Raw genomic sequence first — 72089 nt, forward strand, 5'->3', positions numbered from 1 at the left:
AACTTGATTGAGATCTTGACATTTCCTTTCTCTCCTCCTTGCTAATCTATAAATATCTTTCTCCCCTTCTTTAGTTCCAAGTTTCTCATATAACTTTTCAAAGGCCTGTGCTCTTGCTTGACTAACTGCCTTTTTTGCCTCTTTCTTTGCTATCTTGTATTGTTCATATGCCTCATTATTATCACATTTAGGTAATTTCTTATACCATTCCCTTTTTCTCTTCACTGCCTTTTGTACTTCCTCATTCGACCACCATCTCTCTTTTGAGGGTGGTCCATGTCCTTTAGACTCTACAAGTACTTTTCTAGCTACTTCTCTAATCTTTGATGCCATCTGTATCCACATATCATTGGCCTCCATATCTAGCTTCTATACTTCGGACTCGAGAAGCTCATTTTTGAACTTCACTTGCTTTACTCCTTTCAACTCTCACCACTTTGTTCGAGCTACACTATTTCTTTTGACCTTACTTGAATTGTTCCTAAACTTGATATCCAAGACCACCAACCTATGTTGACTTGTTAAAGCCTCTCCTGGAATGACCTTGCAATCCTTGCATAGAGCTCTATTTGTCTTCCTGGTTAAGAGGAAGTCGATTTGGCTTCTATGTTGCCCACTTTTGAAAGTCACTAAATGTGACTCTCTTTTTATAAAGTAGGTATTTGCTAGTATTAGGTCGTATGCCATAGCAAAATCTAGGATGCTTTTTCCCTCCTCATTTCGACTGCTAAAACCAAAATCTCCATGAACATTCTCATAACCTTGTCTATCACTTCCTACATGTCCATTCAAATCTCCACCAATGAAAACATTCTCTTCATTCGGTATGCTTTGCATTAAATCATCCATATCTTCCCAAAACCTTTGTTTACTCTCACTGTCTAGTCCTATTTGTGGGGCATAAGCACTAACTATATTTATTGTTTCTCCTTCTAGTACTAGCTTTACTAGTATAATTCTATCTCCTACTCTTTTCACAGCTACTACTGCGTCTTTCAATGTTCTGTCTATGATTATACCCACTCCGTTCTTGTTTCTCTCTTTTCAGATAAACCACAATTTGTACCCTGAATTACCCACTTCCTTACTTTTCTCTCCTACCCATTTAGTCTCCTGAATGCAAGCAATATTCACCCTTCTCCTTTCCAAGGTATCCACAAGCTCCATTAATTTTCCTGTAAGTGATCCAACATTCCAAGTACCAACCCTGATCCTCCTCCTATCCTGCTCCTTCCTAATTGGTCTCCTTCTATGATATCTTCTATTGTTTTCTATGTCTATCTTGTGTTCTGTTCCACTATTTGTTCTACTATCTGTCTTATGGACTAACTTCTTTACCCACACCCGTCCATGATGTGGGAACCCTTGCTCACTTGACACCACACTCGGGCGCCGGCATGGCGCGTCGCTTTCGGTGAACGCCCTACACCCTTGCATATTTATCACTACACCCGGGCTCCGATGTAGCGCGTCGTTAGTAGAGGACGCCCCAACGTTTATATCTTTTGAATCCATATCATAGGGTGTGACGAAATTTTTACGCTGGTTGTCACCTACCGCAACCCTCCTCCTTTATCCGGGCTTGGGACCGGCTAAGCGCAAACTACTTAGGCGGAGTTTAATTTTATATTCTTATATAATAAATAAAATTAAAAAAATAAAAATATAAAAAAGTAATTTTAAGTTGATTTTCATTTAGGTACAAAATAAGTTTGATTTCGATTTTGTAACTTATATATGCAAATTAAATACTTTAAAAAAGAATCTGACTCTGATTTCACAGTGAACCAAATATAAATGAAAATTTACTATTTTATTTTCGATTCAGCTCGATTTCGATTTTAATACTTATTTCGATTCCAGTGTGTAAACCAAATAGACCTTAAGTTATCTTATATAAGAATTACTGTGTTTTAATACTTTTCATATGTCATTCAATATAAGAATAACAAACGTGATAGTTATTGGATATAATATGAATTGTATAGAGATATTTAATTTTCATCACCTTAGGTAATTAAAAATAATATTTCAAAATTTTTTGGTAGCGTGAATTGTTAAAATTCTGGCTCATGGTAAAATAAGATTGAGAATCTTCTTTAATTAATCAATCACGCAGAAAAAATCAAAATGATTTATATATAGCAGACACATTCCATGCATCAATAGACAAATTGAAATATTATGATTAAAGGATACTAATTACACTGATAGATTAATCACTAAAAGGTTAGTCAAATTACTTTGACAAGCTTTTATATTTGAGTAGTCATTACATATTACTAGATGTCAATAATAATCTATAAATATAATTAATCAATTATAAATTGATAAAAAAAATTAAAGTATTAATTTTATTTAATTCTTGAAAAAGATTATAATTATATTTGTTGCAAACATATTAGGAATCCAATGGATCATATACATATAGATTATAAGTGAGAAATTAAAATAAGTTATCAAGTTGAACTGGATTGAAAATAAAATAAAATAACTCTAGATACTTATGGACTAAAGTATAAATTTTATGAAAATTGCTTTATGTTCTAATAATTAAGTGTGAATTTAATTTAAGAGTTGTAAAAATTAATTACGTGAGTTTTAATCCCTAAGAGTTAATTTATAATTAATCAATTTAAAAGGTAATTATAAATTATAGCTCCTATAAAAGGGAGCTTGCCATCCCTTTTATATTAAGAGTCATCATTTTCATGCTTTGAGATAGCACTCAAAACTCTGAATTTCTCTAAGTCACTCTTGGAAAATTTCCTTACAACCAATCTCTGTGAATACTGTCCGAAGCTGAACAATTGAATGGATAGTAATTTACAATAATCTGGCTAGTAGTTAGCAAATTCCCAAAGTTAATTTAGATAATTTGCTTAACAATTAATTTTAATTACCACCATTCTAAAATTAATTACATTTGATCTTTTGGTTTAATTTTTCTGCAGCAACTTTTGTATAAATCCGTGCAAATCAAATAGACTAACATAGGCACCTTATATCACTGCACACCATTTACAATTTTCCATCAATTAGTCTAAAGAACGAACATATCAGTTTCGAGAATACAACAAAAAGCCTAGCCACATCAATACCCATTTTCTAAACCAGATCTACTAGTACTTGCAGGACACTGAAATTGATCTTCCGCTGCCCTAGATCTTGAAGAACATTAAAAGCGTACGAAAAGCTAGAACATAAAAGCTTAAAGATACAACAAATCAAACGAGTATATTATAAAGTCCCAGCATTCTATAAACAGAGATACATTCACAAAGCCCATATTTAGAAAAGTGATCATCTATTCTTTACCGCCAAGCTTGACAGAGTAGGCGCTACCTTTTGAGAGGCTTATAAAGGACAACAGTGACAAATTTGGATTGGAACCTATGGGTAAGTCCCAAAGCAACTAGAGACTGAGATGCCCGTCCTTTATCTAAAAAAAGGTGGTTAAGCACAACGTGTTGAGGTTTTAAAGAAGCTTCATTTGAATTCTCCATACCAAGGACAGTAAGACGCAGCTGTTGTGGAACAACTAATGGCTCTCTTGCAAAATCTTCCTCACTTGGAAATGACTGACCATAAGTGGAGCCTGGAGATGGTGGAGCCTCAAATTCAGCCACACTGTCCAGGTTTTCTGGCACATAATTCTGCATAACAAAAGCATTCATCTATCTTTTTGCCATGGCATTAAAAAATTGAGTTTCATTGGATGAAGCAAGTTTAATCAGTCTTTTATTTATTTACTGAAATTATATGATCTTTTGTAACTGCTCATAGTCACATATATTAAAAGGATTTCTATGATCAAGAACATTTATATAGCTAAATGATTACGCAATAATATAAGTGATGCAGGATTTATCGCCAATTCTCAAGACATCAAAATTTATAAAAATGGCTTAGAACAAAGATATATGCAAGTTCAGAGATGCTACCAATTACGGAGTAGTTTCACTAGTAAAATTTAGTATCAATTAAACAACAGTATGCATGTTAGACGGCCAGTTTTTAAGGAAAAATAATATCTAAACATATCCATGGGTAGCCAGCCACGTTAATCCAGCTCAACTCAAGTTCTCTGATTTCCATTTGCTAATATGATATGTAAAACTATACGACTAAATATGTAGCCATATCCTTATTATTCATTATATTTTAATTGGATGACAAAACGGCCATTTTGATGAGGCCAGAAGGCACAATCCTTCTGCTATGCTTTTGTCTTTACACCTTGTTTTTGGAAGCGTTTACTGTTTGAAGAAAAGGATTGGGGAGTTGGGGGAATCAGGTTTACAGGAAGCAAATTGTGCATCAATACGGCCAAAGAATCAGGATACAAAGGAGCATCAGGGTATTTCCAAAGATGTTAACACATAAGATCTGTTCAGAGATGCAATGATCTTCCATGTTGAGGATTCTTAATAATGTTAGCATTTAGCAAACACCTAAAAGCTAGTTTCATAAACTTCACCTCTACAAAGCCCCTTAATTTACAAGCTTTTTTAATTGAAAGATAATAACTTAATTCACAAGTTTTTTTGGTTGAAAGATAAAGACTTCTTTTCACCACACCACCACCACTTTCTATCCACTACCACCATCATCAGCACCACTTCTATCAACATTGCATCTCCACCGACACTAGTGCGCTACCAAGTACTAACCCACTGCCATTAGGCACCCCCATCCCCCAGTCTATGCCTATCACCACCAACACTAACACTAGTAATGGTACCATTATAGTTAAAACTGAATTGCCAAGCCAAACCAATGAATTTTAGTTAATTCAGTTCACTTTTTACCTATATTCAGCTCAGTTCAGTTTTCGCTTTTAAAAATTGAAAAAACCAAATTGCATTCTGTAATTATATTTTTAAAATATTTTATACGTCTTTAGACATATGTTCAACCAAAATTAAAGCTCAATTCAAAGTATCCATTTAATTTTTGGACTGAATAATAAAAGCCCAAACCAAATAAGCTAACCAAACCAAAATTTATTGTTTCAATTTGATTCTAATGATAATTCAGTTTGGTTTTTAAAGTTAAAGGAAAAGTTATTTTTTTCTTCTTAATTCACATGACAGTACATAGGTATTTATATACAAAGAATAATACATTAGTTAGAAGATATATACTAGTTAGAAATCCTTACAGACTAGAAAACCTTTTCTATACGAAACTCCTTGCAAAGTAGACTCCTATAATTCTCTCCCTCAAGTTGGAGTATAGATATTAATCATGCCCAACTTGTTGCAAATGTAATCAACCTGAGCCCTACTCAGAGTTTTGTAAACATATCTCCTAATCGCTCTCCTATTTTGACACGTCCTGTTGAGATGATCTTTTGTTGATTTTTTTCACAAACAAAGTGACACTCAACCTCAATATGTTTAGTCTGATCATAAAACACAAGATTAGAGGCAATATGGAGAGCAGCTTCATTATCATACCATAATTGTACGGTCAAAGAAACCTTAAGGCCCACTTCTTCTAATAATTGAAGTATCTACATTATTTCACACACTGACAGTGCCATAGCTCTGTATTCTGATTCAGCACTAGATCGAGAGACTACACTTTGCTTCTTACTTCTCCACGATACCACATTATCTCCCACAAATGCACAATACCCAGTAGTTGAACTTCTATCAGCCTTAGATCCTGCCCAGTCTGCATCTGAAAAAATTCGACATTCAAATGCCCATGATTACTCTATAACAAGCCTCGTCCTGCAATTCTCTTAAAATAGCACAAGATTTGTTCCAAAGCTTCCCAATGAACAGTAGTTGGGGAAGTCATAAACTGACTCACCACACTAAGTATGCAATATCAGAACGAGTTACTGTAAGATAGTTCAATTTACCTATTAGTCTCCTGTACTTTTTTGGATCATCAAACAATTCACCATCATTTGCTACAAGTTGCAAATTTGGAGTCATTGGTGCACTACAACGCTTAGCACCCAATTTCTCTGTTTCTGCCAATAAATCTAGGACATATTTTTTTTTGAGACAAGAAAATACATTCTTCACTTCTTATAACCTCAAAACCCAAGAAATACTTTAATAAACCCAAATGTTTTGCCTGAAATTGGGTTTGAAGGAAGAATTTGAGGGATGAAATACCTATAGAATCACTTCTTGTGATAACAATATCATCCACATAAACTACAAACAAAATTAAACCAGCTTTAGATTGTTTATAGAAAACTGAGTGATCACACTTATTCTTCTTTAGATCATATCTTTGTACCACTTTACTGAATCTCCCAAACAAAGCCCGAGGGTTTTGTTTTAGGCCATAAAGAGATTTTCAAAGCTTACAGACCTTATCCAACTCCCCCTAAGCAACAAACCCAGTAGGTTGCTCTATATATACCTCCTCCTGAATATCACCATAAAGAAAAACATTCTTGATATCTAGTTGATACAGAGGCCAATCATATGCAGTTGCTAGAGAAATAAATATCCGAACAGTGGCAAGTTTAGCTACAGGAGAATCAGTATCAGAGTAATCAACTCCATATGTCTGAGTATATCCTTTCGCTAAAAGACGGGCTTTTAATTTTGCTATCGAACCATTAGGATTCAACTTTACTATAAATACCCATTTGCAATCACTTGCTTTCTCACCAGTAAGCAAAGTCACAAGTTCCCATATACCATTAGTATCTAAAGCTTCCATTTCCTCTTTCATAGTAGCACGCCAGCCAGTATGGGCTAATACCTCAAAAATGATTTTAGGAATAGGGACAGAGTATAAAGCGCTAACCAAACATTGAGAAGAAAAAGACAGATGATCATAAGAAACAAAAGAGGAGATAGGGTAAATGTATGTACGTTTACCTTTACGAATAACAATAGGAAGATCTAAGTCAGATATATGATCAGTGGTGGGAACAGGATCTTCCGATGAAGAAGCTAGTGGAGGATTTGAGTCAGGTACCTCTAGTCTCTTGAAATAAACATGAACAATAGGAGGTAGAACTATTGGTGGAGCAGGTGCAGGAGCAGCAGACTGGGAAGAGCTAGATATTGGTTGAATAGTATATATAAAAAGATCATCCTCCTTCCCTTGATTTTCATACACAGAAGATTGCGAAAAAAATGGAGTAGACTCAAAAAACGTAACATCTGCAGACACAATAAAACAATTAAAGATTGGAGAGAAACATCTATATCCTTTTTGGAGCCGAGAATACCCAAGAAAGACACACTTAAGAGACTTTGGATCTAGTTTGGAAAACAAGTACATCCAAAAATATGAGGTTCAATAGGAAACAAAGATTTAGAGGGAATCAAGACAGTATAAGGAATATCCCCATCGAGAACAGAAGATGGCATACGATTGATAAAAAGACGTGCTGTAGTAACTGCATCAGCCCAAAATTATTTAGGAACATTCATTTGGAAAAAAAGAGCTCTAGCTACCTCAAGGAGATGCTGATTTTTTCTTTCGGTAACACAATTTTGGGATGGTGTATCAACATAGGAGGATTGATGAAGAATGCAATTTTGTGTCATATAAGATTGAAAACTATCTGAAAAATATTCTTTGACATTATCACTTCTCAACATGCATACAGAAACATTAAATTGAATTTTAATTTTAGCACAGAAAGCACAGAATATAGAAAATAATTAAAATCATTCTTCATTAAATATAACCAGGTAACACGAGAATAATCGTCAATAAAAGTACCAAAATATCTAAATCCAATTTTAGAAGTAATAGAACAAGGCCCCAAACATCAGAATAAACTAACTCAATTAGGGACGAAGCCCGTTTATTGACTTTAAATATAGAAAGTAAACGACGATGCTTAGCAAACTGACATGACTCACATTCTAGGACTTACAAAGACTGAAATTGAAGACATAACTTCTTCAACGTAGCCAAGGATGGATGGCCCAATCGACAGTGGACTTCAAGAGAAGTTAAGGTACTCGAGCAAACAAGTGTTCGCTGTACATGATTATTCAGGATGTAGAGGCCACTAGACTCATGTCTCTTACCAATAATCTATTTTGTCGAAAGATCTTGAAACAGACAATAACCAGGAAAAAAAGAAACAGAATAATGTAAGGTGCGAGAAAGTTTACTAACAGAAAGCAAATTAAAAGAGAATTTAGGTAAACATAAAATAGGTGATAAAGAAATAGAAGAAGTTGTGTTTGCAGTGAATAAATCTAGGATAGAAGAGTTAGAATCATTAGCTAAAGTAACAGTAGAGGGGGAGGGATGTGACCGAAAAGCAGATAAAAGACTGGAATTACCTGTCATATGATCTGTAGCACCAGAATCTATGACCCATTTGGATAAGGAGGATACTAGGTATGTTGTGGATTTACCTGACTCAGCAATGGCAATGACAGGGGTATTGGAAAAATGCCTGATACTGGGAAAGCTGTGCATACTCCTCTACAGATATTGAGATAGTTTTTTCAGAGGAATAAAAATTATCATCTACTCCTATATTCACCATTTGAGATCACTAATTTTTTCTTTGAAGCTTCAAACAATTCTATTTTGTATGACCAAGCTCACGGCAGTAATAACAAATGATTCCCTTAGAGTCTTGATTAGAATTCACCTCCCTATTATGCTAATTAATTTTATTGCCTACACCTCCTCCTTTGGTTCCTCTTCTATTATCCTGTTGTCCATTTGTATTGCGTTTAACAAAAGCACCATTGGCAGGTTGTTGTGAAAACTGATTAATTTTTGTATGAAGGACACATGTGAACGTATCATGCAGAGAGGAAATCTCACAACTGAATAGAATATGAGATTTAGCAGCTTCATACCCTGAAAGAAGGCCCGCAAGAAAACTCATAATAGCCATTTGCTCTCGTTGTGCCTACTGAACTTTCACATTAGTGCTAAAAGATAATAAAACATTAAGCTCTTCATATACCCGTTTAAAATCCATAAAATAGGCCGTGAGAGACCTATCCTGTTTGTCAGTAAGATAGAATGCGTTACATCATAACTCAACTCAACTCAACTAAGCCTTTATCCCAAAAATTTGGGGTCGGCTATATGGATTCGCTTTTTCCACTCTGAACGATTTTGGGTTAAATCCTCAGAAATGTGTAATGCTTCTAAGTCATGTTGTACTACTCTCCTCTAAGTCAATTTAGGTATACCCCTTTTTTTCTTTCCATCCTCTAACCTAATGTGCTCTACTTGTCTAACTGGAGCCTCCGTATGTCTACGCTTCACATGACCAAACCACCTTAATCTCCATTCTCTCAACTTATCTTCAATTGGCACCACTCCTACCTTTTCTCTAATACTTTCATTACGGACTTTATCTAGTCTAGTATGGCCACTCATCCACCATAACATTCTCATCTCTGCAACTCTTATCTTTGATGCATACGACTCTTTCAGTGCCCAACACTCACTACCATATAACATAGCCGGTCGTATGGCTGTACGGTAAAATTTTCCTTTTAATTTATTGGGAATCTTACGATCACATAAAACTCCCGTGGCACGTCTCCACTTCAACCATCCGGCTTTAATCCTATGACTAACATCCTCCTCACATCCCCCATCTACTTGAAGGACTGAGCCTAGATATTTAAAGTGATTACTTTGGAACAGTACCACTCCATTCAAACTAACTCCTTCCCTATCACCGCTTTGGCCTTCACCGAACTTGCAATGCATGTATTCTGTTTTCGTCCTACTTAACTTAAAGTCCTTTGATTCTAAAGTACTTTTCCAAAGCTCTAGCTTTCTATTGACTCCTTCTCGCGTATCATCTATCAGAACAATATCATCCGTAAACATCATACACCAAAGAATACTTTCTTGTATATATTTCGTCAATTCATCTAAAACTAATGTAAAAAGATAAGGGCTTATAGCTGATCCTTGGTGTAATCCAATTGAGATTGAAAAATCTCTTGTGTCCCCTCCCACTGTGCACACAATAGTAGTTACTCCTTCATATATATTTTTTAATACTTGTATGTACCTAATAGATACCTTCTTTTGTTCTAACACTTTCCATAAGATATCTCTTGGAACAATATCATAAGCCTTCTCCAAATCAATAAAACTATGTGTAAATATTTTTTCACATCTCTATATTTCTCCATCAAACTTCTAATGAGAAAGATCGCTTCTATAGTTGAACGACCGAGCATGAAGCCAAATTGATTGAGAGAGATAGAAGTATCATGACGTAGTCGATGTTCCACAACTCTCTCCCACAACTTCATAGTATGGCTCATGAGTTTAATTCTCCTATAGTTTGAGCAACTCTTTATGTCTCTCTTATTTTAAAAATATGTACTAAAATAATCTTAATCCATTAATAATTAATTTTATTTGATTTTATAATATTATTAAATAATTTAGTTAACCATGCCACTCCCATATCTCCCAAATACTTCCACACTTCAATTGGTATTTCATCGGGTCCACAGGCTTTACCCATTTTCATTCTCTTAAGTGCTTCCTTTACTTCTAAAGATCTAATCCTTCTAGTATAATTTACATTCTTTTCTATTGTTCTATAATCTATATTCACGCTATTTCCATTTTGACTATTATTAAAGAGATCATTAAAATAATTTCTCCATCTTTCTTTAATATCCTCATCTTTCACCAACACTTTTCCTTCTTTATCCTTAATGCACCTAACTTGATTGAGATCTTGACATTTCCTTTCTCTACTCCTTGCTAATCTATAAATATCTTTCTCCCCTTCTTTAGTTCCAAGTTTCTCATATAACTTTTCAAAGGCCTGTGCTCTTGCTTGACTAACTGCCTTTTTTGCCTCTTTCTTTGCTATTTTATACTGTTCATAAGCCTCATTATTATCACATTTAGGTAATTTCTTATACCATTCCCCTTTTCTCTTCACTGCCTTTTGTACTTCCTCATTCCATCACCATCTCTCTTTTGAGGGTGGTCCATGTCCTTTAGACTCTCCAAGTACTTTTCTAGCTACTTTTCTAATCTTTGATGCCATCTGTATCCACATATCATTGGCCTCCATATCTAGCTTCCATACTTCGGACTCGAGAAGCTCATTTTTGAACTTCACTTGCTTTACTCCTTTCAACTCCCACCACTTTGTTCGAGCTACACTATTTCTTCTAACCTTACTTGAATTGTTCCTAAACTTGACATCCAGGACCACCAACCTATGTTGACTTGTTAAAGCCTCTCCTGGAATGACCTTGCAATCCTTGCATAGGGCTCTATTTAAATATGGGAAATATTTCCTTTACCAGAATACAAAAAATCCAAATAATCAGTTAATTCTTTAACAAATTCGCAGTGATTAATTAGACTGATTACCTCACTGTGAATTGAATTTCGAAGCTGCAAAAGCAATTGAGCATCCTCCTTGAGCTAAGCTTGTCTTGTATCATTAGTGGGTGGATCCGTACTAAGGTGATCATCCTTATCAATGCTTCACAAATAAACCATGACAATCTTACTCCATTCTAAATAATTTAAACCATTAAGTTTGTGTTCCGTGATCTTAGTCATCACTGAAATCACATCAGACATAATAGCCTTATTGTCTACCATTAGATAAAATAATAAAATTCTATCCCAATTTTCAACAAAGCAGACTTAATAAGTATCAACAAAACAAGTACCAACACTACCTAATCAACAAATAAACACAATAAAACTTGATAATAAAGGCATTCCTTGAAATAGAACCTGAAGTTGTTCAAAAAGTAGAACTGCCCGAAAGATCTCAAATCTTGGAGATCCAAAAAATACCCCAAACTAAACAACCACCCACGGGAATGGAATCACCAAGTCGAGGCAATGCTGGGAAACGAAGCGTGGTTGCTAGACGCTGTTGGAGGACAGCACACGCGTGATGATGCGCCAGCGTGTGGAATAGGGGTCAGAAGGCAAAATTGGCGCATGAAGGCCACTTGCTCCAAGTTCGGTCACCGGACTTTCAAGAATGGCCGATCGGCACCTGGGTCTCCTTCTGAGGCTAGCGTTGAGACACTATAGTAACTCTAGTGGGTTCTCTTAGGGTACAGTATACTACATCAGTTAGGAGATATATATTAGTTAGGAATCCTTACAGACTAGGAAACCTTTTCTAGATAAAACTCTTTACAAAGTAGACTTCTATAACAAAAGTTAATTCAGTTTGAGAAAGTTATGAACCTAATAAACCAAAACGGTTGAATGATCACTCAAGTACATTCATTGTGCCACTGTAGTCAACTTCAACTTCCTTAAAAGAATAACTACTAGCACTCACACCAATAAAGTTTCTTTGACAACATTTGACCAACATTTTATAAACCAAAAAAACTAGGATCACATGAATGGATAGAAATCTACATTTGTTTGCTACTAAACAAGCTGTAGGCCTCCCTGCTAGGAAAATCCAAGGAGGAAGGAAAGTGAAAACACTATGAAAACCAAAGGGCTATTCGATTTGCTAAATATTTGTGAAAGAAATTCCTTCAACAAATTAAAAACAGAACACCAAAAAGAGAAGAAAGCACATATAGTTCATCATAATCTACCAAGTGGATTAACAGGGTGGTTCAATTTCTAATTTTGGTGCAGGCGTGTGCTTGAGTGACATGAGGCACAAAAAGGAAAAAATTCTACGAAAATTCAATATTATTTAATTTCATAACATATTTAAGAAATTAATAATCAACCTTTAAAAAAAAAAAGAAATTATATCTATCCAAACAAATTGAAAGAAATTAACAATTTCCATAGAATAATTCTTAAGCAAACAAACTAATCACCAACTGAACATACAACAAATTAAACACCTTCAAAAAATAGAACATACACTCACAATTCAAAAAAAATTAAAATTTGACAAGAATAGAGAATAGGGAGAGTTATTAACTAAACTTTGTCATGATTCAGCCATATTGCTCACCAAACAAAGCCTAGAAGAATGGCCCAAGAGAAGTAGCAATGGCTGAAAGGTATATTCCATAAAAGCTAAGAAAAATGTAAAAAGCGAGAAGATGATGCAAAATATACTCCTAAAGATTTTACGAGTACCTATTTTAGGAAAAAATATAGAAAATAAAATTTTAGAGATTTTATGATTGTGTATCCTAAATAGATTAGGTTCTTAATTAAATTAGGATTCTTCAATTCCTAAATATGATTGAATTAGGGTTCTAAAATCCTAATGTGATTGGGAATCCTAATTCTATAAATAAGACATAGATTTTTCACTATTAGCAGTTTTGTGATGACAAATTTTATAAATCAATAAAATTTGAGAATTAGTTCTCTTTTTTTCAAGGATTGGTCCTTGATTTCTCTTATGTCCTTGATATCTCTTATCTCTTTAATTTTTTTTTTTTTTCTATTTGTTCTACATCAGTTTTGGTATTAGAGCTAAACTTCTATCAACTCCATTGGCTCTTGAATCCTATTGTCGTCTGATCCTAGCAAAACTTAAAACTTTCAATCGGTCCCAAGCCTTTAAGAAAGAGAGCAAACGCCCTTTTTTTTATGGTCCATATTGAAAAAAAAAAATTCAAAACCCGAAAAATTGAACTTGCGAAACGCAGAAGCAGCGCCGCCTTCCTTTCAAACACCCACCACTGTCAAGTCACCAATCGACCCTACCACCAACACCAGAAGACTAGCCGGCCAGTGAAGAGTCCAAAGCTCTCCCTCCGATCGCCAAACATTCACCGAAACTCTAGATCCAATCGGGTAAAATAATGACTCGAAACACGACCTGTGAGTTTTCCAGCATCAGTGCTTTCCCGGACACTCGACAACCGCCGATCTACCTGTTGCCGTTGTCGGAAGCTCCATCCGATTTCTTAGTTGCAAAATCTGACCGGGTTGGGTCAATAGATCCATTGGGGTAAGAGAGGTAAGCTCACCACAGCTTCAATGAGCTGCGTTACACTTGTTCTGCTTCAACTTCTGCCACATCAGCTCGACACGTCATTGCCATATTAGCCATCAAGTGTCACATCATCAAAAAGTGCCACATCATTACTGCAACATCATCTTACTGCCTCATCAACACATCATCGCCACATCAACCATCAGTGCCACATCATAACTGCGACATCATAAAAAAAAAAATTGAAAGTGCCCTTCCTAACTAAATTTGATGTTTTGAGTTCGATTTTGGCATCCGTTTTTGCAGAAAATGACTCCAAGAGGCTAAATTCTGTGTTTTCGTTAAGCTATGCTTCTCTACTTGAAACTTGATTATTATTCATAAATTGGGGAGTTTTGTAATGTGTTTTATATCCAAAAATTTGCTCCATAATTCACCTAATCCATTTAACATTAGCCTTACTCAGCTTCATTCCTTTAATTTTTTTATCCTACTTATGTACCCTGCATATTTCTAATCCAATCACCCATAACCTGGACATAAATCATTAAAATTGGATTTAATTTTCTTATTGGTGAGTGTTTGCATTAAGTTTGTTATTTGCATTAATTTTAGTAATTTTAGTCTGCTTAGCATCCATTATAATTAAAGATAAGCACCATGCCTCTACCTCACACCCACCCCCTAATTCCACATTACATGATCAACCTGAATTTGTTGAATTAAAGAGACAAGTGGAACAAATTGTTGAACATCTGAAAGCTATGGCCAAACAAACTGTAATGGAAGAAGAGTCTGTTAAGCTACACCTAGGATCACCTCATTCTGTTGAGTCTGCACCTACTGCAATTTATACACCAGGCACACAAAATACATCGCATAGGGGCAATAATGTAGCAACAAAACAAGTGAGGTTTAATCCTGTTGGTAATATGCCTCTGCACTTTGAAGAAAGGACACATGTTGGTTATGATGAGCATGTTCTTGATGCACTAGCAATCATTCATTTCAGACAAGATCCTCATTTTGAGCATTATGATCCCCATGGTAAGGCCTTTGATAGAAACTATAGGCAACCTGATCCTCATGGTAGACTTTTTGATGGAGATCATAGGCAACCTCTTAGATATGCTAATAATGAACATGTTGATATTACTAGGAAGGTCAAACTAAATACTCCTGAATATGATGGAAAATTGGACCTTAATGCTTTCATTGATTGGTTAGATGGGAAAGAGAAGTATTGTGATTTTTATCACATGATTGATTTGGAGCGTGTTCGTTTCGCCAAAATAAAATTGACTAGAGCTGCTAAAAAATATTAGCAAAGTGTTCAACGCAATATGAAGCACTTAAATGAGCCTCCTTTTACTCAATGGGCTGTCATGAAAAGTAAGTTATGTACCTAGCTATTATAAGGACAATATAGTACATAAGATGATGAATCTTAAGCAATCAACCTCTAGTGTTACTGAATACATGAAAAAATTTGAGGAAACTTTGCTTAGATGTGATTTATATTGTGCTTCAGTTGCGAACCCTTTCCTTTTACTTCATCGGTTTATTAATGGCTTGAGATTTGACATTCAAAAGAACTAAAATTGCATTCTCCTGAAACAATTGAGGAAGCCTATCACAAGGCTTTAGAGATTGAGAGTTATTACCAATTCCCCACCTCCCGTAGGTTTGCTTCACAGTCAGTTAGATCATATCAATCTATATCTTCTCCACAATCTATAAGTCCAAGTCAGTTTAAAACTGTGTCAAATCATCTTTCAATCCTAAAGATAGCATAAGAAAAAGCATAGATAAGGCAACTGTTTCTGCTAATTCTCATTCTTTTGTTGCATCTAGTGGGTCTCGAGCTAATAGCTCTTTCATAAAATGCTTTCCTTGTCATGATAAAGGTCATATTGCATCTCAGTGTCCACACCGTGCACTAGCTTTAGAACAAGCATGTAAAGAGGAACATGAAAGTGAGTATAACTCATCTGATTATGAGGAAGAAGTTGTAGGACCTATTGATTATTCTTGTGATGAAGATGAGCTAGATATAGATGATGAACATGTTAATGTTGTTTGCTTTGTTTTGTCAACTGCTGTTGATGATGATTAGAAACGCATTAACATCTTTCATACTTTTGCTAAAAGTGGGGATAGGTCGTGCAAGTTGGTAATTGATGGGGGGAGTACCATGATTGTGGTAGCTAAGAAAGTCATTGATAGACTTAACCTTAAGGTAGAGCCACATCCTAAACCTTTTAGGGTTGCTTGGGTAAATAATACAACTTTGCCTGTAACTGAAAGATGTCTCGTTCCCATCCAAATGGGTCATTATAAAGATAAAATTTATTGTGATATTTTACCTATGGATGTTGCTCATATTCTTTTAGGTCGCCCTTGGCTTTATGATTATGATGTGCTTAACCATGGTAATGACAACACCTATGTGTTTAAGTTTAATGGAAAGAAAATCATTTTGAATCATGTGACTTTTGAAAAGGTAAACAGGGAAAGTAAGTATTGCTTAGCTGTCATAGCTAAAGAGGTCCCTTGTGATTCTAGACTAGACACCTCCTCTGAGGTAAAACACTTGTTAGAAGAGTTCTCTCACAATATGCCTAATGAGTTGCCCAGTGAGTTACCACCAATGAGAGACATTCAGTATGCTATTGACTTAGTTCCTAGATCACAGTTACCTAATCTTCCTCATTATAAGATGAACCTTATGGAGCGAGCTGAGTTAAATAGGCAAGTGGAAGAACTTTTGACAAAAGGATTTGTTAGGTATAATCTTAGCCCATGTGCTGTTTCTACACTCTTGACACCTAAGAAAGATGATTCCTGGAGAATGTATATGAATAGTAGACCCATAAACAAGATCAATATTAAATATAGGTTCCGATTCCTTGACTTGAGAATATGTTGGACTTGTTTGTAAGATCTTGTGTGTTCTCTAAAATTGATTTGCATAGTGGGTATCATCAAATCAGGATTAGACTAGGTGATGAATGGAAAACTACTTCTAAAACCCAAGAAGGATTGTATGAATGGTTAGTGATTGTTATGGAAAGTCAATCACTATATTATTTCTCTGTATATTCTGTATTTCTATTTAGGATTTCTTATTTAGGATTTCTTTCTAATTAGTAGAACACAATTATAGGAATCAATTGTATATATATACCCATGTACAGATTAATTGAAATTAAGGAGAATCATCTTTTTCTACATGGTATTAGAGCAGGTCATCTATCTAGGGTGATTCTCACCACCCAGCTCAGGAGAGACCTTGGCCGCCGACTGGGCGTTTTGACTCCGATCAACATCGCCGGCGTCGCCTCAACCCCCTCATTCCACCACTGTGTGTTGTTGCCTAATCCAGTACACCATTAAAGGACTTCCGAGGTTTGGCTCTCAGATCCTATTTCGGTATTTGCTTGATTTGGGATTTTGGGCTATTTTGCTAAGCACTTTGCATTAGCGTTTTGATTAGTTTTTTTTGTCTCAACAAATGGCAGACAATAAGAATGTTATTTTTGATGTGATTCCGGTGATGACTAAGATCACGAAACACAAACTTAATGGTTCGAATTACCTGGAGTGGAGTAAGACTGTTAGGGTCTATTTGCGTAGCATTGATAAGGATGATCACCTTACTAAAGATCCACCTACTGATGATACACGACAAACTTGACTAAGGGAGGATGCTCGGTTGTTTTTACAGTTTCGGAACTCGATTCACAGTGAGGTAATTAGTTTAATTAATCACTGTGAATTTGTTAAGGAATTAATGGATTACTTCGATTTTCTGTATTCTGGTAAAGGGAATATCTCCCGTATTTATGATGTTTGTAAGGCATTCTACCGTGCTGAGAAAGGGGATAAGTTTCTCACAACTTATTTTATAGATTTTAAACGGGTATATGAGGAACTTAATGTATTGTTGCCTTTTAGTCCTGATGTGAAAGTTCAGCAGGCCCAACGGGAGCCACTGGCTGTTATGAGTTTTCTTGCAGGCCTTCCTTCAGAGTATGAGACTGTTAAATCTCAGTTTCTCTCCAGTTCTAAGATTTCTTCTTTGCATGAAACGTTCACACGAGTCTTTCGCATAGAGAGTACCCAATCTTCACAGCCTGCCAGTAGTGCTCTTATTAGCCGTAATCCAAATGGACAACAGGGTAATAGAAGAGGAAGTAGAGGAGGAATTACAGGCAACAGAACTAATCATCGTAATGGAGAGGCTATTTCTAATCAGGACTCAAGAGGAGTCATTTGCTATTATTGCCATGAGCCTGCGCATACAAAATATAATTGTCCGCAACTTCAGAGGAAAAATCAGCGATCACAGATGGCAAATATGGCAACAAAGGATTGTACAGTATCTTTCTCTAAGAAAACTATTTTGGCATCTGCAGAGGATTTTGCACAGTTTTTCCAGTATCAGGCATCTCTAAAGCCTACCAGTTCCCCTATCACTGCGATCGCTGAGTCAGGCAAATCCACTACATGCCTTGTATCTTCCTCATCCAAATAGATTATTGATTCTGGTGCGACAGATCACATGATAGGTAATTATAGTCTTCTATCTGCTTTTTAGTCTAATCTCACTTCCTCTGCTGTTACTTTAGCTGATGATTCTACTTCTTGTGTCATGGGTTCTGGAACTGCAAACCTGACTTCGTCAATTTCTTTGTCATCTATTTTGTGTCTACCAAAATTCTCTTTTAATTTATTTTTTGTTAGTAAACTTACTCGTACCTTAAATTGTTCTGTTTCTTTTTTTCCTGACAAGTGTTTGTTTCAGGATCTTACGACAAAGCATATTATTGGTAAAGGACGTGAGTCAGGTGGTCTCTACATTCTGGAAAATCATGCACCGTGGTTGCTTTTTTGCTCCAGTACCTTAACACCTCTTGAAGCTCATTGTAGATTGAGCCATCCTTCTTTGTCTACCATGAAGAAGTTGTCCTTAGTTTCATTCTTTATCAGTACAAGAATGTGTGTCGTGTCAGTTTGCAAAACATAATTGTTTACCTTCTGTGTCTAGAGTCAACAAATGGGTTTCATCCCCTTTTGAGTTAGTTCATTCTGATGTTTGGAGTCCTTGTTCTGTTACTTCTAAAACTGAATTTCGTTATTTTGTTACTTTTGTTGATGATTACTCTCGTGTTACCTGGTTATATTTAATGAAGAATTGTTCTGAATTGTTCTGAATTGTTTTCTATCTTTTGTGCCTTTTGTAATGAAATCAAAACTCAATTTAATATTTCTGTACACATATTAAGAAGTGATAATGCCAAAGAATACTTTTCAGCACAATTTCAGTCTTATATGACACAAAATGGCATTCTTCATTAGTCTTCCTGTGTGGATACCCCATCCCAAAATGGCGTGGCCGAAAGAAAAAATCGGCATCTTCTTGAGGTAACTCGTGCTCTTCTTTTTCAGATGAAAGTTCCTAAACACTTTTGGACGGATGCAGTTTCTACGGTATGTTTTTTGATCAATCGTATGCCGTTTTCTATCCTTAATGGGGATATTCCTTATACTGCTTTGTTTCCTACAAAATCTTTGTTCCTCGTTGAACCCCATATTTTTTGTTGTACCTATTTTGTGCGTGATGTTGTCCACAGGTTACTAAATTGGATCCAAAGTCTCTCAAATGTGTCTTCCTTGGGTACTCCTGGCTCCAAAAAGGGTACCGCAATTTCTCTCATACTCTTAATCGTCATCTTGTTTCTGCAGATGTCATATTTTTTGAGTTCACTCCATTTTTTCCTCAATCATCTGTGTATGAGAGTCAGGGGGAGGAGGATGATCTCTTAATATATACTATCCAACCAATGTCTAGTCCTCTCCCACAGCCTGTTCCTTCTGTCTCTAGACCTACTCGACCTCCTGTTGTTCATGTATATTCCAAAAGATTGGAGATTCCTGACTCAGATCCTCCACCAGCTATTTCGTTGGGAGATCCTGTACCTCATACTGATCATGATTCTGATCTAGACTTACTCATTGCTCTTCGTAAAGGTAAACGTTTATGTACTTACCCTATCTCTTCTTTTGTTTCTTAAAATCAATTGTCTTCTTGTTCTCGGTGTTTTGTTACTTCGTTAGACTCTGTTCCTATCCCTAATACTGTTGGTGAGACATTGTTTCATCTTGGCTGGTGTGCTGCTATGAAAGAGGAAATGGAGGCTTTAGATGCTAATGGTACATGGGAACTGTTGCCTTTGCCTACTGGTAAGAAAGCTATTGGTTACAAATGAGTATTTACAGTAAAGGTAAATCCTGATGGTTCTGTGGCTAGGTTAAAAGCACGTCTTATAGCAAAAGAATATGCTCAGACATATGGGGTTGATTACTCTGATACTTTTTCTCCTGTAGCTAAACTTACTTCTGTTCGCTTGTTTATCTCTTTAGCAGCTACATATGATTGGCCCCTGCACCAATTGGATATCAAGAATGCTTTCCTTCATGGTGATCTTCGGGAGGAGGTGTATATGGAGCAACCACCTGGGTTTGTTGCTTAGAAGGAGTTGGGTAAAGTTTGTAGGCTTCGAAAGTCTCTTTATGGCTTGAAACAAAGTCCTAGGGCTTGATTTGGGAGATTCAGTGAAGCAGTACATGAATTTGATATGCAAAAGAGTAAGTGTGATCACTCAGCATTTTATAGGTAATCTGAGGCTGGTCTAATTCTCCTGGTAGTCTATGTGGATGACATTGTCATCACTGAGAGTGACTCTGCAGGTATTTCATCTCTTAAAATCTTCCTCCAAATCCAGTTTCAGACCAAAGACTTGGGATTGTTAAAGTATTTATTGGGTATTGAAGTTATGAGAAGTAAGAAGGGTATTTTCTTGTCTCAAAGAAAATGTCCTCGATCTATTGACAGAGGCAGGAAAATTAGGTGCTAAGCCTTGTAGTGCACCAATGACTCCAAATTTATAACTGTTAGCAGGGGATAGTGAGTTGTTTGAAGATCCAGAGAGATACAGGAGATTGGTAGGAAAATTGAACTGCCTTACAGTCACTCGTCCTGACATTGCTTATGCCGTTAGTGTGGTAAGTCCGTTTATGTCTTCCCTAACTGTTGCTCATTGGGAAGCCTATGGACAGATCTTGTGTTATCTGAAGGGCGCTCCAGGAAGAGGTTTGTTATATGGTAATCATGGGCATTTGAATGTTGAATGTTTTTCAGATGCCGACTGGGCTGGATCTAAGGTTGACAGGAGGTCAAATACTGGATATTGCATTTTTGTTGGAAGAAATTTGGAGTCTTGGATAAGTAAGAAGCAGAGTATAGTTTCTCGATCTAGTACTGAATCCGAATACAGAGCCATGGCACAATTAGTATGTGAGGTAATGTGAATACTTCAATTACTAGATGAGACAGGTTTTAAGACCTCCTTGCCTACAAAATTGTGGTGTGATAATCAAGCTGCTCTCCATATTGCTTCTAATCCGGTGTTTCATGAGTGGACCAAACATATTGAGATTGATTGTCACTTTGTTCGGGAAAAGATTCAACAACAGATCATTTCAACAGAACACATCAAAACTGGAGAGCAGTTAGGAGATATTTTCACAAAAGCTCTGAATGGAGATAGGATTGACTACATTTATAACAAGTTGGACATGATTAACATCTATGCTCCAACTTGAGGGGGAGTGTTATGGAAAGTCAATCACTATATTATTTCTCTGTATATTCTGTATTCTGTATTCTGTATTCCTATTTAGGATTTCTTATTTAGAATTTTTTTCTAATTAGTAGAACACAATTATAGGAATCAATTGTATATATATACCCATGTACAGATTAATTGAAATTAAGGAGAATCATCTCTTTCTACAGTGATGCCTTTTGGATTGTCTAATACACTTAGTACTTTTGTGCGTATCATGAATCATGTTTTACAATCTTTCATTGGTAAGTTTTTGGTAGTTTATTTTGATGATACTTTGATCTATAGTAAATCTAAAGAAGAGCATTTGGATGATCTTTGACAGGTTTTTGAGACTTTTAAGGAAGCAAAATTGTATGTTAAGCTTAAGAAGTATTCTTTTATGCAATCTAAAGTGCTTTTCTTAGGTTTTATTGTGTCTGCGTAAGGTATAGCAGTTGATCTTCAAAAGGTAAAAGTCATTAAAGAGTGATCTGCTGTTAGAATCTCTTAATTAGTATAAATCCCTTAATTAGTTTAAATTAGCTGTAAATTAGAATAAAATTAAGAATTATTGTATTTATTAGTTTCCTATTTAGTCCTAGCCTTTGTACATAAATTAGAATTCTTGTAAATCATTTTAGTATGAAGAAATATAAAAGAATTTCTCTAAATTCTCTATCTTCTACATGGTATCAGAGCTGTGCCAAAATTTTTTGGCGTGAATAATATAGTTTTGGGTAGTTTTTTTTATTGTGGATCAAGCTTCTACGTTGTTCTAGGAAAGGAGGTGACTGTCACCACCCACTTGAGGAGGAAGGACACCAGCTGATCGACCTACGCCCGGAGTCTTGCCGCCATCCGGTGAAGCGCGTGAGCTCACGCGCCTCCAGCAGCCTAACATCATTTTTCATGCGCCAACGCGTGCACCCTTTTTCCGGTTATTTCTCCGGCTGTGCCTCTTGCCGATGACCTTTCTTGCCTGGCACGCCTCTGAGCAACGTGTTTCCACACTTGGTTTGCACATTTATTTTTTTTGTACCTTTCGTTGTCCAGTTTTTTGCTTTCTGCCTCAATACCTATTCATTTAATTGAAAAATGACCGATGGAAAGAAAGAAGCCTCTAAAACAAAAGCTGGATTTATCGGTGATAATCCCTCTTTATAAATTATTCCTGTAAAGTTGGATGAAACTAATTATTTGGCATTGGCTAGATCCTGTCTACTGTTCATTCAGGCTAGAGGACTGCAGGGGTATATCACTGGAGATAAGAGAGAGCCAAAAAGTGCTAGTTCTACCTACAATCGGTGGGAGTCGGAGAACTCCCTTGTTATGTCATGATTCATCAATTCTATGCAACCTCATATAGCTCGTGGCTATTTACTGTTGGACAATGCAGCTACCATTTGGAGTGCTGTTTCTCTAACTTATTCTCAAGTTGGGAATAATGCACAAGTTTATGAGCTTAGGAACAAGGTTCATGAAATGAAACAAGGTGAGTTGACTGTTGCTCAGTATTATGCGGAATTGAGTGGGCTACGGCAAGAGTTGGATTTTTATCAGGACTTTCAGGCTTCATGTCCGATTGATGTAGTTAAGCTCTAGAAATTGATTGAGAAGGAATGCATATATGATTTTCTTGCTAGGCTAAATGTGGAGTATGATCAGATTCGGGTCCAAGTATTTAATAAGGATCCTTTGCCCACCTTAAGGCAGACATATTCTTATGTTCAACATGAGAAGAGCAGAAGGAGTGTCATGATCAATTCTACAGCTGTTGATAAGGCTGGGCTGACTGCTAACTCCTTACGAGAACAGTCACATGGCCCATCAGATAAGGAAAACTTGTATTGTGACTACTGTGGGAAATCCCGGCACACCAAAGAACAATGTTGGAAGTTGCATGGCTGCCCAAGTAAAGGGCATGGAGGAAAAAGGATGGGCTGTACTAGACTACAAGCAAATGTATCTGAGACTGTGAGTGTTTCTGAAGATACTGCTATCACTGGAATGTTTTCCAAAGAAGAGGTATAGACTAAGGCGATTCCTGTCACAGCTTGAATCACAATCCACTACAGTTGCCTTTTCTAACTTCATCAACTCAGGTAATGCTTTTCTTGCCAATCATAATAATTCATTTTGGGTTATAGATTCTGGAGCAAACAAATATATGACAGGCTCTTCGAATAAATTCATATCCTATTCTCCATGTTCAGGCAAAAAAAAAAGTCCGCACTGCGGATAGATCCTTATCTAATGTTCTGGAACAAGTTCTATTAAATGCACTCCTACTGTAAGTCTTAATTCTATTTTACATATGCCTAGCTTTCCTATTAATCTTCTGTTTGTCAGTTCTATCACAAAAGCTCTCAACTGCAAAATTGAATTTTTTCCCACTCATTGTGTATTTCAGGAATTGATAACAAGGAGAACGATTGTCAGTGATAGACTGCAAGATGGGCTATATTTATTGAATGATTGTGTTGATCAGGCCATGTTGGGACAGTCTATGGGTGTTGAGAAAGAAATTATCCAGCGGCACAGGAGACTTGGACATCCTTCATTTACTGTTTTAGAGAAACTTTATCCTCTTTTGTTTAAGCAATGCAAAACTGAATTGTTAGTATGTGATGCTTGTAAGTTTGCCAAACTTACTAGACAATCTTATCCTGCAATAAATAATAAGGCTTCAATTCCTTTTATGACTATCCATTCTGATGTGTGGGGGCCTACTCAAACTGTGTCTTTATCAGGTTATAGATGGTTTATGACCTTTATTGATTGTTGCAGTAGGTTAACTTTGATATATCTGATGAAAGGGAAAAATGAAGTATTTTCATGTTTTTAGCAGTTTCACAAAATGATTAGCACCTAGTTTGATGCTCATGTTAAAATACTGAGAACTGATAATGGCACAGAGTATATGAATGGAGTTTTTCAGAAATATTTAAAGTCACATAGAATTTTGCATTAGACTAGTTGTGTTAACACCAGTGCTCAAAATGGAGTGTCTGAGAGAAAAAATAGACACTTACTTGAGGTTGCTAGGTCTTTTATGTTTACAATGAATATTCCCAAACCTTACTGGGGGGATGCTATTCTTTCTGCTGCATATCTTATTAATAGGATGTCACTCCGGACTTTAGAGTTTAAGAGTCATTTAGAGGTTTTGCAAGGTAAAAATTCATATACTGTTCCTCCAAAGGTCTTTGGTTGTGTTTGCTTTGTTCATCAGCCTAATAGGGGGAAGTTAGAACCTCGAGCCCTCAAATGTGTCTTTGTTGGTTATTCTAGTACTCAGAAGGGGTATAGGTGTTATCACCCTCCTACACGAAAATATTTTGTGAGTATGGATGTTACCTTTACGGAATCTGAATCTTATTTTCATCCACCTCTTCAGGGGGAGCATAGGAAGGAAGAAGAGGTGTCTTTCCCATCTTCTTTGTCTTCTCCCAACTCTCAACTTCAAAGGAAAAATCTAGGTTTAAAGCTTATACATAATAATGATACTCAGGGGGAGTCACCTAAATCTCGAGGGAGATTGAATAGGTTAGATTTGAGAATCTATACTCGGCGGAACAACACAGATATAGCCATCGAATAGGAGACTACTGATTAATCGGAATCTCTGGATTCAATTCTTGAACATCCTGAGGTATATGATGAGTCTCCTTGGGTTCCTGAAGAGTCTAATTTTAATTCTCAGTCTACTTTTCCTTCTTCTGATAATGATGTTGATATTCCTATTACTCTCAGAAAAGGTGTTAGAACCTGTACTAAACATCCCCTCTCTAACTTCATTTCCTATGATTCGTTGTCTCCATCCTATAGAGCATTTCTATTGTCTGTTTCCTCTGTTTCTATCCCACAGGATTGGAAGAAAGCATGTCTTGATCCAAAATGAAAGGCAGCCATGGTGGAGGAGATGAAAGCTCTGGCAAAGAATGAGACATGAGAACTTGTTACTCTTCCACTGGGAAAAAAACCAGTTGGATGCAAGTGGGTGTTCACTGTGAAACATAGAGCAGGTAGTGCAATTGAAAGGTACAAGGCTAGGCTGGTAGCAAAAGGCTTCACACAGACGTATGGGGTTGATTACTGGGAAACCTTTGCTCTTGTTGCTAAAATGAATACCATCAGAATTTTACCATCATGTGCAGTAAATCTTGAGTGAGATTTATAACAGTTTGATGTAAAAAATGCCTTTCTACATGGCGATTTGGAAGAAAAAGTGTATATGAAAATTCCTCCAGGATTTGAGAATGAGAAGAATAGAGAAAAAGTTTATTGATTGAAAAAAGCATTGTATGGCTTAAAACAGTCACCTAAGGCATGGTTTGACAGGTTCAGTAAGGCTATAGTTTCCTTTGGATACTGCCAAAGCAATGCTGATCACACCTTGTTTATAAAACACTATTAAGGGTAAGATCACTCTGCTTATTGTCTATGTGAACGATATTGTGGTAACTGGTGATGATAGGGAAGAAATGGCTCATCTAAAGGAGCGACTAGCACAGGAGTTTGAAATAAAAGATTTAGGAAAGCTAAAGTAATTTCTTGGAATAGAGGTTTTCAGATCAAATAAATGAATCTTTATTTCTCAAAGGAAGTACATACTGGATCTGTTGGAGGAAATAGGAATGCTAGGTTGTAAATCAGCAGAGTCTCCCATTGAGGCAAATCACAAATTGCAAGCTGGAGTTAGGGAATCAGTGGATATAGGGAGATATCAGAGGTTGGTTGGCAGACTGATTTATCTTTCGCATACCAGACCAGATATAGCATATGCAGTGGGTCTAGTGAGTCAGTATATGTATGATCCTCGTGAACCTCATTTGGAGGCTGTTTTCCGCATCTTGCGATACTTAAAATCTGCACCTGGGAAAGGACTTCTTTTCTCAAAGCATGGCCATCTTCAGATTAAGGCCTTTATACATGCAGATTAGGCTAGATCTCTTGATGATAGGAGATCGACATCTGGTTACTGTACTTTTGTTGGTGGTAATCTATTCACTTGGAGAAGTAAGAAGCAAAATGTGACAGCTAGATCTAGTGCGGAGGCTGAGTTTAGAGCAATGGCTCAAGGTATTTATGAACTATTGTGGTTACGAAAGTTGATGGAGGAATTAAAATTGCCGGAAGCTAGTGATTTGTCCTTGTTCTGTGATAACAAAGCTGCTATCAGTATAGTTCACAATCCAGTTCAGCATGATCGGACCAAGCATATAGAGATTGACAGACACTTCATAAAAGAAAAAGTTGTCAATGGTTCCTTAAGTATCTCTTACGTAGGGTTGAAAGACCAGTTAGCTAATGTGTTCACTAACAAATTAAGTTGTAAGGGGTTTCATACCGTAGTTTGCAAGTTGGGCATGTGCAACATACATGAACCAACTTGAAAGGGAGTGTTGGAATCCCTTAATTAGTGTAAATCCCTTAATTAGTGTAAATTAGCTATAAATTAGAATATAAGTAGGAATCATTGTATTTATTAGTTTCCTATTTAGTCCTAGCCTTTGTATATAAATTAGAATTCTTGTAAATCATTTTAGTATAAAGAAATATAAAAGAAATTCTCTAAATTCTCTGTCTTCTACACCTGCACCTAAAACCATTTCTAAGCTATGTAGTTTTCATGGATTGGCTACTTTTTATAGAAGGTTCATCAGGGGATTTAGTTCAATCATGGCTTCTATTACTGATTGTCTTAAGCAAGGCGAGTTTAATTGGACTAAAGCTGCTGCTAAAGCCTTTGATGAAATTAAGTTGAAAATAACTGAAGCACCTATTTTAGGGCATCCTAATTTTAATTACGTTTTTGAAGTTGCTTGTGATGCTTCAGGTGTTGGCATTGAAGGTGTCTTGAGTCAAGAAAGTCATCCTATAGCATTCTTTGGTGAAAAACTCAATGAGGCTAAACAAAGGTATTCCACTTATGATAGGGAGTTTTATGCTATAGTCCAGTCTCTTCATCATTGGCGATATTATTTATTGCCACAAGAGTTTGTTTTGTTTTCTGACCACCGAGCATTGAGGTATTTGAACTCACAAAAGAAATTCAATTCTAGACATGCAAGGTGGGTTGAGTTTCTTCATGAGTATTCCTTTGTTCTTAAACATCGTTCTAGTGTTGAGAATAAAACAGCTGATGCACTTAGTCGTATAGCAATTGTTCTTCATGAAATGAGTGCATATGTCATTGGATTTGAAAGAATGAAAGGTGATTATAAAACTTGTCCTAATTTTGGTCTTAGTTTTCAAGAGGTAAATATAGGTAATCGTCGTGATTTTGTTGATTTTGTTATTCATGATGGTTATTTATTTAAGGCCACTAAATTGCGCATTCCTTGTACCTCACTTGGAGAATTTTTAGTATGGGAATTGCATGCAGGTGGGCTGGCAGGACATCTTGGAAAAGATAAGACCATTGCTCTTGTTGAGGATAGGTTCTATTGGCCTTCATTGAAGAGAGATGTTGCTAGGATTGTCTTACAATGTTGCACTTGTCAGTTAGCTAAGGCTAGGAAATATAACACTAGTTTGTACATTCCTCTTCTTATTCCACATGCCCCTTGGAAAGATGTGAGTATGGAATTTGTTCTTGGGTTACCTAAAACAACTCGAAGGTGTAATTTTTAATAGTAGTGGATAGGTTTTAAAAAATGGCACATTTCATTCCATGTAAGAAGACATATGATGCTTCACATGTAGCTGCATTATTCTTTACAAAAGTTGTCAAATTGCATGGTTTACCTTCTTCTATAGTGTTTGATAGGGATATTAAGTTTGTTAGCTACTTTTGGAAGACACTTTGGATCTTGTGTGACACAACATTGAAATTTTTTTCAGCTTTTCACTCTCAAACAGATAGTCAAACTAAAGTTGTGAATCGTAGCTTGGGTAATTTGCTTAGGTACCTTGTAGGAGAGAAGCAAGGTAATTAGGATTTGGTTCTTTCTATTGCAGAGTTTGCCTCTAATAATTCAGTAAATCATTCCACAGGTAAAAGCCCTTTTGAAATTGTTCATGGCTATTCTACCCGTACCCCAGTTGACCTTGTTCTCCTTCCACCTGATATTCGTGTTTCCCAACCTGCTGAATCTTTTGCTCAACATATTCATGATTTGCATGCTGAGATTAGGCGAAAGATTGCTTTAAGTAATGAAAATTACAAACTTGCTGCTAATGTGCGTTGTAGGAATAAAGACTTCAATGTTGGTGATTATGCCATGGTTCGTATTCGCCCTCAAAGATTTCCTAAAAAATTCTCTAAAGAAACTTCATGCTCGAGCCATTGGCCCTTTCTCCATTTTGCAAAAACCTGGATCTAATACATATTTACTTGACTTGCCTAAAGATATGAATATTAGTCCTGTTTTCATTGTGGAGGACTTGTCACCTTATCGAGGCACTTTTGAGCCTCCTATTTTGCCTTCTAGTGTTTCTGCAGGTCAGCTTGTGCCAAAGTCGGCATTACTTCCTCAGCCTAGAGATATCATTGACATTGTGCTTGATGATGAGTTCGTTACTTCCTCACAAGGTGAATTTCATAGATTTCTTGTCAAGTGGCAAGGCCGTTCTGATTCTGATACTACTTGGATCACACGAGGAATTTTAGACCCTAGATCCTTCTCTCTTGGATGCTTATTTGCAAGTCAACTCTACGGAGTCGAGTACTTTTCAATCAAGGGGAATGATGCAGAATATATTCCTAAAGATTTTAGGAGTACCTATTTTAGGAAAAACTATAGAAAATAAGAATTTTATAGATTTTATGATTGTGTATCCTAAATAGATTAAGTTCCTAATTAAATTGAGATTCTTCAATTGATAATTATGATTGAATTAGGGTTTAGGGTTCTAAAATCCTAATGTGTTGGGATTCCTAATCTTATAAATGAGACCTAAGTTTTTCATTATTAGCAATTTTGTGATAACAAATTTTATGAAATCAATAAAATTTGAGAATTAGTTCTCTTTTCTTCAAGGATTGGTCCTTGATTTCTCCCGGTTCTTTATTTTTCTTCCCTTTGTTCTACATCAGAAGATCTTGGATGATCATAATTTGGTTACACCACTAAACTCTCTGATAGAGGAGGAGACACGTGCTATCAGATCAGTAGTGGGTTAATGCTATACAAGGGAATGAAGAGGCATGAAGGGGCATGATTCATTTCTGCTAATTTTGATTTTCCAGGTTAGAGCTTGGAGGAAATGTAGCAGATAGCTCTCCTGGGGAAGGGATTTACTTATTGATTTTCTTTAGTCTCTTGCATTTAGAACAGAATTGCTCTGTAATTGAGATGGATTGTTATCTTCACTTATTTCTATTATAAGAATCATATTTCCTTCTCCAATTTCATTGTCGTCTTCTTCTTCTTCTTCTTCTTCTTCTTTTCTTTCCATTAATTAACAGAAAAGGATTCCTTACTCTATCAATTGGTCCAACCAGCTGCTTGAATGACAAATACTCACATGGAATCTCGGGTGGAATCGGTAGAAAGGAATCTAGCACTTATTGATGATGGGTAGCCAAAATTTGTCTGGGGAATGAACAACTCCAGAATAAATTAACTGCTATTGAAGGATTACTGACTACCATGGCCAGAGGGAAAGCAGTAGTGATGAAGGTGAAACAACAGCTCACTTCACAACTGAAAGGGATCACCATGCTGAGCAGGCCATTACTCGTCCACAACTTTGTTACTAACCAATATTGCAGCCAAGATTCACCTGCTCCTCGGAACCGCATTGAAAAGTGAAAATGGTATGTCCACTACATATTATTAAAAAGAGCCTTAGTCAAAATTTTAAACATAGTAGTGACCAGATTAAGAGGCTAAAGTCCTTAATTGTGAAGGCACCATCCCTGGACACAAGAGTGACGAGGCATTCAAACTCTTTCCACCACTTCATTGGTATAAAACTCCAAAAAAAACTCTCCTTGACAATTCTCCAAGTTGGGAACAAAGCCATAAAAATTCCGTATGGACAAAGAGCCTCATCTTTCTGCATCTCAAAAACTAGTTCCAGACTTCATCCACAAGGGTCTTTTGACTCACATAGCTCTATAATTATAATTAAGCAATGCAAACATTCAATTATGGATCTAAATGCAGCCACCTTCAAGTAAAGAACCTTATAAAGATGGGCAACGTAGTCCACAACATAAGTACGATTCTGTTCTTCCTCTACTTCTAATCCCATAAAAGAACTCTGTATTAAACTCTCCACATTCTCATCTTTTTCTTCTAGCTGGTTTCTTATTTCAAAGAACCTCATCATGAAAAGAAAAAGAAAAAGAAAAAGAAAAAGAAAAAGAAAAAGAAAAAGAGAAGAGTATCATAGTTTTCACTGAAGATGAGGGGGAAAAATTTTTTTTCTGACATCAACAAAACTATTTTGAAAACAAGGAACAAAATGTGCAGCTCCAAATTGATTTTATGCTCCTCGCTTCATAAAGCCACCAATTGCTGCTGATAATTCTGTGTAATTATAACCTCAAATTCTGACAATTTTAATTTCTCATGATGTATAGACTGTTCACAAGATATTTGTTGCTACCAATCTCATGATAATGCTAGAATTTAAATAGAAAAGAAAAGAAAAGAAAAGTAGAAAGACAATACTTGTATTTTGTTTGCTTAAAAAAGAGAAAAAGGAAGAAAAAAGACATAGCAGCAACTATTGAGTTGCTTCAATCTGGTGAAAAATTACTATTTTCTGCAACTCCAACAGGAAGTTGCTGAATCATCCAAGTAGCTAAATAGAGTTTACCTAAAACTTTGCTCACCAAAAACTTGAAAAGCTAGCTTTTCATGCCAATACTTCTGATAAACAGTTTGATTCTGAAATTAATGCCAAGGGATGGAAATTGGCAATGATATTGGATCATCTAAGCTTGGATAACAACCTAAAAAGTGTTGCTGTGGATTGTGCCTCCTAAATATGTACAACAGTTGTCACAATTGCCCTTCTAGCTACACAAGCAACTCTAGTCCATGCACATCCACTTCGAACTACCAATGCACTGTTGGCCCCACATGCACCTGCTGAATTTTATTCTCCTAAGCCTGTTTATGGAATAAAAATTGCTTTGCCTAAATTTAACAGAGATGGTGATCCACAACAATAACATGATTGGTAGAATCATATATGGAGCATCTTGGATACCGTAGTGTGAGGAATAAACATAAAGCGAGTAAGAAAGTTACTTGTTCGAAAGGTTATGCCTACACTTGGTTTGCAATCTTGCTCAGCAATGCCACATTCCTACACAATTGCCTATTACTAGTTTGGCATTCTTGAGAAATTGATGGATAAAAAAATCATTCTCATTCAGTAGTATGAAAGGGAATTGTACTGCCAATTTGTATCCTCTTGCTCAAGATGACAAGGATGTTGATACTTAGATGAGGTAGAAGCTTGTGCAAGGGAAAGGAGAAGAAAGATATATGAAGGATTCAATAAAGACGGCATTTTAACCAACCACTGCACCAACCAATCCTTCCTAGCATAACGAGTTTCAGGGCACTGAGTGTTATAATTGAGGAGAGAAACTAGAATTTTCCCTAATAAACATAATATCGTTGTTGTCCTTTTAAAAAAAATTAAAAAAAAAAACCAACAACAACTAGAAAGGGAGACAATCTGATAGCAATGATGAGGAAATTCTCAATTTTGTTGGCCTCTCAGGATTTAATTAAGACAAGGGACAAGAACATATGTGTGTGTGTGTGTGTGTGTGTGAGAGAGAGAGAGAGAGAGAGAGAGAGAGAGAGAGAGAGAGACAGACAGAGACATCTGAATGCATGTGCAATCACGTGTAGCTACATGTGAAACAAAAATGCGTCAAATTCATTAGTACTTGATATCTGCAATTAGTTTCCAAGTTATAATTCAGGACTACCAGAATCTCAATAGACGAGACAAAGTTCAGTAGTAAAAAAAAAGTATCCAATTTCACAGGCGCAAGCACGGGGCTACAGATACTTACATTAACATCAAGAAGATTATAAAAACGGCCCATCCCATCAGACACACAAGGAAGATCTGGATTATATCTCCATTCCCCATCTACAATAAACTTATAATGGTATATACCTGATCGAAGGACCAGCAGAATAGAATGATCGTTACCAGATCTTTGCATTCGCTTCCTGCAACCAGATCGTAATCTGTTTATAATTTTTTTTTTCTCTCTCTCTCAGAAACAATTATAATTTCTAATATGTACTATGCATTAGCCACTCCAACATTTTATGATAAATAAGGACTGGTTTACCTTGACATCCAGTTATCCCAAGATCCTTCAAGGAATACTTCATTACCACCATAGTTCCAGGAGATAATGGTTGGGATTCCTTGCTCAGGAGGATGATCAACAACTCCAGGAGATTCATTTCGCCACATTTGATTTAAAAAAGGCAGGCCATCAGACCTCTGAAAGGAAGCTATAGGAATCTGCAAATGCACAAAACAGGAAAAAAAAAACATATCATCTAAAAGAAGCCTACAATCTACGATGGATTGAGTTTATAAACATTGAGGGGATTTAGAAACTGAAATAGCTCTTATATCAGAAGTTTTCAGCTTATGCAATTTAGTCAATAGTCAATTATTAGTAAACTAAGCCTATATTTCAAAGGGTTGATTCCAAAAAAATCAGAAAATTATGTCACGACTTAAAATGCAAAATTAATTTAGTTTGTTCCCATTTTTTAATCATATCATTTATTAAAACAAGCAGCAACCAAAAGAAAACCTGAGAAGCGAACAAAAGAGGGGAAGCGGAACGAGCAGGGCTGCGAGACGGTGTCGTATTAATGTAATTATTATTGTTATTATCGTTGCTAGCATTAGCCATAGGAACCGAAGAAGCAACCGCAGCTGCACGATACGAATAGGCGGTTTGGATGGGCGTTGATTGACCGTTGGATCCGTCTTCATCTGGCCCTTTTACTCCCTCTTCTCTACCGTTTACATTTCCCATCTATCCTCTCCTTCCCTAATCTAACTTTCCGGTCACTATAATCTACACGACGGAAGCCCGTTTCTTACCTGTCTGGCGGTTGTCCAGAATGGTGCAAGGTATGATGGGTTTAAGATATGGATGCTTATGAGAAACTTGCTACTATGGGTTTATTTTATTTATTTTATTTTTATTAGTATTATTTTTTTCTGTTGGCGCCAATGATAAAAAGAAGGCGGCTTCTTGGTGAAAGAAAAATATATACGGAGAGTCAGAGAATGTTCTGATCCAAAACTTTCTCATTTGCAGGAAGAGAAAGAAAAAAAAAAAAAAAGAAGGATAACAACAGAGGAATTAGTAGCACGAGAAGCAGAAGCAAAAAGTAGCCTTTAAAGTATGAGGTAATAATCTTTAAAGTATTTCGGATTTAGCAAGTCTTTTAAATTGAATTATAATTCATCTCTAATTTCATTTTTTTATATTCTTAATCATACAGCTAATAATAATTTATTAATTTACTGTAGATGCAACAAATACTTATTGATATATTGAAAATTAGATATGAACTTTGTGCACTAAAAGATATATGCAATTGTGGCTGAGTTTATATACAAATTATAATTTAATATTTTTTATTTATTTTTAAAGTAAAAGGTTTATTTAATTTATTTTTAAAATTTAAAAAATTTAATTTATTTTTTTTTAAGTTAAAAAGTTTAATTAGACCATAAAATAATTTAAAATTTTATTTGACTGCTTAACATAACCTTAAGAGTTAAAATAGACTTTTTTGCCGGCATAAAAACAATCTTAAGCTTTGTTTTTGTGAGCCTTCTTGTCTAAAGGGGTCAACTTATGTGGATTTGGTATATAATGGTGTACCAATTTTTATGATTTTCATTTAAGTTTTATTGGTTATAGGTTAAAAATTATATAAATTGATGCATTTCGGTTTTGAAAATTATTAAACTAATGCAACGCAAACTGATGCTTATTAAAGACAATAAAAAAAGGGACCATAAATACTCTTGTAAGTAAATATTTTATATGGTGTATGAAGTACTTTGTATAGAGTTGTTATCGAAAAGTCTAATTTAAAATTGAATGTGTTAAATTATATTTTTTTTATTAATAAATGTCAATAATTTTAATTATTCAATTTAATGCATGCATGAGTAAAGTTGAGTTAAAAAACTTTAAAAAGTGTTGCTTGAATCTAAAGAATTAAAAAAAACTCAAATTATTAAACCAAATCCAATTTGAATCCAATCCGTTTTATTATTAAAATCGAAGATATTAGTTTTGTAATTTCTTTTGTTAGTTTTAGTTCCAATGCTTTTCAAACTGACTTAGTCAGTTTAGTTTGAATAAATATGTTGAATCCAATTAAGCCAACCTATGTACAACTCTACCGTTATGAATTTAAGATCTTCATATTTTAAAAGGGAAAAACCTCAATTTTGCCGTCAATTTTTAGCTCATATTTGAAATAAGTCTATTTTTTTTTTTATAAAATTAGTTTAAGTCTTTCATTGAGTTTAAATTAGCCTTTTTAAAAAAAAACAAATTAAAATATTAATTTTTATATTTTAAATATTAAAAAATATTTACAAATTTAATTGAAATAAAAAACTGAAAGAATAAGAAAAGGAAAGAACATCAACTTATACAAACCCAAGATTCCTCAACCAAAATAAAATAAAAACCCAAAATCAAAATCACTCCAAATTCCACAATATAAAAATTGAGAACAAATTGCAAGAAGTCAAATACTTGATTGTAAGAAAAAATCCCCTGATTCCTAGCGCATAAATATCTCATATTTATAATAAAGTTTTTGGAACTTATTCCAAAAACATGTTATTTTAGTTGAGAATGTAGTTAAACACTTTAAACAAAGTTTTGGAAACTAACAGATCTAATCAAAGTATCAAAATATGGATCAGAAAAACAGAATAGGGGAGTTTCATATTACATGGCCTGTGTAGTTTGTTACACGCCCTTTGTAGCATTACATGACCTTAGATCATATAACTCTCAGTTCTTTCCATTTTCACTCTTTTTGGCATTACACTGCTTGTGTAACTTTTACACCACTTATGTAACTACTTAGAATATCATTACATAACTTATGTAACGTTTACACATCTTATGTAACGATAAGCCTATCATTACATGGCTCATGTAATTGGATTGTGCAAGTGCAAAACAGGAAAAATAAGATTTTAATTCTTGAAACCTAGAATTTCTTAGGTCTTAACCTACAAACATCATGTAACAAAACTTGTAATGGCGAAATAGGATGACTCTGATACCAATTGAAGGAGTGGAAGTGGTGGGGGTTGGATAATTAGGCAATTTTAATATTAATTAACCTAGGTGGCATGGATCACATTCAACCATTTTATATTTCTATGTTAACAATTAACATGCCTAACATATGGTTAAAACCCTGTAACCCTAATTGGCATTTAAACCTAATTTTCTATTAAGAAACTTAAAATTAAGAACAACCCTAAACTACTTAACAAAGAGTTTAGGGATTTCTTTCCCGATGGGGTGCAGAATTAAATTCTACCCTCTGGGAAGCTAAATCTCCGAGTGTAAATCTCTAGTCCATCCACACAAACTATGTGATCGAGATTGCCCAACCTTTGAACCGCAAAACCTTTTTGTGTCTCTCATTTGGTTAGCCACTAAAAACACAAGAAGAAAAAAGGTCCAACTCTTGAGTAATAATATGGGTAGGTAGAAAAACAATTTCTCAACCTTTCAATCTCAAGGTGACAACTTCTAATACCCTTGAGATTAGAAGAAGCAAGGAAGAAGAAAGTTGTTAAAAGTAAAATCTGATAAAGGATAGATTTGTTGGGTATCCTAAAAGAAGTTTAGGATATTATTTCCATCTTCCTGCTAAATAAAAAGTTGTTATAAGTGAAGTCATTGTTCTTGAGAAAATAGTGTAACACCACGAACCTCTGACCTATAAATAGTACTATTTTTTGTCTGTGACTAGTACTATTCAAAGACAACTTGAGAACCAAAAATAAAAGGAAAAATTAATTGAGATAGACACAATAAAAATTTAAGTGAACAAAAAATCTAAGGACTCATTGGGTATTATGAAGAAGATGGATTATGATCCAATAAGGAGCATTTTGGTTAATTCACTTCAAGAGTTGATTTTTGACCAAAGTGTCAATTAAATTAAATGAAAATAAAATATTAAATTATGAAAAAATATTGAGGAAAAGTTCAAATATAAAGGTGAAAAAAAAAGAAAAGAAAAGAAAGGAAAATTTCAAATTTAAATTACAATTATGACATAAGTAATGACATGATTAAAATTAGGGATTAAATAAAAATTAAATTAGAGATAAATATATAAAGGAGACAATTACACTAAAAATCAAAAAGGCATTCTTCCCTTTCTCTCTCCCATTGTGCCGCCCCCATAGTTCCCTCTCTCCCTCCATTCTTCATCCTTCCAAGCTCTTAATTCCTTCAAATTTCTTCCTACTTTCCATAACCCACTATAAGAAAACTTGAAATTTTAGCCTTGGCTGAAAGATTTGAGTAAGAAGAACAAGAAATTGGGAGAAATTAGGAGTTAAGAAAAATCATCAAGTAAGGTGAGCTCTCTTCTATGCTTAATTAATTAAGTATGCTTTGAATCAAATTTGGGTGTAATGAATTTACATAAGGAAGCATGAAAAAAATGCATGAATCTTAAAAGCGAAATTTGTGGCCAACTTGGGGAAAACCTAGGGTTTGATGTGTTTTAACTTAATTTATAATGGATTCGAGTTTGATTGAAGTAGTATACATGATTGGGGTAGGGGAATTACATGAGATTTGCATAAATTGGAAAATTGAAAATTAGGGTTCATGGGAAATTGGGGCTTTTATTGTATGAAGTGTAATTAGTGTTTATAATAGCAATTTGTGATCATTTGAAGTTCTTTGAGTGTGAAGTGACATTTATATAATGAATGGAAGTAATGAAATTGTATGGATTGGGGAAATTGCAAACTAGGGATTTGAAAAATTAGGAGTTTTGTGCTAGGAAGTGCCATTGATGTGTTTAATATTAACTTATGGTCATTTGAGGTGAATTAAATGTGATTTGAGGTTGGTTAGTAGAAGTAATTGAAGAAATGAAAATTGAACCTTAGGCAGAATTTCTGCACACTGAGTCCAGTGTGCTTGGCAACTCATAAGTTGAGCTACACAACTCCAATTAGTGTGAAACTAATTGAAATAAAACTTAAGACATAGCGCTAGAATTTTCATGAAGATACGCTGCCCAGAAAATGACCATAAACTGCCCTAAATAAACCTTGAAACTGGAAGTGAGATTCTGAATCTGCAGAATTTGAACCACGTGAACAGTAAAATTTGCATAGTTATAACTCTCTCTAGAAAACTCCAATTTAGGTGATTCTTGAACCGATGGAAACCTAAAACATAGTAAAACATTTCATATGAAGAACCTAAGGCCAAATTAAGAACTTAACCCAATCAAATTGCTAAGAAATTTGAGTCACCAAATCTGCCAAAATCTAGAAATCTATAAATTGACCATATGAACAGTAAAATTTGCATAGTCATAACTCTCTCTAGAAAACTCTAATTTAGGTGATTCTTGAACTGATGGAAACCTAAAACTATGATACCTCTTACCCGTCTACAGTGTAGCCGAGTAAAGCGTGCCACATTCGGTGTTGGAGCACCCTATCTTATCTTGTCCTGTCCATTATTAATTTTATACTTTATTGAAAACATGTAGTAAAAATTTTTTTTTTATCACAAATCATTTCTGTGAATACCCAGGCAGAGCCTTCTTTGTTTTATTAGCATCTGGCGGGTTCTACTATTCACCTGTTAAAAATAATTTCATATCTATCTCATGTTTATATATACATCATGTCATATCATATCATTTCTACTTATACAATTCCAAGGAAATATATTTTTCAATCATTCATTCATATGAAAATTTATATACAAAAAGTTACAAGCTTTATTTACACTCTCAAATATGTTATTACAACTTATTTACATCACAAACTATAATTACATAATGTGTAACGGTCGGGCTCTAACCACTAGAGGAATTGTCCGCTTTGGCCATAAGTCTCACGGTTTTGTCCCATAGGTGGAATGGAGAACTTCCCAGAATGTCACCCATCTTAAGATTTTTCTCAAGCGAGCACGCTTAACCCTGGAGTTCTTCCAACTCTCCAGGCCATTCCACCAAAAGGCGCCTCTAGTGATTAGTTCCCTCATTTTATATATCATTACTTTTTGAACCCAAGACCATCTCCGTGTTTTGCAGATGTGGGATTTGCCTAAGGGACTTTTAAAGCTATGAATACAGGCATAAAGCTTTTCGCAGTACTACTAAAATAATACCCTATTGGCATGCCAAACTATTCAATCTGACACACATGTCTAGGCAATACAAGGGCACGTAATATTATTAAATATTAATATATTGTGTTTTATGACTTCATTATTTCATAATAATTTTCAATTATAATATATATATTCATTTGATCATATATATAATCACAATTCACATCAATTATCCTTTAATATTATTTGTAATGTAAACTATGAATTGTATGTTGAAATATAGATTATGGAAATGTAATTAATTTGTAGATCATATAAATTATGAAATTATGTAATTATTTTGTAAATTATGTAAATTAAGGAAATTTGAAAATTTTGCTTATGTAATTTGAGAATGTTTACATATGAAATTGAGATATATGAATGAGATGTGAATTATGAGATGGTTATGAGAATAATTGATGAGATTTTTATTGTAAAATATTATTGAAATTTTCAAACAGGTGAATAGTAAAATACGTCAAATGATAATAAAATAGGAGAAACTTCGTTAGTTTCTCCGTCGAAAAATAATCGATATTAAATATAACGAGAACAAAATTTTTAAAGAAATAAAGTAAGATAAGTTAGGGTGCTCCGACACCAAATGTAGCACACCTCGCTCAGTTACACTATAGCCGGGTGAGGGGTGTTACATAATATTTATATACAATGAACCAAATTACCAGTCTACACATAGACCCTACCAAAATAAATGCAGACTGATGAGGTGACTGTTTACAATCAGATCTGGTCTACTCTCTGTATGAGCACTATGGCTGCGGCTGCGGCTGCTGGGTCTGGTCTCCAGTACCTACGTGATGGAAAAATCAACGCGCTAAGCGAATTGCTTAGTGGTGCATAATTTAAAATAAAAATAACTAAATAATTAATATAACAATTCTAGGTGAAATTTCATAACTTCTAAGTCCTTACAGATTTTATTTGACTTTGGGATCAATTTATTTATCAGGATCTTATCTGTACATTTATTTCATTTTCAGTCTCTTTAAAATCATATCAGTCCCAAGTAACCTATAACAGACTATAAAGGCTGGATACATGGGAGTATACTGGTTAAACAACCATATGTCTATCTTGTATATAACTGTCATGTCAGGCACAAGGCTAGCGGGCAAGCTTTCAAAGCCAGTAATGAAATTAGGCTCAATGGCCAACGGGCAGGCATATAGCCTGTAGAACAATCATATCAGACATATTTTGTCGATCAATAATCATTCATGTAGGCAGTACTGCTATCCGTGATTCCTAATTGGTATACCAATCGATTCAAACTATATACATAAGCTTAGATTTACTTTGAGTAATTAAACATTATTAGTTTCTCATTAGAAATTTCATATCACTTTGTAGTGGAAAAGTGGATCCCACATACCTATTTCATGTAATTCAGTGTTTAGTAACATGTTAGGGTTACCAGAAAATAATTTGTTTACGAACCTTTGTTTAGGTTTAGTTTTAATGTCTTAACTTTACCTATCAATTTGCTCATTTTGTGGCCACTGTTTTGCCATACCTCCTTCATGGAAGTTGTTCCTCTATGTCTTGTCTTGTTTTCCCTTTTTGATTCATGTCATTTAGATTTATAGAACTCAAGTTATGGTTAAATAACCATAACTGGTTCGATTCCAATTTCTGGTTCCTTAACTAGGCAGTTTTGGTATCATATTTTACCAATTTATTTGAACAAGTTATAGCAACATTTAGGCCTAGTGTTCTTCATAGGATTTATTGCCCTATGTCTTGTAGTCACTCAGAATTTTTAGTTGCAATATTTCAAGTTTTGTAGAACCACTTATAACCTAATAACTGGCCTGGACTATTCTGGAGTCAATGGTCACTTATGTAATTTCCAGAATTGGTATGCTGATTTGACCTAGTTAATTGACCTAGTTCCCTTGATTTTTGGGTTTTGATCAAAATACCAATATTGTAGGTTTATGTCTTATTGAAATTTTGGCACCGGTCTCAGGGCATTTGGATTTCTGTGGACCAAGTTATGGTCTTTTTGCCAAAACTGGTCAAGTAGCCTTTGTCTAGCAATTTTGGACAGTTTTTGTACTAGACAGTTTTGGTAACCCAACTTGGGCAAGCAATTTGGTTGGGTTAATGACATTTCTGGACTTTGTGTTCTTCACAAAAGTTGTAGCCCTATGTCTAAGCTTTCCAATGGTATAAATTTCAGATCATTTGGATCTGTCTGAAGTGAGTTATGACCAAATGAATATACACTATTCATTTGGTCATTTTCTGGGTTCACTATTTGGTAATCCGGATTAGGGCAGAATTTATGTCACTTTTTGGACAGAATTTGAGCATGGTTTCTTCATGAAAAATGATGCATTTTAGGTCTAGCTTTACCTCCAATTGGCCTCATACCAATTGGAGCCACACAATTTCGGTTAGGACTCAAAACACATACTGATTTCAACAATTTCCTAACCTGCAAAGAAATTACACTCCCAAATTGCATTCCTCCAACTCCCTTACTTCAAATAGCATTCATGGTACTTCTAATATCATCAATTCATTTCAATATAATCACATTCTAGCAATTACATCAAGTCTCCAATATGTAGTTTAAAACCCTAATTCAATTATCAATCACAATATATACATTCAATAAATTTTCTAGTATAAGTAACTTCATCAATCAACATATAGCCCACATATACCTATTCATCAACACCATTAATCAACATTTACATATATGAAATTATCAATCTCTTAAGTTCCTCAAGGCTGTTGAATTGAACAATTACACAAAGTCTTCAATTATTTGTTCAAGCCCTAATTTAAAATTTCCAATTTTCAAACATATTCATATAATATCACTTCCATTGCATTTAGATGCATCAACTAACATCACTAACCATCATTCTAGTTAAGAATTCATCAAACTCTCAAGAGTACTAAGGCTGCCAAAATTTAACACTTCTCATAACCTATCATTTCTTTTGATTTCATGCATAATTCACTTCATCTTAACCTCAATTCAATTTTTAATGAAGCAAGGAAGAGGATAAAAGCACTTACCTTTAGATGATCACTTCTCAACCTTGTGAAAACTTTACCAAATCTTTTTTTTCTTGCTGCTTATGGTCTTCCCAAGATGTGAGGACAAACTTTAGTGAAGTGAACTTATGATTTTAGGTTAAAAATAAGAGAGATTTTAAGCTTGCATGAAAACATCCATGGAGGAATTGAGAGAGAACCATTCAGCCATGAGAGAGATGAGTTGAAGAAGATGAAGTGAAGTGGTAGAATTTGTCTTCTAATGCCCTTATATACCCCCACTAAGATTTAATTAATTATTATTATAATTCAAGTTTTCATATTTGTAATAATTCCCTTTAATTTCCTTTAATTTCATTACACATGTAGTTTCATATTTTTATGGGATTTTCAAAATTTTAATATCACTTATTTTAATGGACATTTAGGTCAAAAGTCAACTCTAAGTGCCAAATGACCAAAATGCCCCTCTTCAGATTATAGTCACACTTTTTTGGTAATACCGATTAAATCCCTAATCCGATGGTTCCTTTAATTTCATTTTCATCTATACCGATTAACTAAATTTTCTTTGATATTTTTAATGTCATTTGTACCTCAGTAAATCTTTAATTAAGTCCCGAAAATTATTTTCTAAGGTTCCTCGCGGGTCTGGGGTTGTTAACTGTCCATGCAGTGACTTTCTGGTACGGTCACCCATCGCTGGAACCACGGCTCATTTAACCTAGTTACATTTCATTTCTTGTATTTTTTCTTAATTTTTCTTGTATTTTCTTATCATTTATTCCATCATTTTATATCTCCTCACTATCATTTAAGTGTAGTTCCAGACATCCTAGCTGTCCGGACAGACATTAATCGTCAGAACAGTATAACGTACGAATTACCTACAGTGAGGGCATTACAAAACATAGTAGAACATTTCATATGAAGAACTTAAGGCCAAATTATGAACTTAACCCAATCAAATTGCTAAGTAAAGTTGAGTTACCAAATCTACCAAAATCTAGAAATCTGCAAATTGACCATATGAACAGTAAAATTTGCATAGTTATAACTCTCTCTAAAAAACTCTAATTTAGGTGATTTTTGAACCGATGAAAACCTAAAACATAGTAGAACATTTCATATGAAGAACTTATGACCAAATTATGAACTTAACCCAACTAAATTGCTAAGCAAAGTTGGTTCAACAAATCTGCTAGAACTTGGAACCTGCAGAAATTAGGCACATGAATAGTAAACTTTGAATTGTCATAACTCATTTTAGAAAACTTTAAATCAAGTAATTATTGAACCGATGGAAACCTAAAACATAGTAGAACATTTCATATGAAGAACTTAAGGCCAAATAATGGACTTAACTCAATCAAATTGCTGCGCAAAGTTAAGTCACTAAATCTGCCAGAATCTGTCCATGTGAATAGTAAAATTAATTTGACTATAAATTGGGCTACACAACTCCAAATGAGGTTATTCAAAAAGGAAAATAAAGATGAGACCTAGAGGGACAATTTTCATGAAGAACACCTCATCAAATTATGATTGGAACTAGGTAAAAATTTGGTTCAAAGATTAGGGCACCAAGCTGTCCAAAATTCAAAACTCTTTAAGATTTACAAAGCTAACTTAGGGTGCATTAGACATTCATGTAATGAGTACTTGGTAGCAATTGAGATGAGTATTGATGTATTCTATTTATGTATTTTCATTAGAAAAAAAGGTTGGGATGGACAAGGAGAAGTAAGTAAAGATAAACGAGTTCATTGAAGGTTTGTGCACAACTAACCTTTTTCTTTGTTTTTAAACTTGTAAATTGTTTGGAATGATTTCATTTGAACGAGTTTGCTTTGAACGAGTTTACTTTGAATGAAATATAGTTTTTCTCTTGTATTTGAGAAATTTAGGTGTTGCCACCTCTATATGGATTTTATGATAAATTGAATGTGTTTATTAGTTTGCAAATGTGATTGTTGAGTGGGAAACTTTTGAAAATTGTTTTGAAATCATAGTTAGCATGACAGTTCCTTTCGGATCTTCCCAGTAGTAATGGCTACTTGGGGTTTGATATTTGATTATGATTATGTCCCCCATTAATAACGGTTAGTGTGGTGAGACTAAATGAGTACTCATTAGCTAGCTAGCTCTTCCCTCATTAATAATGGTTAGTGAGGTTGAGATTGCTTTGTCATAGTGTACAACACGGCATTGATCTTGAAATTTTGTGTAATGGTCTAAACTGTGAGTTAATGTTGGCAACACTTATGCTTTGTGAATGGTGATTTGTAAAGTATGATTCCTCATTCAAAATGTGGTTTCAATAAATGATTCTTATGGACTCAGAAAGTTATGTAATGCTATCATGATTATGCAAATATATGATTTCTTGTATTTTGACAAGTTGTATTTCACCTTAAGTTTTAAAGTTATTAGTTGTGCACCACTGAGTGTTATACTCAGCGATAGCTTATTTATGCTGTCACAGGTAAGGGAAAGGAGAAGGCTACCGAGTGAGAGACTTGGAAGCAGTATTTTGTATTGGCTGTGGGTAATATAGTAGGTATACCCCTGTAATTTCCTTTTGATATATTTTATAACTATATGTATGGATGTACGGACATTGAGCAGTTTGTATTAAAAATCATTACATTGTTATAGCATTTTGAGTTATACATATTTACACTTCATTTTGAGACTTATGAAAAATGTACCTTTTATAATATTAAGTTTATTTCCTCAAATGAATGTCTACTTGAAATATAATAGAATTTATTATGCTTGTGAAATGGGTAGGAGCAAAATCTTTTACTTGGTTTACTATGATTTCAACAGGTTATATAATTGGGTTTTGCTAAAGTTTTAACTATCCCCATGCAGTTTCCGCAAAAGAATTGATAAGATAAAAAGCTATGTTTTGTTTAAAATTCCTTGTAGCATATTTAATAGGTTATCGATAGGTGTAGCTCGGTAATTCATTAGGTATGCTACGGGAACATGTCATGCCTTACAAGGGATAAGGTGTGACAAAGAGTTTCTATAAAAAAATTACAAAGTAAGGAAGATGAAAATAGACAAAGAGTCATCAATCAACAAATTAAATAGATGTAAATCCTTCTAGTAATGAGCTTATACCTATTAGTAATATCACCATAACATTAACTTGTAGTTAATCTATGTCTCATTTATTGGAGTGATATAGAACTCTACATAAGAATGTACAAAAGTTATTCATTCATGTAGACATTAGTCATAGAGTTGATCATACATTTAACAGAGAAATTATATTGGATATAGATTTTCATTAATGGTAATAGCCATTAGATCCAAAATGGATTCAATCATTAAGAATTATTCTATGTTTTTGTAAACCTTACTATAGGTATGGTACCTAGTAGAAGTTGAAAAGGCTTTTCAAGAGATAAAAAGGTTATAATGAATAGGTAGAGACCTATAAGGAAAGGCTAATTATGAAAAGAGTTTTACTTAAGGAAAGGGATTGACTATGAGGAAATATCCTTACCTATGGCTGTGCTTGAATTCATTTAGATTTTAATAGCAATATATTTACACTATGATTGTGAGTTTTGGCAACTAGCTATCAAGACTAACTTCCTTAATGGAAAAATGAAGGAAGACACAATCTTAAAAAGCCTCTATTTGTTTTCATGGACTAATATAAGATACTAATAAAAGTGGAATGGTGAGTCTCATACCATCTGATATTAGGATGTAAGGATAATTATAGTGGGCACTTATAAGCTAAGTAGGCCAAACCAGTGATGTATGGATAACATATACATGGAGTTTACTCTTATCAATATATTGTCATATAGATCATAATAGTACACACAGTCCCTTGATCTGAAATGACACGGTTATTTTGTATATAGGTAGTTTAAGTCTGATAACACTTACATACTTGTACTAAGTATGAGTATACGAGCGTGTGTTAACTCCAACTAATTGCATATGGAGATAGGTGTTCAGTCAAGGTGGGATTTGTTACCATAAGTAAATAAGAATAAAGTCCTATGCTATCTAAATTGTTCTTGATAAAGAAAGCCCTGGATAGGACAATTTGACTTATCAGAAAAGTGTTTCTAGTGGTAAGTCTTGTTAATAAAAAAATTAGAATTTAGATGAGGATATATGATCGAAAGCAATTAGAGTTTGGCATATATCGTGGCCCTAACTAGGATTGGGACTTTGTAATAAAGAGACTTTAGTCCATGGTACGTATTATTAAGGTTCTAAGGAATGGGATGAATTTTATTTATCACTGATTAGGTAGTCATACCACACTATGCTAGGTGTTAATCATGATTTATAAAAACCAAGAGTAGAAAGGGAATTTTACTCTATGTATGGAAAGAGTTCCAATGATAAAGGGAATTTTACTCTATGTATGGAAAGAGTTAGAATGATATTAAAGAGTTAATATCATATTCTCATTGCCAATTAGTCTTGAACCTAAAAAGTAACACAATAGAACTAATGTGATCAAGATAATATTAATTTGATTAATTAATTAATTAATTAAATGGTCTGATTGATTAATTAAATTAATGAATTTAGTTTATAATTAGATTTCAAAGTCCCTATCATGACTTGAATTCAAAGGAATGGGTAATAAGAAGAAAAATTAGTTTATATCTAATTTTTAAATATAAGCTTTTAATTAAAAGAGTTTAATTATAATATAATTTATATTAGATATAAATTATATTGTAAGAAGAATTAATATGGCTTATGAAGCCATAAGAGCAATGTGGCTCACTGGCTTGGTGGTGATGTGGCATAAGATACCAAGTGGCACCATGAAATGGTAGCAACTCATCTAATTGCTTGGATGAAAGGAAGACACTTGTAAAGGTCTTCTAATTAGTGGAAGACAACTAATCTCCACTAATCAGGTTTAGGATTGGAAATCTCTAAACTTGAGAGATTCCACCAAGTTTAGGGATTACCATATCTCTAAACTATAAAAGCTAACCAACATGAGAAGAAGATAGAGTTTTCTTTTAAGAGATAGAGAGAGCTTATTCTTCTTCTTCTTCTTCTTCTTCTTTTTCTTTTTTCTCTCAAGAAAAAGCCAAGTTCTTCTCCATTTTTCTTCTTACAATCTCAAGGACATTAGAAGCTGTCACCTTAAGATTTAAAGGTTTTGAATTGTTTCACTACCTACCCTTACCATAACCCAAAGGTTGGACCATTATTCCTTTGTGTCTTCATTGGTTGAACAAGAAGAGTAGCCTAAAGGAGTCTTAGTGGTTCAAAGGTTAGGCAATCTTGATCACATGGTTTGTGTGGATGAATTAGAGGATCTACACTTTGAGGTCTAGTTCTCGAAGGGTGGAATTTGATTCTGCACCTCATCAGAGAAGAAATCCCTAAACATATGTTTAGTTATTTTAAAGTTGTTCTTAATCTTAAGTTTCCTAATGGCAAAGTAGGCTTAAAGGCCAATTGGGGTTACAAGGGTTCTAACCATATGTTAAGCATATTAATTGTTGACATAAAAATGAAAAATGGTTGCATGCGTGCATGACACATAGGTCAATTAATTTTAAAATTGCCTAATTGCCCAATCCCACTGCTTTCGCTTCTTCATTATTAATATTACAGATTAGTGCACCACCATAGTTGTGCAATATGGCATGGTTGTGCAATGTTGGAGACATTAGCACAGCCCGAGGCATGCTACTCGGATTGCAGCATGGCCAAGGGTGTGCACTAAACTATCCAAAATTTTGATTTTTTTTTTTCTTCTTGGCTCCAAATTTGAAAGTGTCTCTAAACCTAAGATTAAAGTGTTTAATCATTTTCTCAATCAAAATATGTCATTTTTGAAATGAGATCTCAATGAAATTTAAGGATTAAACATGAGATGTTTAATTTATGGAATTGTTCCATATTCTTTTTAATTCAATTATTGAATTTATGCTTATGCATGATAGATGATCATAGACTATAAGAGACTAGTGTAATTTTTTTTCTCCTTATATTCATATGGCATTGTAACAATTAATTTTATTATTCCCAAGGGTTGTATTATAAGTTGTTATAATGCATAAAGATTGTAATTCATTTATATGGGCATATGAGATGAATTTCTTTTGTAATTCTCACCTTGGTATGCCAAGGATATTTTATGTAATGGCATTGGTGGATTTTACAAGAAGAAAGGAGGCCCCAGATATTGATGAGATTAATGGGAGCGCAAGACCTCAAAAGTTGAATACTTGTGTGCATGTAATAGATGGATGATAACTTAGAAAAGCCCTTAACTCCAATCTTAGTGGGTGGGATTAGATTAGAGTTCCATAGAAAAGTCCATGGACATGCCTTTACATTACCGTTTATGAATGTATTTATTGGATATGTATATTTATCAATGTATATAAGATATGCATGAAAATTATTAATGTGCAAAGTGAGACCTAATACCAATCAAAATAATTAAGTTGACAAATGGTGTGGTTTTGGAAATTACATCATGGCTCCCGACTAAGATAATCACCTAGGAACTTTAAACATTTAAATTGTTAGCTATGGTAATATAGGGATTGTGTTTTTGGTATAAGAGATCTTTTTGAAGTGATTAGTAAGCATAAGATGTTGTGAGTATACAAATACTTTAATAGCCAAGAATGGATATACCTGAGGTCATTAAGGTTTAAATTTATATATTTTCTGACTTAGTGGGTGTAGCTTAATTAGTGCAAGATGGGCCAAGAATGGATATACTTGAGGTTTTAAGCATTAGGAGCCAGATAATTAGTTGAGCCTCACATGAAATGTGATGAGTAAAGAGTTAATAGTAGATTGTTATGAATCCAAGAATAGATGTACTTGAGGATGATTAACAGTTTATAAAAATTCAATCGCCCACTAGAAATTCATCCCAACCAGGATATCCGTTTTCTACTTTGGAAGTGTAGGACTCACCAAGTTAGTGAGAGAACCAATTTGATCAAAAGACCATGATCATTTTGGTAAGTTACAAAACACAATATGCTAATTAGAATCTTGTTATTCCTTGTGATAAGTTTTGATAAAATGATGACGATACCATTAGCTACTATCATTCTCGCTGGCGTGCTAGATGCTAATAAGCTTATTGGACCTAGTTTATAGGATTAGCCCAAGAATCTAAAAATAGTTTTAAGTTTTAAACATACGGGATATGTCTTGGACTTAAAACCTCCAAATATTTTATATGAAGGAGAATTAAAGGAGGATCATGATACTTTAAGAATATGGCATGATGACAACTTGCAAGCTAGGTGTTACATGATGCCGTAATGAGCAACGAGTTGCAAATTGAGCTTGAGAACACACAATCAACTTCAAAAATCCTATTTTGCCTACAAAGGTTGTATGGTGAATAGAATAGGACTACAAGACACTAGATGTCAAATCAGTTGATCATGATTAAGATGTTGGAGTGATTGAATGTGAGAAAAGACTTGCACAATCTGATTGCGCTAGGTCATGAATTCTTAAAGGATTTCACCATCAAGCTTGATTTGATCCAGAAATATCATCCTAATTTTTTCTTTAAGTCTATTATAGACTTTCACATGAACAAATTGGAATGCACACTTGAGAGTTGTTGAAATTACTTATCACAGCTCAGAAGGCTATGCCCAGCAATAAGGGAAAGTATGCAGTCTTAGTTGCTTCAACTTTTAGTAGAACTAAGAGGAGGAGCAATAAGAAAAAGAATGTTTCAACCCTATACTTTCAAGGAAAGTGTCCGATAGCCAATTTAAGGATAAAAAGGTTGGAGTTATAGGCAGAGAAAATTATTTCCATTGCCAAAAGGTTGGGCACTTAGAAAAGAATTACCCAGAGTACTTAGAGTATAGGAAGAGCAAGAATATAAAGGTATGTCTATAACTTGTGATTGATATTCAAATATTACTCATAATTCATTACAATTACTGAAACCAGTTCTCACAAATGTGTTGACATGTTGGAACCAATAGACAATAAAACTTGGACAAGATATGAACATAGACTGCATATTGGTGATGGAGCAAAAGTTGTTACCTAGTCCATATTATTTTATCTTTATATAATTGTATATTGTTTTGGACAATATTTTTTTGTACCTAATGCTATTACAACATCATTTCTATATCAAGTATGACTTGTAATGGATATGAATTTCAATTCATAGATGATGTTTACATTTTATTTTGGAAATGAAATGTTGGCATGGATTAATTGAAAAATGGTCTTTATTATGTTGATAATATTAACAAAAAAAAAACCAAGCAATTAAATTGAGATTAATATAATCATCGAAACTAAGTCTAATCGAAAATGAATTTGGCTTTTACGACTATGTTAAATTGTAGAGGATAGGATCACCAAGTTGGAGAGATAGGGAATAGGTCCTCATTGGTCTGATTGGTGAGTTTTGTTCTTAGGGCAAGATGATAAAAGTCAAAAGAGCTGAAGGAAATTTAGAATTAATATATGGAGATGTATGTGGTCCATCTGGAAAATGATTAGAAGAGGTTGTTCTCAATATTTTAGGGATGTTTATAATTGGGAAATGCAAGCTTGAAATCTTTGAAGAGATCAAATAGTTTAGACTTGAAGTAGTATGGGAAAAGGTATTGAAGTCTTTGATCTAATCAAGATTAAGAATACTTAAGTACCAAATTCGATAAGTTCCTAAATGTAAATACTATATTTTGTCCATATCTAAAATAAATTTTTTAAATAAAATGAAATAGGAAAGTGAAAAATAATTAGTATATTTTTAATTTTCAGTCTCAATTTTACTTGACATTGTCAATTTAATCTTTCTTTTCATTTTCCTTTTTTTATTTTAGTTTTCAAATAGTAATTTTATTTTTATTATTTAATTAAAAGTGCAAATTAAAAGTTTTTTTGGATTCAATTTTGATTTTAATTTCGATCTTGAAATTCATTTTACATTTTCAATTTATCCTAAATTTTATTTATTTATTATAGGAAAAAGAAATATTCTATTGTGTTTTAATTTGTTGCCATTAAATTTTAGTTATACATTTTTTTTGAAGAAATAAATGAAAATAAAATCAATTAATGAGGAATTAATTTTATTAAATTTCCTAAACCTTTTATCTACCTGTACAAGAAAACTCTTCCTCTTCCCTTTGATTGTTCTCTTGAACAACCCAGTTTCAAGTGAAAAGAGGAACATTTCAAGTTCCTTTGACTCTCTCAAAAACACTGAAGCCTTTCTTTAAAAGGAGAGAACCAATCATTTCCTAAGGACTCTTGATAGCAACGTCATTAGCTTTCCTAGAAGGGGACTCATCTTCTTTCCTCTCTAAAGAAAAAAAGTTGTCTCCTCCAAGATTTGATTCTCGCATCAGCTTTCTTCTGTCCAATTCTCAGTTTTGCTCCAAGGATTAAGGTCTATTTCTTGATCTCAAACAACTCTATTAGATTAATTTTCATTCAATCTTAATGGGTTTTGTTAAAATAAATAAATTATGGCTTTGATAAGATGATGTTTGAAATTTGTAGCTTTAAAATTCAGGTTGTTTTGAGTTGTTGAGTTGATTTCTTTTTGCTTTGATAGTGATTGAGAAAAGGAAACCTTGATTGTTATTTGTTAGTAACCAATTATAATGCTAGGTAGATTGAAAATGTACTCTGCTAGATGATCTATTGATATATAAATTGACTGTTCAGTTTTTTATGGGTTTAAAAATTATCTATCATGTTGAAATGAGATGTAGGTAGTCGGATTATTTGTAATTTACAGAGTGTGAAAAACTTGTTAATTCATTTTAGATCTCTTCAATTAATTTTTATTTATTTTATTTTATTTATTTTTATTATTTTATTATTATTTTTTTTCTTCTTTTCTTTTTTGTTGAGTCCAAATATAAGGCCTTCAAGTGGTATTATGTTAGTAGGGAGTAGTCAGACAATTTTTAAAAAAATGAATTTTTACATCGGGTTATGGTTTGGATATATAATTTATTTAAAAAAAATAGTGACAATTCCTTGTAAATACTGAAAATAAATATTAAATAAATGAAATTAAATTAATTAAAAAATTGAATTTACTAATATTTTCATCATAAATCTTGAAAAACAAAGTAAATAAACAATTAAATTAAAGTAAAATTTAAATTTCTTAAAAATAATTGGCTTCTATTTTTTAATAATATGATTTTAAAAAAATAAAAACCAAAAATCTATTTTAAAATCCATTTTCAATTTCAAACATATTTTAATTTTAAAGTTAATCTAATTTCCAAAAAAATTAATTTATAAGTCAAATTTTTAAGATAATTTCATTTTAGGCAAGATTTTATTTCAAAAAATTTAATTTTTAAAGCTCAATTTAATTTTTAAATGGAATTTAATTTTCAAACCAAATTTAATTTTCAAATAAAATTTCATTAGATTATTCGTCAAATTTAGAAGCCTCTTTGAAATAAAAAGTTTTCAAAAAATAAAAATAAAACAAAGATCAAATGGAGTCAAAATTAATTTTTAGGGTCGCTTCACTTACTTGTGTATTTGACTTACCCTAATAGTGAGATATTTAAGCGTTTCTACATTTATATTTCCGATCGAATGCAAGGAACCAATATTATAAATTAAGCTCTATTTGAAATTATTGATATTAATTCATTTGAGTACATCCTTAAATTCATATACCCTTTTGGGACGATGTAGGGTGCCTAACACCTTCCCCACACATATAAGGACCCCGAGCTTAGAATCTCTGGAATAGAAGTGTATCATTTTCTTTAAAATAAAAGTTTCCAAAAAATAATAAAAGGTTTTCTCTATTTTTTTCGCAAAATTAGAGTGGCGACTCCTCACCTTTGCACTTCGGTGTGAATTGCCTGGCAACCGCAAAACACATTGTGACATCTTAGCTACTCTACTGGGGAGTTAAATTTAAACCAATGCCTCTAGTCCAGAGGTCCAATGGTGGATTTATTTTTGTGCTCTAATAAATTAAAGTTAATAATTATGGAGTTTAATTTATGGTATTCTTGAAATTTCTTGTGTTTGATTAAACTTGTTAAATTTGCCTCATCTTATTACTTTTTTTATGCTTTATTTTATTGATTGATAATTTCTATTTGTACTTAAATGTATATTTCTGTATATATGTTTGTTTTTATTTTGTAGTTGTCTGGGTATGGTAGTGTAACCCCTGAAAGGGAAGAGGTTTGTATGTCCCTTCAGACACATTCACTTTACACAATGTCCTCACACACTTGAGCTCTACACCCTAGCTATTTTAACCCTTTAGGAATTAGGAGAAAGTCGTATATCGGTACCCATTGGTTTTCCCTTCAGTATCTATGAGGACTTTCGCTAAGAATGGAACTTGTTTCATGTACTGTGATACCCATGGATTCTCCATCAGTATCATGGAAGTGAAATGGGGCTCTGCTATTTATAGTAGGGATAATCTGGGGACCTTTTAAACCTTAGCAAGTTAAATCTTGAGCTGAAACTCTGCACGTTAGAAGCTATAGTTAACCACCTTTGAAGATAATACCATCCCATTAGATAGCCTCTTCCAATCTTTAAGATGGTTCCTTACTAGGACAAAAGGGACATGTTTACTTCTCTCTTACTCTTTTACATATCATCTCACAGTCATGTTAGGAGGTGTGATGCCTCTCCATCAGTAGTCGAATTAGCAAGAACTTGAATCATGTGACATTGATAATAGAGAATGTTTTTGAATTATATTATCAAAGTGAGTCAATAAGCATCTTCCTACTTCGACAGATGTTTAAATAATTTTTTATCACCTTGATAATACAATTCGAAATTGTTGAATAAATACATGCATAAATACGCATATCAGTGGGAATAATTTCTCACAAATTTTGGATGTTGGGATTGTCCATTTTTTGTGTTTTAACTTATACTTTCATAAGTGCAGGCATCATTAGTCGTTGTTTGCAAAGGGTAATTAAATCATCTTCATGGCATCTTCAAGCCAATCACCCGATCAGATTTTACAACAAGAATAAAATATTCAAGAGTCATGTGTGTTACATGGACACTTATCATGGATACGCACATGACCCCATCATTCATACAAAGTGATTATTGAATGATGCCAATGTATGGATGATTTGAATTACTCTTTCTTGCAAACAATGACATGACAATTGATATTGTAATTGTATCCTTTAATCAAATAAGAAGCGAACAAAAAAAATGACTCAAATAATTTTTAAAATTAACACAATTGTGCTTTCTCAGGGATTAATTTATCAAAATTGATAAGATCAAAGGAACTCCGGTAAAGCAATCTAATACGCAAACAAGAATTTACTTGTAAAGGTTAGGCTCCAACCACTAGAGGAATTGTTCGCTTTGGCCGTAAGCCTTATGGTTTTTTCCCATAGGTAGAATGGAGAACTTTCTAGGAGGTCACCCATCCTAAGATTTCTCTCAAGCGAGCACGCTTAACCCTGGAGTTCTTCCAACTCTCCACTGTCTCTCCCTACTCCTACGTAAGGCATAACATGATCCCATAGTACACTTAACGAATTACCGTACTTCGCCTACCAGTAACCCATTAAATATAGTATAAGAGATTTTAAAACAATTTTCGTTCATTTCTATACTGGTGGGTAAATTTTTTCACAAATATTAAAAACCTTTAATTAACACTAAGTCACAAATCAAATTTTTGGATATTTAAAATTACCGCAATTTTTACAAAAATTCTGGCAGAGTACCTACTGTATTTTGAGAAAAAAGTTCTCCAAAACTTGAAAAGAAACACACTTCTAATATTTTTACCCAACCATAACTCCAATACAAATCCATTTCATCTCACAATCTCGTATAAGAAGTTCAACTCAAAATCAACTGCAATTCGAAGTATCTCATTTCAAAATAAAGAATAATTTATCATTCACAATTTACAAAAAGAATTAATTATTTACATTAATCAAAGAACTCAGAGATAAGTTTGAACATTATAATAATTTGCATTTTAATTACATACCCTAAATAATATTATAAGAGTTTTTGTATAATTGCTCAAATAAATTACATACATATAATTACATGCATATATTAAAATCTATGTACAAGGGTATACCTATGATATACCCGAAGCTAATCCCCATGAGTCTTCAAGACGCAGCTATCAAAAATCTCACTCGGCTGCTCTATCTTTACTTTCACCTGCAACAGCATACAAAGCTATCACTGAGTGGTGAACTCAGTAGTGCACAACCATAATTTAAAACGTAATACAATATTCATTGACAAAATTATAGCAAATAATTTGGAAATCTTGAAATTCAATCAAAATTTCAAAAATCAAAATATTCATTGCCAATAAAATAAATCACTTGTTAAAATGACTCTGCTCAAGAATTTCAATTTATCAAATCATAACTAAATATTTAAAGTAATTTCAGTAATTTATGGAAACAAATCTTAATTTCAATAAAATCAATTATGCATAAATCCTATTTGAAATCACAATTCTTACAATTCAAAACTCATTCTTTATCTCACTAACTATGCAAGACCAATCCGTAAGGGTCATCTTCAAGGTGATTCTAACTCTCTATGGTCGGGGAGGTCGAATCATCGTACACAGTACACAACACAATAATGAAACTTCCGAAAGGGCCAACGAAAAACTTAGATCTAACCTCTAATAAGAGGAGAATCTAAGCCTGTGCACATACTATGGTATTCAAAACAAAACAAAGCTAATTCTATTGTCTCCTCAACAAATGAGAGAGACGGGTAATAAACTAGTCAAGCATCTATAGTGAGATATAAAACAATATTATGAATCTCTTTGTCCTTTTTTTGAGCATAAATCACAACATAATTTAATTTAATGTCAATTCCAATATCCAAAATTTTTATGTTCATCACAATTCAAAGCAAAATTTATCCATTTCCCATGTCAAGTATGTTTCAATCAAAAATTTTCCAAAGCTAACTTTATTCAATTCATGACAAAATAAAATCATAACTAATTTCATTTTTCAAAACTAAACTCATTCATATGATAACACATTTCAATAATTGTTAAGATAAATTCAATATTTGATAAACATAATACAATGAGAAATAAAATCATTTAGTCAAAAGACATATGAAGAAACATAACCAATAAAAACACTAGTTGTGCACAAACCTCTTTGTTGACTAGTTTACTCCAAATTTCGATTTTTCCTTGAAGATCCCTTTCCAGTCTCTTTTTTAACTGAAACACACAGTTCACAGTGTTTCAGTACCATATCTCATAATAAATCCATTAATTTATTTCATGCCTATTTAGTTATAGCCTTAACTTTGCTTAAATTGGTATCCTTTGAATTTTGTATTTTGGGGTTACTATTCATTATACTATTCAAGTTAAAATGTTGACTTTTTCCTACTAAATAGGTTTACTAATTCTAATTGCACTCACATACCACATTTTGGGTCATGTTTTTGTTGGCATTGATTGCCAAATTCAATTCAAAGTCTATTAGGGTTAAATCTCAAAATTTCAGTTTTGGGTTACTTGTTTGTACTATTCCATTAGTCTACCTACAGTGGGAATTTGGCCAACTTCCTTCATCAAAGTTGTTCCTTAATGTCTTATCTTTAATTCCATTTTTGAATCACTCCATTTAGAGTTTTATAGCTCAAGTTATGGCCATTTTCCTAAGGCTAGCCGAATTAGTATCTACCTAGAATTCTGGGCAGGTTTTTGGTTCTGGCAGTTTTGGGCGGCTAAATTTGGGTGGCAAAATGACTTGGCTATGGGCAAAATTTGGATTGGTGTTCTTCATGAAAGTTATAGTACTACGTCATAGCTTTCTAATAGTTCAAAAATCAGATCATTTGAACCTGCCTAGACCAAGTTATGGCCAAATGAATAAATACTATTCATTTGGTCATTTTTGTACAAAGGCAGTGTGCCAATTCCGGATTTGACCTTATTGTTCACTAACTTAGAGTCACTTTCTAGGCATGATTTCTGCATGAAAAATGTGTCATTATGTGTCTATTTTTATCTCCAATTAGCCTCACACCAATTGGAGTAGCAGAATTACAGTTTTGGTCCCTGAAAGGGACCTAGGTTAGGCTATCCAGTAGTGACCTCTCACCAATCCGAATTTGACTTAACTTCTCACTATTCAAGCACATTCTAAATTACACCATTTAACCATTTTAAACCTCACTTAGGTCAAAGTAAATCAATTTACCAAATTCTCAAAATTTCCCTCCAAAACCCTAAGGGTATAAACCTTAATTTTTCTAAATTGCACAATACATGCAATTAAAATGCATACTTCACATTTCGGCACTCATTCAAGCTTATTAAGATACTTAATTTCCTCAAAATAAATCGAATTCCCTTTCTCCCTAACATGGCCGAAATTGCTTCTTAACCTTTAGGCATGTTTTCTTTAATTTTTTCTTCATAATTTCAACTAACTTCAACTATTATTCATGCATAGATTATAAATAGGGTGGGAACATGGGCATACCTTATTTAAACAATTTTTCCTCTTCTCAAATCTTCAATGTGCTTCTTCCTTTTTGCTCCCAATTGATGTATCTATGCCTAAAGGTAAGTTTTAATGTGGGGACTTAGTGAATTTATGGAAGGGAACCAAAGAATTTCAAGTTTCTTATTCTTTAACAATGGAAGAACTAAGGAGAAAGAGAAAGGTAGAGAGAGATGGGCGGCATGGGTTGAAGAAGACCAATAAAAATGTTTTTATTTTATTTTCATTTTATGCCTACTTATCTTAAAATTGACTTAGTCAAAATTAAGTAATTAAATTAAAATTACTTTTGATGTCATACATGATGTCACATGTATGATGTCAATATTCCTTTTTCTTTTCTTTTTCTTTTTCCTTTATTTTTCCATTCTTCTTTAATTTAATTCTATATTTCAAAATTTTTATTTTTCAGATTTTATTAGACAATTAGGTCATGAGTCACCTCTAGGGGTGAATTGACCAATTTGCCCCTCGCCGGACTAATCTGGTTTACTAATAATTTTGTATTTCTTCCGGAACCCTGATATAATTATTTGATCTGGTTCTCAACCTTTTTCTGTGATTTTCACATTTTCTCTAGCTTCGCAAATTTTCTTAGGACTGCGGTGTCACAATGGCCATACGAATTTAGGATTTTAATTGATCTCGCATCACTTCCCAGTGCGATCACCAATCGCTGTGACCCCTGGCTTATTTAACTTTTTATACTTTGTTTTTCTTCGTTATATTTTTGCTTCTTATAATTATTATTTTTTTTATCTATGAATTTTCTGGATGTCACAAATATAGGTCTAGACATCTTGACTGTACGGGTAGACATCAGGCGTCAGAACAGTAGACTGTACAGGAGTGTCCAATGTGAGGGCATTACATCCAGGCCATTCCACCAAAAGGCACTTCTAGTGATTAGTTTCTCCATTTTGTATATCATTACTTTTTGAAACCAAGACTATCTTCGTGCTTTGCCGATGTGGGATTTGCCTAAGAGACCTTTCTCCCCCCCTTTCGGGATTCAGCGTCCTCACTGAGGTTTGCCCCATCATTGCCCAAGAGGACACGCAAGCGGCTATGATACCAATTATAATGGTCAGGCTCCAACCACTAGAGGAATCATTCACTGTGGCCATAAGCTTCACGGTTTTGTCCCATAGGTGGAATGGAGAACTTCTCAGGAGGTCACCCATCCTAGGATTTCTCTCAAGCGAGCACGCTTAACCCAGGAGTTCTTTCAACTCTCTAGGCCATTCCACCAAAAGACGCCTTTAGTGATTAGTTTCCCCATTTTATATATCATTACTTTTTGAACCCAAGACCATCTCTGTACTTTACAAATGTGGGATTTGCCTAAGGGACCTTTCTCTTCCACTTTCGGGACTTAGCGTCCTCACTGAGGTTTGCCCCACCATCGCCCAAGAGGACATGTGAGTGGCTCTGATACCAATTGTAATGGTCAAGCTCCAACCACTTGAGGAATTGTCCACTTTGGCCATAAGCCTCACAGTTTTGTCCCATAGGTGGAATGGAGAACTTCCCATGAGGTCGCCCATCCTAGGATTTCTCTCAAGCGAGCACGCTTAACCTTGAAGTTCTTCAAACTCTTCAGGCCATTCCACTAAAAGCCGCCTCTAGTGATTAGTTCCCCCATTTTATATATCATTATTTTTTAAACCCAAGACCATCTCCGTGCTTTGCCGATGTGGGATTTGCCTAAGGGACCTTTCTCCCCCCCTTTTGGGACTCAGCGTCCTGGCTGAGGATTGCCCCATCATTGCCCAAGAGGACACGTGAGCGGCTCTGATGCCAATTATAACAGTCATGCTCTAACCACTAGAGGAATTGTCCGCTTTGGCCATAAGCTTCATGGTTTTGTCTCATAGGTGTAACAGTCAGGCTCCAACCACTAGAGGAATTGTCTGCTTTGGTCGTAAGCCTCACGGTTTTATCCCATAGGTGGAATGGAGAACTTCCCAGGAGGTCACCCATCCTAGGATTTCTCTTAAGAGAACACGCTTAACTGGAGTTCTTCCAACTCTCTAGGCCATTATACCAAAAGGTGCCTCTAGTGATTAGTTCTCCCCTTTTATATATCATTACCTTGTCCTCTCATTCCGATGTGGGACGTGTTTCCTTGTCTTTCAAAGGAGCTTTACACCACATCCAGCCTAAGCCGGGCTCCTCACCCCCTTAAGCTTCGAGCATCCTCGCTTTCACATCGTACTGAGGGAGTGTCCAGCTCTGATACCAATTGTAACGGTCGGGCTACAACTAGTAGAAGAATTGTCCGCTTTGGCCGTAAGCCTCACGGTTTTGTCCCATAGGTGGAATGAAGAACTTCCCAGGAGGTCACCCATCCTAGGATTTCTCTCAAGTGAGCACGCTTAACCCTAGAGTTCTTCCAACTCTCTTGGCCATTTCACCAAAAGGTGCCTCTAGTGATTAGTTCCCCCATTTTATAAATCATTACCTTGTCCTCCCGCTCCGATGTGGGACGTGTTTCTTAGTTTTTCAAAGGAGCTTTACGCCACGTCCAGCCTAAGCCAGGCTCAAACCTTCGTATCCATCACTGAAGTGAAGAAAACACATCAAAATCTCAAGCGAGAATTCTGCCAAGAAGTGGTTCTATAAGGGAAAGTGGAGTTTTAATTGAAGTGAAAGTTGATTTAGGCTAAGGAGAGCTTGAAGACAAGGTTAGTGCTAACAATCCCTATCAATTGTGAAGTTTTAAGAATTTTAGTTAGAGTTTTGTGAATTGATCCTTAATTGACTTTTTTGAGACCATTGTTGACTATTAAAAGTGCCATGAATGTCAATTGAAGTTTGGGAGTTGGGAGGATTTGAAATTGGGAGTACTAATTTTTTTGTGCAGGAAATTGAACCTTAAATCTAGTGTGGTTTTTAAGCCATAAGTTAAATTGTGTTGCTCCAACCCAATTGGTATGAGGCCAATTGGAGATGAAACCTAGGGCAATTTGCGAAATTTTTATGAAGAACATAGAACCCAGATCTGCCTCTAACCAAGTCAAATTGTTAGCACAAGTTAGATCAACAAAACTGTTCAGAACCAATCTGCCCATAATTTGTTGGACTTAGGCTACCCGACCAGTTTTGGAAAAAATACCATAACTTGGTCTACAAAATTGAAAAAGCAATGAAACTAGTGCCAAAAGTTTTATAAGACATAGATCTACAATATTGATGTTTTGACTAGAGCCCAGAACACAAGGGAACTAAGTCAAATTGTTAGAACAAGTTAGTACACCAAATCTTGGAATTTTCCTCAACTACCACTTGACCCTAGAATAGAATTTATATCATAACTTTCACTAGGAAATCCCAAATGGGATGAGCCAAACTGTTCTGGAAACCTAATGGATAGGGCTTCAACTTTAATTCAGAAAATTTTCTCAAAATTTGAGTGTAAGAACCCTAAATTGAGACTCAAAGCCACTGACATGAACCTGGAATCCTGTAGACATAGGATACTTGAGTCTAGGCCAGTTAATTTGCTATAATTAATTCTACAAGACCTGAAAAACTGTAATTCAAAATTCTGAGTAATCATAAGACATAGAGTAACAACTTCTATAAAGAACATTAGGCCTAAAAGTGGTTGTAACATGTCCAAATAATTAGGAAAAGATTGATTGCAGAATCTACCTGGTTTTGGAACTTGAGTGAGTTAAGGAACCATTTTTGGTTATTTGACCATAAATTGAGTTCTAAAACTCCAAATGACATGATTCAAAAAGAAAAACAAAGACAAGACATAGGGAGACAACTTCCATGAAGTAACTGTAGCCAAACAGTGGCCACATCTTGGCCAATTTGCTAGGAGAAGATAAGACACAAAATCTGGACCTAAAGAAAGGTTCAAGATATTATTTGATACATGACATGTAAATTACCTATATAAATTGCTAAATGTATAAGCTACATGAAAATGAAGGGGGAACCTATTTTCCCACTATAAATTGATATGAAACTACTATAAAGTACTAATAGTGCATGACATGAAATTATAAGATCATAAATAATTAATAATACTAATTTTCCCAAAGCATACCTAGACTTATTTATATAGCATGGATCGATTGGTATACCAATTAGGGACTACAGATTATATTACTGCCCACAGTAATAATCATTGATAGACAATATATGTCTGATATAATTATTTTATAGGCTTTATGCCTTTCCGTTGGCCATTGTGCCTGATTTTATTTCTGGCTTTATGCCTGCTTGCTGGCCTTGTGCCTGACATGACAAATGTGTACATGTTAGACATACGAATGTTTAACTAGTATACTTCCATATATCCAGTTTTTTTAGTCTGTCATAGGTTACTTGGACACAAATATGTGTAATACACTTTAATTTTAAATAAATACACGAAGAAAGTACTAATGTGGGTATAATAAGTTTGAATATGTAATATATGAATAAGAAAATCCCGAGAAATTGTTTGCTATTAAAGTGTCATAATGAAGTAATTAATTCAAAAATTTAGTAAATTTTATATGGAATAATTATTTCAATTATTAGTTATTTTTTTTAATTATTACACCACTAAGCAGAAATACTTAGCGCGATGGATTGTTTCCTCACGTAGGTACAGGAGATCATTACCAGCAGTAGCAGTAGCAGCAGTAGAGCCTAGATAGGATTTTGATCAGACCTACTACAATATCATTATCATCTCAACATTCCGTTTTGGTAGGGCTCATGTAAATTTAGAGTTTGCATTTTAATCATTGTACATAAGTAAACATTGTAAATTATTTTGAGACATGTGATTAAATTTTTGATTGTATATAATTGTACATTACTGTATGTAATATTATGTGAATGAAATGAAAGTTTATTTTCTTGAAAATTTTATGAGTAATGATATGATATGGTACATGAATAATTAATATGAGAAATGATGTGATGAAATAGATATAATTGATTTTAACAAATGGATTAGAAAACCTGCCATGCAATAATAAAACAGGGGAGACCCTGTCTAGGTTTCCACAAAAATAAGATGCAATAAAAAAAAATCTACACGTAAGATAATGACATTAAATAGACATTAAATTAATATTGTACACGACAAGACAGGATAGGGTGCTCCGAAATCGAATGTAGCATGCCTTACTCAAGTACACTGTAGATGGGTGAGGGGTGTAACATTTAGTGGTATCAAGAGCCCGGCTTAGGCTGGACGTGGCATAAAGCTCCTTTGAAGGACAAGGAAACACGTCCCACATCGGAATGGGAGGATAAAGTAATGACATATAAAATGGGGGAACTAATCACTAGAGGTGCTTTTTGGTGGAATGGCCCAGAGAGTTGGAAGAACTCCAGGGTTAAGTGTGCTCGCTTGAGAGAAATCCTAGGATGGGTAACCTCCTGGGAAGTTCTGATCCATTCCACCTATGGGACAAAAACGCGAGGCTTACGGCTAAAGTGGACAATTCCTCTAGTGGTTGGAGCCCAACGGTTACAATTGGTATTAGAGCCGGACACTCCCTCAGTATGGTGTGAGAGCGAGAACACTTGAAGCTTAAAAGGTTGAGGAGCCCAGCTTAGGTTGGACGTAGCGTAAAGCTCATTTGAAAGACAAGGAAACACGTCCCACATCGGAATGGGAGGACAAGGTAATAATATATAAAATGGGGGAATTAATCACTAGAGGTGCCTTTTGGTGGAATGGCCTAGAGAGCTGGAAGAACTCCAAGATTAAGCGTGGTCGCTTGAGAGAAATTCGAGGATGGGTGACCTCCTGGGAAGTTCTTCATTCCACCTATGGGACAAAACCGTGAGACTTACTGCCAAAGCGGACAATTCCTCTAGTGGTTGGAGCCCGATTGTTACAATAGGTGGAATGGAGAACTTCTTAGGAGGTTACCCATCCTAAGATTTCTCTCAAACGAGCACGCTTAACCCTAGAGTTCTTTCAACTCTCCAGGCCATTCTACCAAAAGGTGCCTCTAGTAATTAGTTCCCCCATTTTATATATCATTACTTTTTGAACCCAAGACTATTTCCGTGCTTTGCAGATATGGGATTTGCCTAAGGGATCTTTCTCCCCCCCTTTCGGGACTTAGTGTCATCGCTAAGGTTTGCCCCACCATCGCCTAAGAGGACACGCGAGAGGCTCTGATACCAATTGTAATGGTCGGGCTCCAACCACTAGAGAAATTGTCCGCTTTGGCCATAAGGCTCATGGTTTTGTCCCATAGGTGGAATGGAGAACTTCCTAGGAGGTCACCCATCTTAGGATTTCTCTTAAGCGATTAGGCTTAACCTTGAAGTTCTTTCAACTCTCCAGGCCATTCCACCAAAAGGCGCCTCTAATGATTAGTTCTCCCATTTTATATATCATTACTTTTTGAACCCAAGACCATATCCGTGCTTTACCAATGTGGGATTTGCCTAAGGGACTTTTCTCCTCCCCTTTCGGGACTCAATGTGCTCGCTGAGGTTTGCCCCACCATCGCTCAAGAGGACAAGCGAGCGGCTCTGATACCAATTGTAACGATCGGGCTCCAACCACTAGAGGAATTGTCTGCTTTGGCCGTAAGCCTCACAGTTTTGTCTCATAGGTGGAATGGAGAACTTCCCAGGAGGTCACCCATCCTAGGATTTCTCTCAAGCGAGCACGCTTAACCCTAGAGTTCTTCCAACTCTCCAAACCATTCCACCAAAAGGTGCCTTTATTGATTAGTTTGCCCATTTTATATATTATTACTTTACGCTCCCATTCTGATGTGGGATGCGTTTCCCATCTTTCAGGGAGCTTTTCACTGCGTCTAACAAAATCACTGGGGCACTATCTTAGGGCCTTGTGGCTCGGAAGCTAGTGGGCCATAAGGCCCTAAGGCAGTGCCCTAGTGATTCTGTTGGACATGGCAAAAAGCTCCCTGAAAGATGGGAAACACGTCCCATATCGAAATGAGAGTTGAAAGTAATGATATATAAAATGGGAAAACTAATCACTAGAGGCGCCTTTTGGTGGAATGGCCTAGAGAGTTGGAAGAACTTTAGGGTTAAGCGTGCTTGCTTGAGAGAAATCCTAGGATGGGTGACCTCTTGGGAAGTTCTCCATTCCATGTATGGGACAAAACCGTGAGTCTTATGGCCAAAGCGGATAATTCCTCTAGTGGTTGGAGCTCGATCGTTATATTACTGGACACAAGCTAGAGTAAAGAAACAAAGAATGGAGGAGCAAGAACAAAATCATGATTTGCAAGGACAAGTAATAGAGCTTAAAAATCAGATTGCTGAGTTAACAAAAATTATAAAGGGAAATGGAACGGCTAATCTAGAGTCATCTTGTCCTCTATTTGACACAATTGTTCATTCTAATATTGCTACTTTTAAGTAGCATATTTGTGATAATTTCCCTCAGGTTTTCATGCCAGGATCCTCGGGACAACTCAGAATTGCTTTCACTTTTCAGCCTCCACAAGCTTTTCACAATGTTTCTACCCCCCTAAAGGGCGATGTTTACACATATGTGATGCCTCTGTCTGCCAGTTTGCTAGTTCCTCCAAATGTCACTAGCTTGCCTATCCCCAATTTTCCTGCCCACCAGAATTATGCTATGGAACAATTGACACAAAGCTTTGCCCAAACTTCTCTTGTCCCACCAGCTAATCCCACTACTCAGGCCATTAATTTCCAATATTCAACAGGAAATAAGATACCCCAGGGACCTGCTACGTTTGACAAAGGAAAGAGAAAAGCAAAAGATGAGAAGTTTTCTTTAATTGAAGAAAGGTTACGAGCAATTGAGGGGTTGAACATGTATGGCTCAGTCGATGCGTCTGCATTGAGATTGGTTCTCGATGTGGTTGTCCCCAAGAAGTTTAAGGCTCCAGAGTTCAAGAAATACAATGGAACTTTTGACCCACGTATTCACTTAGCAACATACATAGCAAAAATGTCTGCACTTGTAACGCCCTCACCGTAGGTAGTCAGTACGTTCTACTGTTCCGACGACTAACGTCTGTTCGGACAGTAAGAATGTCTATAACTACACTTAAGCTAGGGTGAGACGACATAAATTGATAAAATAAAGACCAAGAAAAATTAAGGGAAAATAAAAGAAATGAAATGTTACTAGGTTAAAGGAGCCGGAACCATGATGATGGGTAACCGTAACGGGAAGTCACTACGTAGATAGTTGACGACCCCAGACCTGCGAGGAACCCTCGGAAATAATTTCTGGGATGAAATTAAGGGTTTACTAAGGTATAAATGACATTAAAAATGTCAAAGAAAATTTAGTTAATTGGTGCAGGTAAAAATAAAAATGAAATAGACAATATAAAATTAAAGGAACCGTCAGATCGGAGATTTATTCGGTATTACCAAAAAAGGTTGAGTATAACCCGAAGAGGGGCATTTTGGTCATTTGGCACCTAGAGTTGACTTTTGACCTAAATGTCTATTAAAATGAGTGATATTAAAAATTTTGAAAATCCAATGAAAAAAATAAAACTATAGGTAATGTAATTAAAGGAATATAAAAGGGAATTATTACAAATATTAAAACTTTAATTATTTTAATAATTAAATAAACTTTAGTGGAGTATATAAAGGCATAAGATGACAAATTTTAATCCACTCAAGTCATATTCTTCATTTCATCTCGTCCATGGCCGAATCCTTCTCTCATTTCCTCCATGAATTCTTTTCATGCAAACTTTAAATCCCCTCCATTTTCAACATAAAACCATAAGTTCACTTCACAAAAATTAGTCTCCACACCTTGGGAAGTCTATAGGCAGCAAAGGAAAAGAGAAATCTTGAAGTTTTCACAAGGTTGAAAAGTAGCCATTAAAGGTTAGTGCTTATATTCTCTTCCTTTCTTCATTACATATTGAATTGAGGTTAAGGTGAAGTGAATTTTGTATGAAATCAAAGGAAATGATAAGTTATGAGAATTGTTGAATTTTGGTAGCCTTAGTCCCCTTGAGAGTTTCATGAATTCTTAATTATAATGATGATTGGTGATGTTAATTGATACACTTAAGTGCCATGAATGCTAATTTGTAGTTTGGGAGTTGGAGGAATGAAATTGGAAGTGTAAATTTCTTTGCAGGTTGAGAATTACTGAATCCAGTATGTGTTTTGAGCCATAACCGAAATTATGTTGCTCTAATTGATATGAGGCCAAATGGAGATGAAACTAGACCTAAAATGCTTCATTTTTCATGAAGAGACTATGCCCAAATTCTACCCAGAAATTGACCAAATTGTTGTCCCAATTCGGATGACCAAATGATGAACCCAGAAAATTGTCCAAATGAATAGTACACATTTATTTGGCCATAACTCCCACTAGACAGGTCCAAATGACTTGAATTTTATACCATTGGAAAGCTTAGATATAGGACTACAACTTTTATGAAGAACACAGAGCCCAAAATGCCTTAAACGAATTCAAATTGTTGGCCCAAGTTAGGTAACAAAACTGCCCATAACCTTATTGCCCATAAATTGCTAGAAATAGGCTTACTTGACTAGTTTTGGCAAAGAGGCCATAACTTGGTCTACAGAAATCCAAATGTAATGAAACCATTGGAAAACTGTCCACAAGAAATTAATCTACAATATTGGTATTTTGACCAAAACCCAGAAATTAAGGAAACTAGGTCAATTGGCTAGATCAAATTAGTATGCAAATTCTAGAAATTGTCTAAGTGACCATTTGACTCTAGGACAGTCTTTTAGTCATATCTCTCACTAGGAAACTCCAATTGGGATGAGTCATATTGTTCTAAAAATCTGAGAAATAGAGCTCCAACTTTATTTTAGACACTTTCCTCAAATTATAAATGTAAGAATCCCAAAAATTGAGTTAAAACTACTGACCTGAACTAGGATCCTGTTGACATAGGGTACTTGAGTCTAGGCCAGTGATTTGGCTATAAGTAATTCTACAATACTTGAAAAATTGCAATCCAAAATTCTAAGTAACCATAATACATAGGGCAATAAAGTCTGTGAAGAATACTAAGCCTAAAAGTAACTACAACATGTCCAATTAAATTGGTAAAGTGAAATTCCAAAATCTACCTATCTAAGGATCCAGAATTAGGAAATGAACCAGTTATAGTTATTTAACCATAACTTGAGTTTCAAAAATCCAAATGACATGATTGAAAAAGGGAAAAATAAGTCAAGACATAGAGAAATAACTTCCATGAAGGAAGTATGGCCAAACAGTGGCCACAAAGTGGTCAAATTGATAGGTAAAGTTAAGACATTAAGACTGAACCTAAAGAAAGGTTCACAAGACAACTTATCTTATGGTAGGATTTTAACCCCAATATATTACTAAACACTGAATTACATGAAATAGGTATATGAGACCCACTTTCCCACTACAAAATGACATGAAATTTCTAATAAAAAATTGATAATGCTTAATTGCCAAAAGTAAACCTAGGCTTATGTATATAGTTTGGATCGATTGGTATACCAATTAGGGACTATAAATAGCAGTAATGCCTACATGAATAATCATTGACCGATAAAATATGTCTAATATAATTGTTCTACAGGCCCTATGCCTGCCCGTTGGCCATTGGGCCTAATTTCATTTATGGCTTTAAAAGCCTGCCCGCTGGCCTTGTGCCTGACATGACAGTTGTATGCAGGGTAGACATATGGTTGTCTAACTAGTATACTCCCGTGTATTCAGCCTTTGTAGTCTGTTATAGGTTACTTGTGCACTGTTATAAATTAATTAAGACTGAAAATATGAGAAATGAATAGAAAAGATACTAATAAATTTAATTTTTTCCAAAGTGCAGAAAATTCATACCTGATTTAGAATTTATGAAATGAGCCTAGAATTATTATTTGTAATTACTCAGTTATATTCATTTAAAGTTATGCACCACTAAGCAATTCGCTTAGCGAGTTAGTTTTCCATCTCATAGGTACTGGAGACCAGGCACAGCCACAGTAGCAGCTGCAGTAGTAATGTGCTGACAGAGATTTGATCAGATCTGACAGAGTCTGCTAGTGTAACACCCTTATGTTCGGTAGTGCGTTCTACTGTTCCAGAGACCAGTGTTGTCCGGACAGCTAGGATGCCTAGAACTACACTTAGATATGGGTGAGGAGACATAAAATAATGAAATACAAGAAAAGAAAATATAAGAAAAACAAAGGAAAAATAACAGCAATGAAATGTAACAAAGTTAAACGAGCCGAGAACCATAGCGATGGGTGACCGCACCGGGAAGTTGTGGCGTGGATCGTTTACTAACCCTGGACCACTGGGAACCCTAGAAAATATTTTTAAGACATAATTAAAGACTTATTGAATTATAAATATCATTAGAAATATCAAAGAAAAATTAATTAATTAGTACAAAGAAAAACGAGAAATCGAGAAAACGACAAAACTCGGTGTTACCGCAAAATCGAAAATGCAACCCGAACAGGGGCATTGTGGTCATTTGACACCCCGAGTTGTCTTTTAACCTAAATTTCTATTAAAAATAAATGATATTACACTTTAGAAATGTTATGAAAAATTAAAATAGTGGTACATAATCTAAATAGCAAAAGATAGGAGGAAAATATGGAAAATTGGAAAGTTTAACATAAAAAAATACTTTTAATCCTATTAGTGCTCCACTAACTCCACTTAAGTGGAAATTTAATCAACATAAGGAAAAAATATGCCTTCATCTTCCTCACTTTGCAAAACCAGCCGAAATTGAAATGCTCTCAAACCTCCATGGCCGAATTGCATGCAAGCTTCACTCTTCCATCTTCAAGCCATGATCCTTGCATTTTCCTTCACTAAAGTTATTCTACACAACTTTGGTAGTAGATAGGTAGCAAGAAAGTTAAGTTTTGGTGAGGTTTTAAAGAATTTCAAAAGTGGTAAGTATGTATTTTTAATTCTTGTTTCATTAAACTTTGAATGGGTGTTGTGGGTAGTTGATTTGTGGAAGGATTTTTGAAGTTTGATGAATTAGTGGAAATGTACATTTTGGTAGCTATGGAACCTCAATAAGAACATCTTATTCTTGCATTTAAATAGTGGTTTGAATGATGATTTAAATGTTTGATTGTATTGTAGTTGAATTCCATGTGTAAGGTTTGATTGGAAGCTGGAAAAATTATTTAAATGGAAATTGATGGGTATGTGTAAACTTGTGGCAGCCTCATGAAGAAGATTGAAGTGTTTGAGTTAATGAAATATTGTTGAATTATGTTGTTATGGATGGCAGCATGTGTGTGTGTTTAATTGTTAGAATTTGGACATGGAAATGAGGTATGTTCATGTGGTTGAATTGTGGTAAATGAGACTTTAATTATTGTAATTGGACTTGGAAAAATTTTGAGTTATAAGGTATATGTTGAGAGTGGTTACAAGCTGCAAAAATGACCAAAAATGTGTTGCTAAATGTGTTAATGTTATGGTACAAACCAGAATTGGCATGGAAGAGTGAACTTGATAAGCATAGGATGAGTAATTGGTAAAGGATAAACAAATTGTAATAGGGCAGTGTATGTTTTGGCTTAGAACCTTAAGTGTGTGGCTCCAATTGGTATGAGACCAATTGGAGGTGAAACTAGGCACAAAATGTGCCAAATTTCATGAAGGAAGCTTACCAAAATTCTGCTTAGAAGGTGACTTCAAAAATGACTAAATCCGGATTAGTGCTTTGAAAACCTGAAAATTGACCATTTGGGCAGCAGTTAGTATTTTGGCTATAACTCACTCAAAACAGGTCTAATTGACCTGAAATTTTTACCATGAATAGTTGAGACATATATCTACAATTCCTATGAAGACACCAAAGCCCAGACATGGCTAGAACCAAGCCAAATAGCTTGCACAAATTCAGGTCCAAAAACTGGCCGAACCAAAAGTGACCTAAAAATGACCTAAAGTTATCATTTTGATACATTCTGTCCAGCATTGGTAAATTGACCATATATTGGTCTACACAACTCAGAATGACCTGAAATTTTGCCCCGCGTGCAATAAGACATAGACCTACAAGTTTATAGTTTTGACCGAAACTCGAAAACTAAGGGAACTAGGTCATCCGGCTAGGTCAAATTAGTATACCGAAATCTGGCAAATTGCTATAAAATGCAATATACTTGAAAATGAATTGGGTAACATGTACCAACAATAAAAGGCTATAAAATGTGACATATTGGTAACATCAAACCTAATTCACCTAGAGTGCATCGAGGGTCAATATTTTAGGTTGACTAAGGGAAATAATAGTTTTCAATAAGTTAATTATTAAGCTTTATTCTTAGAGACAGTTTAAATGAGTACTGAAATACTTTAAATTGTATGTTTCAGTTAGCAAAGACTTAGGAAAAGGTAAGGAAACACTGAGTCAGGGCCAACAGACATTTATCAGAGGTTTGTGCACAATAATTACTTCTTTTGAATTTTCAATTGAAATGAATTATGACAAATTGTCTATTATTATTTAAATTGTGAAAAATTGTTTGAATAATATTTAATGGATACTTATTGATTCAAAAGAATTGTAAATGGTTTGAAACCATAGCTATCATGTATATTGGTTGAATTCCTCGCTAGCTTGTCTAGTGGGATGATTGACTTTGAATTCCCTCTCTGGCTGAAGTGTTGAGGTGTGTGCCTGTTGAGGTCGAATAGAATGAGTACTCATATTATTGCCAGCTAGCTATGTTATTCCTCATTAGCCATCGGCTCTTGGGATGAATTGGACTTTGGAACATGATTAAGCTGTGTGTGATTTTATTGATATTTATTGTGATATTGTGAAATGGAGTTTAAATTCTTTATGACATTCACTGTCTTTGAATTTAACTATGGTTTTAAGTATCCACTATTTATATGACTTATGATTTATGATTTAAAGTTGCATTGTGTTAATGTTGTGCACCACTGAGACATTGGCTCAGCGATAGCTTTTCATTGTTGTCGCAGGTAGACAGACTGACAGGGCAGCAGACTAGGCTGCTAGTGCTTCATTGAGAGTTCATCGGGTATATTGAGTATACCATATTTTGCATTTTGTATTGTAATGTATGTTCACTGTATGTATATAGTGTTATTGGTTTTGAGTAGTTGTAAATTAAAATTATATATTGAAGTTGTAAAATAAATTGTGAATTATTTTGGCTTGTAAAATTTGTGATATATTTCTTTTATCTTAACTTTTGAAAGCACTGGAAAAATTATTATGGATTTGAGTTAGCAAATGTTGAGGAACTTATTGTGTTAATTGGGTATTGGAGTTTGGGGATTGAACAAAATATTGGAAGTGCTTTTTACAGGTTTTTGAAGAACTGTTTATTCAAAATAAAGATGGCACTCTTCCAAAATTTTTACAGAAATTATTAATTTTTCAATTGTGTTATCTAGTTTCACTTCAGTTAAAAAAAAAAAAATTTAAAACCTGTAAATAGTGCTCACCACTGTAAAAAAAGGTAAGAAAAGGTCTAAAATCCCTTATAGTGCATTGAATGGGTTATCAGTAGGAGAAGTTTGGTAATTCATTAGGTATACTACGAGATCATATTATGCGTTACAGAGGGGTAGGATGTGACATATTTTAGTGGTATCAGAGCTAGTTTTTAAATTCTAT

General features: G+C 34.6%; 1 protein-coding gene across 1 annotated transcript; it reads right to left on the bottom strand.

The window, feature by feature from the left end:
* Positions 1 to 3020: 3020 nt before the first annotated feature.
* Positions 3021 to 33828, bottom strand: LOC110636887 (SNF1-related protein kinase regulatory subunit beta-1). Its single transcript, XM_021786764.2, has 4 exons — positions 33293 to 33828; positions 32813 to 32991; positions 32525 to 32687; positions 3021 to 3656 (listed from the first exon to the last, which is right to left on the bottom strand). Exons 1-4 carry the CDS (start codon positions 33518 to 33520, stop codon positions 3342 to 3344), a joined length of 885 nt encoding a protein of 294 aa, XP_021642456.2. The 5' UTR covers positions 33521 to 33828; the 3' UTR covers positions 3021 to 3341.
* Positions 33829 to 72089: the final 38261 nt, after the last annotated feature.

This window comes from Hevea brasiliensis, chromosome 2, assembly GCF_030052815.1.
Source record: "Hevea brasiliensis isolate MT/VB/25A 57/8 chromosome 2, ASM3005281v1, whole genome shotgun sequence".
NCBI lineage: Eukaryota > Viridiplantae > Streptophyta > Magnoliopsida > Malpighiales > Euphorbiaceae > Hevea > Hevea brasiliensis.

Bases quoted from the DNA above. Each gene is read 5' to 3' on its own strand.
- LOC110636887 (XM_021786764.2), bottom strand. From the start codon at position 33,520: ATGGGAAATGTAAACGGTAGAGAAGAGGGAGTAAAAGGGCCAGATGAA. The intron at 32,688-32,812 runs GTAAACCAGTCC...ATCTGGTTGCAG, and splicing joins TGGGATAACTGGATGTCAAG to GAAGCGAATGCAAAGATCTG. The intron at 3,657-32,524 runs GTAAGTATCTGT...TTTGTTATGCAG, and splicing joins ATAATCTTCTTGATGTTAAT to AATTATGTGCCAGAAAACCT.